The sequence below is a fragment of the Anomaloglossus baeobatrachus genome, chromosome 7 (assembly GCF_048569485.1).
Source record: "Anomaloglossus baeobatrachus isolate aAnoBae1 chromosome 7, aAnoBae1.hap1, whole genome shotgun sequence".
Taxonomy (NCBI): domain Eukaryota; kingdom Metazoa; phylum Chordata; class Amphibia; order Anura; family Aromobatidae; genus Anomaloglossus; species Anomaloglossus baeobatrachus.
The window spans coordinates 299,206,898-299,268,377 of NC_134359.1; the positions used below are offsets into that span (position 1 = coordinate 299,206,898).

A 61,480-nucleotide genomic window follows, 5' to 3' on the forward strand; every position below is an offset into this window, starting at 1 on the left:
GTGCCTGGTGATGTACGGCTCGGCATTGTGCCTGGTGATGTACGGCTCGGCATTGTGCCTGGTGATGTACGGCTCGGCATTGTGCCTGGTGATGTACGGCTCGGCATTGTGCCTGGTGATGTACGGCTCGGCATTGTGCCTGGTGATGTACGGCTCGGCATTGTGCCTGGTGATGTACGACTGCAGCTGCTCAGCCCTGAAGCTCCCGGCGGACGCACTGTTTATGCTGACGTTACCAGAGGAGGTCTGGACTCTGCGGTTATGGGGTCAGCAGAGCGGTGGGGACTTTTATGCACTCGGTGATCCCGCTTTGTAACTTTAGCAGTAGCACAAATAGTGAGTGCGAGCATGGAGACAATTCTCAAATTGTAAAATAAATAATGCATCACTCCAAGGACTTCACATATGTATTATATATTGTATTTGTGTGTATATAGATATATATATATGTGTGTGTGTGTAAATATATAATGTAATATATTGTGTGCGCCGTGTGACCACATTGTCAGGGTGCAGGTGCAGGCTGCATTGTGGGTGATATAAGGATCTGATAAAGGCAGAGGGCGCAGAGTAGCAACATCCGGGAATATGTGCACGGTAGCACCAAGCACCGAGCCACGCACTGCTCTCTGCACATCTCCGGGTGCACAAGTCACACGCCGCGCTCCGGCCCAGGATCCTGAAGATTGGGAGTAGTGCTCCAGCCGGGACCCCAACACTGGGACACAAGGTCAGACTCCCCCATAGAGGCCAAGGCCCTGACCCTGAACGTAAGTCTGCGAATCGTGGAGTCTACGGCTCTTGGTGGACGCCCAATGCCCCACCGCTCCGAAGCCTACCTCCATGCCCCTGTCCCTCACAGCAATGTCCTCCTCTATGGTGACCATGAGGGAACTTTGACCTCTGTAAACCCTATAGCCAATATTTAGGATTATGGTCGTACATCAGTGTCAATGATCGGGGTAGGAAGGAGCGGCCACAGGGAGGTCTAGATTGGCCAAGACTTACTGACCACAGAAGTAAACCCATAGTCCTCCTGACCCAAGGGGCATTTTGACTTTTTGAATTATTTCTTTAAATTCTGATTGTTTTGTTTATTTCAACCATCACTTCTGATAACGGGCGAGGAGTTGGTTCCTCTGTTTACGGTACATTGGGCACAATAAGTATTTGATCCGCTCCGATTTTTTAAGTTTTTCCTCCTACAAAGAATGGAGAAGGTTGTAATTTTTATCATAAATAACTTCAACTGTGACAGACAGAATCCAAAGAAATCCAGAGAATCCCATTGTGTGAATATTAATTAGTTAGCATTTTATTACATGAAATAAGTATTTGATACAATAGAAAACAGAAGTTAATATTTGGTAGAAACCTTTGTTTGCACTTACAGAGGTCGGACGTTTCCGATCGTTCTTGACCAGGTTTTCACACACTGCAGCAGAGATTTTGGCCAATTTCTCCATACAGATCTTCTCCAGATCTTTCAGGTCATGCCTCCATACAGATCTTCTCCAGATCTCTCAGGTCACTCCTCCATACAGATTTTCTCAAGATCTCTCAGGTTACCTCTCCATACAGATCTCCTCCAGATCTTTCAGGTCACTCCTCCATACAGGTCTTCTCCAGATTTTTCAGGTCACTCCTCCATACAGGTCTTCTCCAGATCTTTCAGGTCACTCCTCCATACTAATCTCCAGATCTTTCAGGTCACTCCTCCATACAGGTCTTCTCCAGATTTTTCAGGTCACTCCTCCTTACAGATCTTCTCCAGATCTTTAAGGTCACTCCTCCATACAGCTCTCCAGATATCTCAGGTCACTCCTCCATACAGATCTCCTCCAGATCTTTCAGGTCTCTCCTCCATACAGGTCTTCTCTAGATTTTTCAGGTCACTCCTCTATACTAATCTCCAGATCTTTCAGGTCACTCCTCCATACTAATCTCCAGATCTTTCAGGTCACTCCTCCATACAGGTCTTCTCCAGATTTTTCAGGTCACTCCTCCATACAGATCTCCTCCAGATCTCTCAGGTCACTCCTCCATACAGATCTCCTCCAGATCTCTCAGGTCACTCCTCCATACAGATCTCCTCCAGATCTTTCAGGTCACTCCTCCATACAGGTCTTCTCCAGATTTTTCAGGTCACTCCTCTATACTAATCTCCAGATCTTTCAGGTCACTCCTCCATACTAATTTCCAGATCTTTCAGGTCACTCCTCCTTACAGATCTTCTCCAGATCTTTCGAGTCACTCCTCCATATAGATCTTCTCCAGATCTTTAAGGTCACTCCTCCATACAGCTCTCCAGATCTCTCAGGTCACTCCTCCATACAGATCTCCTCCAGATCTTTCAGGTCTCTCCTCCATACAGGTCTTCTCTAGATTTTTCAGGTCACTCCTCTATACTAATCTCCAGATCTTTCAGGTCACTCCTCCATACAGGTCTTCTCCAGATTTTTCAGGTCACTCCTTTATACTAATCTCCAGATCTTTCAGGTCACTCCTCCATACAGGTCTTCTCCAGATTTTTCAGGTCACTCCTCTATACTAATCTCCAGATCTTTCAGGTCACTCCTCCATACTAATCTCCAGATCTTTCAGGTCACTCCTCCTTACAGATCTTCTCCAGATCTTTCGAGTCACTCCTCCATATAGATCTTCTCCAGATCTTTAAGGTCACTCCTCCATACAGCTCTCCAGATCTCTCAGGTCACTCCTCCATACAGATCTCCTCCAGATCTTTCAGGTCACTCCTCCTTACAGGTCTTCTCCAGATTTTTCAGGTCACTCCTCTATACTAATCTCCAGATCTTTCAGGTCACTCCTCCATACAGATCTTCTCCAGATTTTTCAGGTCACTCCTCTATACTAATCTCCAGATCTTTCAGGTCACTCCTCCATACAGGTCTTCTCCAGATTTTTCAGGTCACTCCTCTATACTAATCTCCAGATCTTTCAGGTCACTCCTCCATACTAATCTCCAGATCTTTCAGGTCACTCCTCCTTACAGATCTTCTCCAGATCTTTCGAGTCACTCCTCCATATAGATCTTCTCCAGATCTTTAAGGTCACTCCTCCATACAGCTCTCCAGATCTCTCAGGTCACTCCTCCATACAGATCTCCTCCAGATCTTTCAGGTCACTCCTCCATACAGGTCTTCTCCAGATTTTTCAGGTCACTCCTCTATACTAATCTCCAGATCTTTCAGGTCACTCCTCCATACAGGTCTTCTCCAGATTTTTCAGGTCACTCCTCTATACTAATCTCCAGATCTTTCAGGTCACTCCTCCATACAGGTCTTCTCCAGATTTTTCAGGTCACTCCTCTATACTAATCTCCAGATCTTTCAGGTCACTCCTCCATACTAATCTCCAGATCTTTCAAATCACTCCTCCTTACAGATCTTCTCCAGATCTTTCGAGTCACTCCTCCATATAGATCTTCTCCAGATCTTTAAGGTCACTCCTCCATACAGCTCTCCAGATCTCTCAGGTCACTCCTCCATACAGATCTCCTCCAGATCTTTCAGGTCACTCCTCCATACAGGTCTTCTCCAGATTTTTCAGGTCACTCCTCTATACTAATCTCCAGATCTTTCAGGTCACTCCTCCATACAGGTCTTCTCCAGATTTTTCAGGTCACTCCTCTATACTAATCTCCAGATCTTTCAGGTCACTCCTCCATACAGGTCTTCTCCAGATTTTTCAGGTCACTCCTCTATACTATTCTCCAGATCTTTCAGGTCACTCCTCCTTACAGCTCTTCTCCAGATTTTTCGAGTCACTCCTCCATATAGATCTCCAGATCCTTCAGGTCACTCCTCCATACAGATCTTCTCAAGATCTCTCAGGTTACCTCTCCATACGTATCTTCTCCAGATCTTTCAGGTACTCCTCCATACAGATCTCCTCCAGATCTTTCAGGTCACTCCTCCATACAGATATTCTCCTGATCTTTCTGGTCTCTGCTCCATACAGATCTTCTCCTGATCTTTCAGGTCACTCCTCCATACTAATCTCCAGATCTTTCAGGTCACTCCTCCTTACAGATCTTCTCCAGATCTTTCGAGTCACTCCTCCATATAGATCTTCTCCAGATCTTTCAGGTCACTCCTCCATACAGGTCTTCTCCAGATCTTTCAGGTCACTCCTCCACACAGATCTTCTCCAGATCTTTCAGATCACTTCTCCATACGGATCTTCTCCTGATCTTTCAGATCACTGCTCCATACAGATCTTTCAGGTGACTCCTCCATACAGATCTTCTCCTGATCTTTCAGGTCACTGCTACATACAAATCTTCTCCCGATCTTTCAAGTCACTCCTGCATACAGGTCTTCTCCGGATCTATCAGGTCACTCCTCCACACAGATCTTCTCCAGATCTTTCAGGTCACTTCTCCATACAGATCTTCTCTAGATCTTTCAGGTCACTCCTCCATACAGATCTTCTCCTGATCTTTCAGGTCACTCCTACATACAAATCTTCTCCAGATCTTTCAAGTCACTCCTCCATACAGGTCTTCTCCGGATCTATCAGGTCACTCCACCATACAGATCTCCAGATCTTTCAGGTCACTCCTCCACACAGATCTTCTCCAGATCTTTCAGGTGACTTCTATATACAGATCTTCTCTAGATCTTTCAGGTCACTGCTCAATACAGATCTTCTCTAAACCTTTCAGGTAACTTCTCCATATAGATCTTCTCCAGATCTTTGAGATCACTCCTCCATACAGATCTCCAGATCTTTCAGGTCACTCCTCCATACAGATCTTTTCCAGATCTTTCAGGTTTTGGGGCTGTCGCTGGGCAACATTGAGTTTCAGCTTTTCCAATGAGTTTCTATTGGGTTCAGGTCTGGAGAATGGCTAGGCCACTCCAGAACCTTGAAATGCTTCTTACATAGCCACTCTTTAGTTACCCTGGCTGTGTGTTTTGGGTCATTGTCACGTTGGAAGACCCAGTCATGACCCATCTCCAGTGCTCTTACTGAGGGAAGGAGGTTGTTGGCCATAACCTCGCAATACATGACCCCATCCATCTTCCCTTCAATACGGGTAGTCGTGCTGTCCTGTTAGCAGAACAGCACCCCAAAGTATGATGTTTCCAGCTTCATGCTTCACAGTTTTGATGGTGTTCTTGCAGTTGTACTCCTCCTTCTTCTTCCTCCAAACACGGGAAGTGGAGTTCATATCAAAAAGTTCTATATGGTCTCTTCTGACCACATGACCTTCTCTCATGCCTTCTCTGCATCATCCAAATGTTCATTGGCAAAATGGGCTTGGACATGTGCTGGCGTGAGCAGTGGGACCTTGCGTGTCCTGTAGAATTTTAATACATGATGGGACTGTGTGTTACTATGTGCTCCCAGCTCTATTCAGGTCATTGCCCAGATCTACATGGGATGACCTGGTCAGATTCCTGACCTTTCTCAGAGTCATCCTTACCCCAGGAGGCCAGATCTTGCATGGAGCTCCAGACCGAGTAAGATTGAGTCATCTTGTGTTTCTTCCATTTTCTAATAATTGCAACAACAGTTGTTGCTTTCTCACCAAGCTGCTTGCCTATTGTCCTGTAGCCCATCCCAGCCTTGTGCAGGTCTACAATGTTGTCCCTGGTGTCATTAGACAGCTCTTTGGTCTTGGCCGTGGTGAAGAGGATGGAATGTGATTGGGTGTGTGGACAGGTGTCTTTATACAGGTAACGGGTTCAAACAGGAACAATTAATACAGGTAATGAGGGCAGAGTAAGAGAAAAATTAACAGGTCTATGAGAGCAGAATTGTTGCTGGTTGGTTGGTGATAAAACACTTATTTCATGCAATAAAATGCTAATTAATTATTTAATAATCATACAACATGATTTCCTGGATTTTTTTATTCTGGCACAGTTGAAGTTACCTATGATAAAAATTACAGATCTCTCCATTCTGTGTAGGTGGGAAAACTTGCAAAATCGGCAGAGGATAGAGGATCAAATACTTATTTTCCTCAGTGTACGTCAATGAGTAGTGATAATGTAGTAGGTGCTTATCGATTGGGTCAACTGGTTCTGACCAATGGAGCAAGGAAAATATTTGCGGATAGTACAGAAGATATATATATGCTCATCACACAACTGCCGTTTACAACAAACGCAAGATTTATGAACAATAGAAGTTATTGGTGAAGATGTTTCGTGATGTTCCATGAATGTGAGAATCTTCCATCTATTACCCAAGTAGAAAGATAGCGGGTATTGCCCTGTGCATTAGAAGACATCATGGCGCCAAAACATGGACTGAACATTCTAAAATGTGTAAATCCCCAAAATCAATAGATTCCCCCAAATGCCAACAATAGGTGGTATCCATGATGATAGAAGGTTATAACAACCTTTGGATGACATAGATATGTAGGTGACCAGTTTTTATATGATCTACTATCTCAGGACCTTCCAAAAAGTCATCAACGACTCTCGCAACTGAAGGTCTGATATCAAACAGTAGAGACCGCTATGGGGTGAGGTAGACCCCATCTTCATTTCCAAGTGTAATTTGAAGGGCTCGTAGGGTTCCCCGACTCTACCAACTCTCCAGTACATGGATGGAGGCATTGTTAATGATCACGATGGACCTCTTCAGTAATGAAATCAAGGAGGGAGGATAAATGTCAGCTTTTCTCATCTGGAGGTTTGGATGAGGCGCGGGGTATCTACTCTAGTTTTGCTTCCTCTACTGTTAGCACTGCCATTTTGATTTGATCAGAAGGGTCTTATGTTCTTGATGGGCTGTTTGTTATCTGCTAGTATCAATAGATAGGATGACTATAGGAGTGAAGTTACCCAACTCTAGAATTGTTTCCTTCTCCGACCCCTAAATTTAGTCCAAGCTTCCTTCAAGTCATTGAGACCAGGCCAAAGAAGATTGTGCTAATGATGTTCTATGAGCAGGGTACATTGAATGTAATGATGACATCACACCTCGGGTCCAGCTTACGAAGCCCCAACAATCACCTAAGTGGATGGCTTCACAGTACCGGCCATGTCAGAGCTGGCTAGACCATTTCCACCATGGTGACTCTCCATTCTTGATCTATGCCCCCATTTTATGATTTCTACTAGTGAGACAATCCCTTTTAAGTCTGTATCTCCAACCTTAGGTCTCAAGACCTCATAGTGGTCCTATAATGGACCAGTCGAGTCATATCGGGGTTTACAGGAAATCCTGGAGGTTGCCTATGACATCATTGTATATAAACCACCTGGAGGTCTGGTGTGGTGACCCCCGGTCACAGCTCATTTCCTCAGCTTTTGGCTCTTTCTTGTGTGAAATGCTTCTGCAATAACAAGTTTTCTTTCATGTGCGACCACAAGACCCGAGCAGCACTGAATTAAGGGTATCTCCACCCAAGAGGCAGAGCACCCCTCTAGATCCCTTGGTGCAGCACCCTTCACCGTGCAGATGGCAGCCATAATGGAGGTCACCCAACTGTCCTAAATCACCTCTCCTTTGCCAGGAGATGTTTGGTGTGGGGCGGACCAACTGGTCTATAGCACCAATCCTGAGATTGGGGCAGATGTAGGGTTCCTTGAAATGGGGGAACAATCTGCAACTACTGAAAATCTGAAAATGCTGGAGAGCAAAGTATCTTGTAAAAGCTGAGACGCCCAATGATATAATGAAAATATATACAATCGAATATTTGATGTTTGAGGTTGTGCTGAGATTTCCTCCTGGGATAGGGGAGAGAGAGCTTCCTTCTTCTCAACCCGTTCATAGACCTTTCCTCATTGCAATCCTTCTAGTTCTGGTCATGGGTGCCAATAGAAAATTTGTAATCTTTCCACATGGCAGATCCTTTTTTACCCCAGTGATACCAGTGACACTTTGGCTTTTGCTCCCTAATGCATGACTTCGTGTGGTCGGATTGTTTCGATCTGTCTTGGGGTCATTGGGTCGATTCCCCAAACTCTTGTTTGCTAAATTCCCCGAGTCTGTGGAGAAGATTCCCTCACAGGATCCCACCATGGGTCACTCAGAAGCTCTGGAGACCGGCGCTGTCTGTCCATGTTTATTTTGCTCTTTTTGTTCACTAATGAACCCGCACCGCACTCAGCAATGCTCACACTGACAAATATAATGACTAAACCTGAAAGCTCCGGGGGGGAGAGAGCAGTCACTGCACCGACCGATGTCACCAAACCGCAACACCCAGATACGAGCTCCGGCTTATTCTCATGCAGAAAAAGCTAAGACGTCTTCCTCTCACATACTAGAAAAGACATGCAACCGGCACCAAGATCTCACCCAAAGGTCAGAGAAAATGGTAATGTCCTACAAAACTGGAATTTAGGGGCAGTATTATAGCAGTTTTATCCTTGTACATAGGGGGCAGTATTATAGTAGTTATATTCTTGTACATAGGGGCAGTATTATAGTAGTTATATTCTTGTACATAGGGGCAGTATTATAGTAGTTATATTCTTGTACATAGGGGCAGTATTATAGTAGTTATGTTCTTGTATATAGGGACAGTATTATAGTAGTTATATTCTTATATATAGGGGGCAGTATTATAGTAGTTATATTCTTGTACATAGGAGCAGTATTATAGTAGTTATATTCTTGTACATAGGAGCAGTATTATAGTAGTAATATTCTTGTATATAGGGACAGTATTATAGTAGTTATATTCTTGTACATAGGGGCAGTATTATAGTAGTTATATTCTTGTATATAGGGGCAGTATTATAGTAGTTATATTCTTGTACATAGGGGCAGTATTATAGTAGTTATATTCTTGTACATAGGGGCAGTATTATAGTAGTTATATTCTTGTACATAGGGGCAGTATTATAGTAGTTATGTTCTTGTATATAGGGACAGTATTATAGTAGTTATATTCTTATATATAGGGGGCAGTATTATAGTAGTTATATTCTTGTACATAGGAGCAGTATTATAGTAGTTATATTCTTGTACATAGGAGCAGTATTATAGTAGTAATATTCTTGTATATAGGGACAGTATTATAGTAGTTATATTCTTGTACATAGGGGCAGTATTATAGTAGTTATATTCTTGTACATAGGGGGCAGTATTATAGTAGATATATTCTTGTACATAGGGGACAGTATTATAGTAGTTATATTCTTGTACATAGGAGCAGTATTATAGTAGTTATATTCTTGTACATAGGAGCAGTATTATAGTAGTAATATTCTTGTATATAGGGACAGTATTATAGTAGTTATATTCTTGTACATAGGAGCAGTATTATAGTAGTTATATTCTTGTACATAGGAGCAGTATTATAGTAGATATATTCTTGTACATAGGGGACAGTATTATAGTAGTTATATTCTTGTATATAGGAGCAGTATTATAGTAGTTATATTCTTGTACATAGGGGCAGTATTATAGTAGTTATATTCTTGTACATAGGGGCAGTATTATAGTAGTTATATTCTTGTACATAGGGGACAGTATTATAGTAGTTATATTCTTGTACATAGGGGCAGTATTATAGTAGTTATATTCCTGTACATAGGGGGCAGTATTATAGTAGTTATATTCTTGTACATAGGAGCAGTATTATAGTAGTTATATTCTTGTACATAGGAGCAGTATTATAGTAGATATATTCTTGTACATAGGAACAGTATTATAGTAGTTATATTCTTGTACATAGGGGGCAGTATTATAGTAGTTACATTCCTGTACATAGGGGCAGTATTATAGTAGTTATATTCCTGTACATAGGGGCAGTATTATAGTAGATATATTCTTGTACATAGGGGCAGTATTATAGTAGTTATATTCTTGTACATAGGGGCAGTATTATAGTAGTTATATTCTTGTACATAGGGGCAGTATTATAGTAGTTATATTCTTGTATATAGGGGGCAGTATTATAGTAGTTATATTCTTGTATATAGGAGCAGTATTATAGTAGTTATATTCTTGTATATAGGGGGCAGTATTATAGTAGTTATATTCTTGTACATAGGGGGCAGTATTATAGTAGTTATAGTCTTGTACATAGGAGCAGTATTATAGTAGTAATATTCTTGTATATAGGGACAGTATTATAGTAGTTATATTCTTGTACATAGGAGCAGTATTATAGTAGTTATATTCTTGTACATAGGAGCAGTATTATAGTAGATATATTCTTGTACATAGGGGCAGTATTATAGTAGTTATATTCTTGTACATAGGGGGCAGTATTATAGTAGTTATATTCTTGTATATAGGGGGCAGTATTATAGTAGTTATATTCTTGTACATAGGGGCAGTATTATAGTAGTTATATTCTTGTATATAGGAGCAGTATTATAGTAGTTATATTCTTATATATAGGGGCAGTATTATAGTAGTTATATTCTTGTACATAGGGGCAGTATTATAGTAGTTATATTCCTGTATATAGGGGGCAGTATTATAGTAGTTATATTCTTGTACATAGGGGGCAGTATTATAGTAGTTATATTCTTGTATATAGGGGGCAGTATTATAGTAGTTATATTCTTGTACATAGGAGCAGTATTATAGTAGTTATATTCTTGTACATAGGAGCAGTATTATAGTAGTTATATTCTTGTATATAGGGGGCAGTATTATAGTAGTTATATTCTTGTACATAGGGGGCAGTATTATAGTAGTTATATTCTTGTACATAGGAGCAGTATTATAGTAGTTATATTCTTGTACATAGGGGCAGTATTATAGTAGTTATATTCCTGTACATAGGGGGCAGTATTATAGTAGTTATATTCTTGTACATAGGGGCAGTATTATAGTAGTTATATTCTTGTACATAGGGGCAGTATTATAGTAGTTATATTCTTGTACATAGGGGCAGTATTATAGTAGTTATATTCCTGTACATAGGGGGCAGTATTATAGTAGTTATATTCTTGTATATAGGGGACAGTATTATAGTAGTGTGAGCACTGACAGGTGGACCCCCCCACACCCTTGTAACCTGTGCAATGTGCAGCGTTTTTGCCTCTTTTTGTGCTGGATGGCAAATGACGAGTCCTACTGATCCTTTATTAAAAACTACATGTGACAATTTTGAGAAGAAATTGCGGCATTACATTCTTTCACCTCTAGGTGGCAGTCTTTGCTTTGTTATTAATGAAGGCATAAAAAACACAGCGCGCCGAGTGGTAAGATGAGGTATTACAAGTAAGACTTGGGTAAAAAAAAAAATTGGACGTTTTATTATGATTTTTTTCCCCTTTTTCTTATGAATTCAGGTCAGAACGATGGACGCAGTCAGTGTGATGTACTTTGTCGCTGTTGTTGTCCCCATAATTCTCATCACAGGCCTGTGCATCAGCTGCCGCAGAAGAATACCAGGTAAGGGATATAAGGGTATGTGCGCACGTTGCTTTTTACCTGCTTTTTACCTGCTTTTTTGCTGCTTTTTCTTCTGCGCTGTTTAATGCCAAAATGGATGTGTTCTTCTATTCAAGCAAAGTCTATGGGAATTTGGGTTTCTTGTTCACACTATTGTTGTTCAAAATGCTGCCTTTTTGAGGCAGAACTTTGGTCAAAAACTCAGCTTTTCAAAGAAGCAACATGTCAATTGTTTTTGCCATTTGGGTTTTGCACTGCAAAGCTGAGTTTTTGACCAAAGTTCTGCCACAAAAAGGCAACATTTTGAACAACATAGTGTGAACAAGAAACCCAAATTCCCATAGACTTTGCTTGAATAGAAGAACACATCCATTTTGGCATTAAACAGCGCAGAAGAAAAAGCAGCAAAAAAGCAGGTAAAAAGCAACGTGCGCACATACCCTCAATCTCTGTATAATATCACCGTGAATGTGATAAGAGAGGCTGAACCTTTATGTTCTTTCTAAAAAAAAATTAAAAATAAATAATTAAAAAAAACCTTTTGTGCTTTCTCTCTCAGTTCGCATAACGCAGACCGAATACTACGATGACAAGTGAGTTATTCCAGCCACGTAATATTATATAACCAGCATCGCCCTCTACAGGTCATTAAGATGTGTAGACTCCATCAGGAAGTGTGGAAACGGCACCACCTATAGGCCATAAAGATATATAGTCCATCAGGAAGTGTGGAAACGGCGCCACCTATAGGCCATAAAGATATATAGTCCATCAGGAAGTGTGGAAACGGCGCCACCTATAGGTCATAAAGATATATAGTCCATCAGGAAGTGTGGAAACGGCGCCACCTATAGGCCATAAAGATATATAGTCCATCAGGAAGTGTGGAAACGGCGCCACCTATAGGCCATAAAGATATATAGTCCATCAGGAAGTGTGGAAACGGCGCCACCTATAGGTCATAAAGCTATATAAAACAGCGCCACCTATAGGTCATAAAGTTATATAGACTTCATCAGGAAGTGTGGAAACAGCGCCACCTATAGGCCATAAAGATAGACTCTATATATCAGGAAGTGTGGAAACAGCGCCACCTATAGGTCATAAAGATATATAGTCTATCAGGAAGTGTGGAAACCACCACCTATAGGTCATAAAGATATATAGACTCTATCAGGAAGTGTGGAAACGGCGTCACCTATAGGCCATACAGATAGACTCTATATATCAGGAAGTGTGGAAACAGCGCCACCTATAGGTCATAAAGATATATAAAACAGCGCCACCTATAGGTCATAAAGATATATAAAACAGCGCCACCTATAGGCCATAAAGATATATAGAGTCTATCAGGAAGTATGGAAACAGCGCCACCTATAGGTCATAAGGAAAGATATTGTACATCAGGAAGTATGGAAACAGCGCCACCTATAGGTCATAAGGAGAGATATTGTACATCAGGAAGTGTGGAAATGGCGCCACCTATAGTATGTTAAGCTATAAAAAGTACATCAGGAAGTACGGAAGATCATAAGGATATGTAGAATCTATCACGAAGTATAGAAACAGCGCCACCTATAGGTCATAGGGCTAGATATTTACTGAAAAATAGAGCAGCGCATATGAGAAGTACCCGTGGGTTTATGAATAGGTTTAAAAAGTTATGGTTTTGCTCACCTGGTGAGGTTGTGCGCCCTCGCACAACCCCGGTGATGGTTAGAAGAATCCTCCGGGTTGAGGGGTTCCTAGTGTCACCGCTGATGATTCGTTGCTGTGTTGGAGGTGTCCGGGTTTGGTACCGCTGCTTGCTCCTAGGATTCACCGGCACTTTGGATCCTGGAGTGTCGAGTGCGATCCACCGTCCTCCAACTAGGGATTTCACGTTAGGATTGAAGATTCCTGTGCCACTCAGCAGCTCTGACCGAGTTCCCTTAGAGGGAGTAGACGTATAATAAAATTGAAGTTCGGTCTTAATGAGCGCTAGTGATGGATTGACAGGCTCCGTCAGTGAATTAATTTTATTATTAAAATAAATATTAGAGAGCTCCTGTTGGTTACATACAACGCGTTTCAGCAAATAGTCTCAAGTATCTTGAGGAAAGCAACGGACTATTTGCTGAAACGCGTTGTATGTAACCAACAGGAGCTCTCTAATATTTATTTTAATAATAAAATTAATTCACTGACGGAGCCTGTCAATCCATCACTAGCGCTCATTAAGACCGAACTTCAATTTTATTATAGGGATAGATATTGTACATCAAGAAGTATGGAAACATCGCCACCTATAGGCCATAAAGATATATAGTCTATCAGGACGTATGGAAACAGCGCCACCTATAGGCCATAAAGATATATAATCTATCAGGAAGTGTGGAAACAGCGCCACCTATAGGCCATAAAGATATATAGTCTATCAGGAAGTGTGGAAACAGCGCCACCTATAGGTCATAAAGATATATAGTCTATCAAGAAGTATGGAAACAGCGCCACCTATAGGCCATAAAGATATATAGTCTATCAAGAAGTATGGAAACAGCGCCACCTATAGGTCATATAGATATGTAGTCTATCAGGAAGTGTGGAAACAGCGCCACCTATAGGCCATAAAGATATATAATCTATCAGGAAGTGTGGAAACAGCGCCACCTATAGGCCATAAAGATATATAGTCTATCAGGAAGTGTTGAAACAGCGCCACCTATAGGCCATAAAGATATATAGTCTATCAGGAAGTGTGGAAACAGCGCCACCTATAGGCCATAAAGATATATAGTCTATCAGGAAGTGTGGAAACAGCGCCACCTATAGGTCATATAGATATGTAGTCTATCAGGAAGTATGGAAACAGCGCCACCTATAGGTCATAATGTACATAAACTCCAATTGGGCAAGCATTCTCATGTTTCTCCTCTTTGTATCTGTGGTTGCAGTTAGATCCTACACATATCCCCCCTGAAGTCCATCTTTGGGGGGAAGAGTCGATCTGCAGTATTACATAACCCGGAATCCTCTCTCTTTTCATTCCCTTGTATTGTAGGACTCACTATAATCCACCATCCAGCTTCATGATCATGAATAGATTACCAGGTAAGGGCGGATCTCCCACATCCAATGTGAGTGACCATTATGTGATTAGATGTGCCTATGTGTACAGCACAGGTGCAGAATGTTCTATGTGCTATAGAAGAGACTGCCTGTATGGGCTCCATAGACTTTTTTTATATTACTTTAACCCCACAATATATACATAAACCTAGATTGTATCAGCAGATCATCCATGAGACCACACGGTTTAGACCATAGGACATATTCCTTAGCTGCTGAGAAGTGACCAACATGTCCTTTGTCTCCACAGCTCACCCACGAGCAGTCCCCTCTCAGGGCTCCATGTGCCAGGAGAAAGGCCTCCTGCCCATTCCGTACGTATCTGTCATCTCCACATCCCTGATGTCAGTCTTCCCCTCTCTGTTCCTGTCTTCTCCTCCCTGTTCCTGTCTTCTCCTCTCTGTTCCTGTCTTCTCCTCTGTTCCTGTCTTCTCCTCCGTGTTCCTGTCTTCTCCTCTCTGTTCCTGTCTTCTCCTCTGTTCCTGTCTTCTCCTCCCTGTTCCTGTCTTCTCCTCCCTGTTCCTGTGTTCTCCTCTCTGTTCCTGTCTTCTCCTCCCTGTTCCTGTCTTCTCCTCCCTGTTCCTGTCTTCTCCTCCCTGTTCCTGTCTTCTCCTCCCTGTTCCTGTCTTCTCCTCCCTGTTCCTGTCTTCTCCTCCCTGTTCCTGTCTTCTCCTCCCTGTTCCTGTCTTCTCCTCTCTGTTCCTGCCTTCTCCTCTCTGTTCCTGCCTTCTCCTCTCTGTTCCTGTCTTCTCCTCTCTGTTCCTGTCTTCTCCTCTCTGTTCCTGTCTTCTCCTCTCTGTTCCTGTCTTCTCCTCTCTGTTCCTGTCTTCTCCTCTCTGTTCATGTTTTCTCCTCTCTGTTCCTGTCTTCTCCTCTCTGTTCCTGTCTTCTCCTCCCTGTTCCTGTCTTCTCCTCCCTGTTCCTGTCTTCTCCTCCCTGTTCCTGTCTTCTCCTCCCTGTTCCTGTCTTCTCCTCTCTGTTCCTGCCTTCTCCTCTCTGTTCCTGCCTTCTCCTCTCTGTTCCTGTCTTCTCCTCTCTGTTCCTGTCTTCTCCTCTCTGTTCCTGTCTTCTCCTCTCTGTTCCTGTCTTCTCCTCTCTGTTCCTGCCTTCTCCTCTCTGTTCCTGCCTTCTCCTCTCTGTTCCTGCCTTCTCCTCTCTGTTCCTGTCTTCTCCTCTCTGTTCCTGCCTTCTCCTCTCTGTTCCTGTCTTCTCCTCTCTGTTCCTGTCTTCTCCTCCCTGTTCCTGTCTTCTCCTCTGTTACTATCTTCTCCTCCCTGTTCCTGTCTTCTCCGTTATGTTCCTGTCTTCTCTCTGTTCCTGTCTTCTCCTCTCTGTTCCTGTCTTCTCCTCCCTGTTCCTGTCTTCTCTTCTCTGTTACTATCTGCTCCTCTCTGTTCCTGCCTTTTCCTCTCTGTTCCTGCCTTTTCCTCTCTGTTTCTGTCTTCTCCTCCCTGTTCCTGTCTTCTCCTCTCTGTTCCTGTCTTCTCCTCTGTTCCTGTCTTCTCCTCCCTGTTCCTGTCTTCTCCTCTCTGTTCCTGCCTTTTCCTCTCTGTTCCTGCCTTTTCCTCTCTGTTTCTGTCTTCTCCTCCCTGTTCCTGTCTTCTCCTCCCTGTTCCTGTCTTCTCCTCCCTGTTCCTGTCTTCTCCTCCCTGTTCCTGTCTTCTCCTCCCTGTTCCTGTCTTGTCCTCTCTTTCTGTCTTCTCCTCCCTGTTCCTGTCTTCTCTCTGTTCCTGTCTTCTCTGTTCCTGTCTTCTCCTCCCTGTTCCTGTCTTCTCCTCTGTTACTATCTTCTCCTCCCTGTTCTTGTCTTCTCCTCTGTTACTATCTTCTCCTCCCTGTTCCTGTCTTCTCCGTTATGTTCCTGTCTTCTCTCTGTTCCTGTCTTCTCCTCTCTGTTCCTGTCTTCTCCTCCCTGTTCCTGTCTTCTCTTCTCTGTTACTATCTGCTCCTCTCTGTTCCTGCCTTTTCCTCTCTGTTCCTGCCTTTTCCTCTCTGTTTCTGTCTTCTCCTCCCTGTTCCTGTCTTCTCCTCCCTGTTCCTGTCTTCTCCTCCCTGTTCCTGTCTTCTCCTCCCTGTTCCTGTCTTCTCCTCCCTGTTCCTGTCTTCTCCTCCCTGTTCCTGTCTTGTCCTCTCTTTCTGTCTTCTCCTCCCTGTTCCTGTCTTCTCTCTGTTCCTGTCTTCTCTGTTCCTGTCTTCTCCTCCCTGTTCCTGTCTTCTCCTCTGTTACTATCTTCTCCTCCCTGTTCCTGTCTTCTCCTCTATGTTCCTGTCTTCTCTTCTCTGTTCCTGTCTTCTCCTCCCTGTTCCTGTCTTCTTTCTGTTCCTGTCTTCTCCTCCCTGTTCCTGTCTTCTCCTCCCTGTTCCTGTCTTCTCCTCCCTGTTCCTGTCTTCTCCTCTGTTACTGTCTTCTCCTCCCTGTTCCTGTCTTCTCCTCTGTTACTATCTGCTCCTCTCTGTTCTTGCCTTCTCCTCCCTGTTCCTGTCTTCTCTTCTCTGTTACTATCTGCTCCTCTCTGTTCCTGCCTTTTCCTCTCTGTTCCTGTCTTCTCCTCTCTGTTCCTGTCTTCTCCTCCCTGTTCCTGTCTTCTCTTCTCTGTTACTATCTGCTCCTCTCTGTTCCTGCCTTTTCCTCTCTGTTCCTGCCTTTTCCTCTCTGTTTCTGTCTTCTCCTCCCTGTTCCTGTCTTCTCCTCCCTGTTCCTGTCTTCTCCTCCCTGTTCCTGTCTTCTCCTCCCTGTTCCTGTCTTCTCCTCCCTGTTCCTGTCTTCTCCTCCCTGTTCCTGTCTTGTCCTCTCTTTCTGTCTTCTCCTCCCTGTTCCTGTCTTCTCTCTGTTCCTGTCTTCTCTGTTCCTGTCTTCTCCTCCCTGTTCCTGTCTTCTCCTCTGTTACTATCTTCTCCTCCCTGTTCCTGTCTTCTCCTCTATGTTCCTGTCTTCTCTTCTCTGTTCCTGTCTTCTCCTCCCTGTTCCTGTCTTCTTTCTGTTCCTGTCTTCTCCTCCCTGTTCCTGTCTTCTCCTCCCTGTTCCTGTCTTCTCCTCCCTGTTCCTGTCTTCTCCTCTGTTACTGTCTTCTCCTCCCTGTTCCTGTCTTCTCCTCTGTTACTATCTGCTCCTCTCTGTTCTTGCCTTCTCCTCCCTGTTCCTGTCTTCTCTTCTCTGTTACTATCTGCTCCTCTCTGTTCCTGCCTTTTCCTCTCTGTTCCTGTCTTCTCCTCTCTGTTCCTGTCTTCTCCTCCCTGTTCCTGTCTTCTCTTCTCTGTTACTATCTGCTCCTCTCTGTTCCTGCCTTTTCCTCTCTGTTCCTGCCTTTTCCTCTCTGTTTCTGTCTTCTCCTCCCTGTTCCTGTCTTCTCCTCCCTGTTCCTGTCTTCTCCTCCCTGTTCCTGTCTTCTCCTCCCTGTTCCTGTCTTCTCCTCCCTGTTCCTGTCTTCTCCTCCCTGTTCCTGTCTTGTCCTCTCTTTCTGTCTTCTCCTCCCTGTTCCTGTCTTCTCTCTGTTCCTGTCTTCTCTGTTCCTGTCTTCTCCTCCCTGTTCCTGTCTTCTCCTCTGTTACTATCTTCTCCTCCCTGTTCCTGTCTTCTCCTCTATGTTCCTGTCTTCTCTTCTCTGTTCCTGTCTTCTCCTCCCTGTTCCTGTCTTCTTTCTGTTCCTGTCTTCTCCTCCCTGTTCCTGTCTTCTCCTCCCTGTTCCTGTCTTCTCCTCCCTGTTCCTGTCTTCTCCTCTGTTACTGTCTTCTCCTCCCTGTTCCTGTCTTCTCCTCTGTTACTATCTGCTCCTCTCTGTTCTTGCCTTCTCCTCCCTGTTCCTGTCTTCTCCTCCCTGTTGCTGTCTTCTCCTCCCTGTTGTTGTCTTCTCCTCTCTGTTCTTGCCTTTTCCTTTCTGTTGCTGTCTTCTCCTCCCTGTTGCTGTCTTCTCCTCCCTGTTGCTGTCTTCTCCTCCCTGTTGCTGTCTTCTCCTCCCTGTTGCTGTCTTCTCCTCCCTGTTGCTGTCTTCTCCTCCCTGTTCCTGTCTTCTCCTCCCTGTTGCTGTCTTCTCCTCCCTGTTGCTGTCTTCTCCTCCCTGTTGCTGTCTTCTCCTCCCTGTTCCTGTCTTCTCTTCTCTGTTACTATCTGCTCCTCTCTGTTCCTGCCTTTTCCTCTCTGTTCCTGCCTTTTTGCTCTTTGTTTCTGTCTTCTCCTCCCTGTTCCTGTCTTCTCCTCCCTGTTCCTGTCTTCTCCTCCCTGTTCCTGTCTTCTCCTCCCTGTTCCTGTCTTGTCCTCTCTTTCTGTCTTCTCCTCCCTGTTCCTGTCTTCTCTCTGTTCCTGTCTTCTCTGTTCCTGTCTTCTCCTCCCTGTTCCTGTCTTCTCCTCTGTTACTATCTTCTCCTCCCTGTTCCTGTCTTCTCCTCTCTGTTCCTGTCTTCTCCTCCCTGTTCCTGTCTTCTCTTCTCTGTTACTATCTGCTCCTCTCTGTTCCTGCCTTTTCCTCTCTGTTCCTGCCTTTTCCTCTCTGTTTCTGTCTTCTCCTCCCTGTTCCTGTCTTCTCCTCCCTGTTCCTGTCTTCTCCTCCCTGTTCCTGTCTTCTCCTCCCTGTTCCTGTCTTGTCCTCTCTTTCTGTCTTCTCCTCCCTGTTCCTGTCTTCTCTCTGTTCCTGTCTTCTCTGTTCCTGTCTTCTCCTCCCTGTTCCTGTCTTCTCCTCTGTTACTATCTTCTCCTCCCTGTTCCTGTCTTCTCCTCTCTGTTCCTGTCTTCTCCTCCCTGTTCCTGTCTTCTCTTCTCTGTTACTATCTGCTCCTCTCTGTTCCTGCCTTTTCCTCTCTGTTCCTGCCTTTTTGCTCTCTGTTTCTGTCTTCTCCTCCCTGTTCCTGTCTTCTCCTCCCTGTTCCTGTCTTCTCCTCCCTGTTCCTGTCTTCTCCTCCCTGTTCCTGTCTTGTCCTCTCTTTCTGTCTTCTCCTCCCTGTTCCTGTCTTCTCTCTGTTCCTGTCTTCTCTGTTCCTGTCTTCTCCTCCCTGTTCCTGTCTTCTCCTCTGTTACTATCTTCTCCTCCCTGTTCCTGTCTTCTCCTCTCTGTTCCTGTCTTCTCCTCCCTGTTCCTGTCTTCTCTTCTCTGTTACTATCTGCTCCTCTCTGTTCCTGCCTTTTCCTCTCTGTTCCTGCCTTTTCCTCTCTGTTTCTGTCTTCTCCTCCCTGTTCCTGTCTTCTCCTCCCTGTTCCTGTCTTCTCCTCCCTGTTCCTGTCTTCTCCTCCCTGTTCCTGTCTTCTCCTCCCTGTTCCTGTCTTCTCCTCCCTGTTCCTGTCTTCTCCTCCCTGTTCCTGTCTTGTCCTCTCTTTCTGTCTTCTCCTCCCTGTTCCTGTCTTCTCTCTGTTCCTGTCTTCTCTGTTCCTGTCTTCTCCTCCCTGTTCCTGTCTTCTTCTCTGTTACTATCTTCTCCTCCCTGTTCCTGTCTTCTCCTCTATGTTCCTGTCTTCTCCTCTATGTTCCTGTCTTCTCTTCTCTGTTCCTGTCTTCTTTCTGTTCCTGTCTTCTCCTCCCTGTTCCTGTCTTCTCCTCCCTGTTCCTGTCTTCTCCTCCCTGTTCCTGTCTTCTCCTCTGTTACTGTCTTCTCCTCCCTGTTCCTGTCTTCTCCTCTGTTACTATCTGCTCCTCTCTGTTCTTGCCTTTTCCTCCCTGTTGCTGTCTTCTCCTCCCTGTTCCTGTCTTCTCCTCCCTGTTCCTGTCTTCTCCTCCCTGTTCCTGTCTTCTCCTCCCTGTTGCTGTCTTCTCCTCCCTGTTGTTGTCTTCTCCTCTCTGTTCTTGCCTTTTCCTTTCTGTTGCTGTCTTCTCCTCCCTGTTCCTGTCTTCTCCTCCCTGTTCCTGTCTTCTCCTCCCTGTTCCTGTCTTCCCCTCTCTGTTCCTGTCTTCTCCTCCCTGTTCCTGTCTTCTCCTCCCTGTTCCTGTCTTCTCCTCCCTGTTCCTGTCTTTTCCTCTCTGTTCCTGTCTTCTCTCAGTAGGGTGTATGTATCACTACATTGTAAGCTCTGATGGTTTCCAAACACATTAGAAGGTTGACTCTATTGAGGCCTCGGTGTTTTCGGAGACTTTTGAAAGCAATTCAGAGGTCGGGATTTCTTACACTTCCTCATATCATGGCCCTACAAAAGATTTATAGGCTTTTTGTGGGTTCTTAGCAAAAAGGAAGTGTTATTATGAACAACACATGATAAGACGACTGCATATGCCCAGACCACGTAGACATGAGATGAAGGGCTCGTACATGTGCGCTAAGACCCTCTGAACATCTCTCTCCACAGGAATTCTCCCATCCCAGAGAGTCGGAGGAGTTCGGTGGGAAGAGAATTCCAAGGTAGGTTCTACAACCCAGACCAGATCTCACCTGGAACATATGCATCAGGGTTAGATTATGAGAGGGCATCAGATATATGGGCCCCGTGGTGATGAAATTGGTTTCATAGCTTCAATAGATGTGGATACTTCCACCTGTTTGGGGGAATCTGGTGACTTCCACAATTTTTGTAGACTCTTTTGAAGGGTCTACAGCATGAGGATTCACTATATTCTAGCCTTTTTTTTTCGAGTGATGTAATCCCCCACCGACACAAGTTTTGTCTACTTGTAATCCACTCATATTCAGACTCGTTTCTGAGCCACGACCAGTCAGGCAACCAGTGGAGACATATCTACGTATGTAGATAGTTCCATGTCTAAACCACTTTTCTTGAACGTCGTCTGTCATTGTCATGAGTTCTCCAAGTCTTTCTGTTATTCCAAAAGTTTTCTCCACTCTTGACACCATTTTTTTTCTGCTCCTAGGGTACCCCAATGGATGCGTCTCCATCCCACACTCAGCAAGTGAGTGACATCTATAATCTTATGTATTAAACATGAGTCCAACATTCCATTCCACTCATGATACCTAAGGCCTTTCCTAAAACCATTTATGATAAGGATAGGCTATTAGGATTGTTGTTGAGTTACTGTATTTCCCAGTTCTCCATCCTTGGTTATGACTGCCCTATAGTAAAGGCAGTCTCGATTTATTTGGAGGAGGTCATCGGAGTATCTTCAGTAGGTTCTTCACGAATGAGGCCTCCTAAGAATGTACCTTTCCAACTTGTCCTTGCTCGTAGAAATTTGATACAAGACCGGGAAAGGAATTAGTTTGAACTGGGAAAATACCCTTTAAGTAAAATGTCAGTGACACCTGTGTCCCATCTCTCTCATCTATAGGTGCTCCACTCATAAAGCATAAAAGCATAGAAGTGGATGATTATGACGATGAAGGAGAAGACCCAAACTACACCAACAACCACCCGGCTTCTGGATACATGTAAGATGGCCTGATATCCTGTGTGGTGAGATGTAGATGATCGCGAGTGGATGCGTGGTGATATGTGATGAAATGCTGAATTAAACATAAGAAGATAGTGGAGAATGGTGCAAACATTATTACTCTAAACTTTCATACATATACACAGTGCACCATCCAAACCTTCATACATATACACAGTGCACCACCCAAACCTTCATACCTGTACATAGTGCACCATCCAAACCTTCATACATATACCTAGTGTACCATCCAAAAAATTCGTACATTGTGGCACCTTCACACCCTCTTCCTCATACCAATGCCAACATTTTCTACCCACGCAGTGAGGTGCTACCAGACGAAGGGGTCACTAATGTTGGACCTGCGCTGGTGGTGACATGCGATGTGGACAACAGGGCGAGCCTCTCCTCAGGTAAGAAAATGTCTTGTCTTCTATACGTGACAGGTTTGGACCAAACCATTACTGATTATACTACTCTTTGTTTCGCAGTGGGCACTGATGAAAACTATGTAAATGTTGGCAATTCTAACGAAGCAAAGGGTAAGGGGAATGTTAATAACGACATTTCTTGAAGATCTGCTCTGAAATTATTTCTTAATGTAAAAAATTTCAAAGATTGTTGAATAGTTTAGACCAAGCGAGAGTCAAAGAACCTTAAATCCACCAGCGATGATCGGCTGCTAACCTTGTTCTTGCTGCTATGGACTTATCTTGTAATAATTTCCATTATTCTGTTTTCAGCACCTTCCATTGATGGAAACTACGTTAATGTCGGAGACGCCACTGATATGAAGGGTATTTATATTATAGATATGGAGCCAAGAGGACAACCGTGAATTGAGAATGAAGTGTGAAGAATTATTAGATTGTTGGTAGAAATTCCATGGTGTTCTGTATGGTGGAGGGGTATGAGGAGACTGATGAAGGATATGGAAGGGGATCAAGAATGGGAGAGAAAGTTGGATAGACAAGGGCAAGCATAGAAGAGGTTGTACAAACTGGTGAAGAACATGGAATCGAAAAGTAGAGATGTACTACTACGTGAAGGTCAGAGTAATCAACAAAATGATATGGAGGTGGATGTTGGATAGATTGTTCAAGGATCATGTATGGAAGAGGAGGTTGGATAGCTTGCTCAACTATCTGGTATGGAAGAGGAGGTTGGATAGATTGCTCAAGGATCTTGTGTGGAAGAGTAGGTTGGATAGCTTGGTCAGCTATCTGGTAAGGAAGAGGAGCTTACAAAAATGTGGTCAACTATTCAACTATCTGGTATGGAAGAGGGGGTTCGCTAGCTTGGTCAGCAATGTGATATGTAAGAGGAGGTTGGATAGATTAGTCAAGGATCTTGGATGAAAGAGGAGGTTGGATTGCTTGGTCAACAATCTGGTTTAGAAAAATAGGTTGAGTAGATTGGTCAAGGATCTTGTATGGAAGAGGAGGTTGGATAACTTGGTCAACTATCTGGAGAAGGTTGGATAGATTGGTTAGCTATCTGGTAAGGAAGAGGAGGTTAGTAGTATGGAAGAGGAGATTAGAAAACGTGGTCAACTACGGTATCTGGTATGGAAGAGGAGGTTGAATAGCTTAGTTAACAATCTGGTATGGAAGAGTAGGTTGAATAGATGGGTAAAGGATCATGCATAGAAGACGAGTATTGATAGATTTTTCAAAGATCAGATATGGAAGAGGTGGTTAGATAAAAAGTTCAAGGATCATATATGGTAGAGGAGGTTAGATAAACCAGTCAATGTTGGATTTGGAAAAGGAGATTGGATAGAATGATCAAGAATCATGCATGGAAGAGTGGAAATATGACAGTATGGTCAAGGTCACGTCTGGTAGAGGAGGTTAAATACATTGGTCAAGGATCAGAAACTGCAGAAGAGGTTAGACAGAAATGTCAAGGATCTGATTTAGAATGGTGGTCGAATAAAAAGACCAAGAATCATATATGGAGTAGAAGGGAAAATCAAGACCAGTCAAAGTCAGTTATGAAAGAGGAAGTTAGATAGATTTGTCAAGAGTCAGGTATGAAGAGGAGTTGAGTAGAGCAGTCAAAATCAGATATTATGGTGGTGGGGAAGCTAAGTAGGTGGATAAATCTATAGAGGTTGCTAAAAAGGAAGATGAAGGTTGACCATCTAGTTCTTTTTGTCTGTCGGTCATCTCCTGTGGCCTTCTCATGGGAATGCATATTGGTTTACTAAATATCAGAAGGATTATATCCAGATAAGACGAGTACAGAATTTATCAGAATAAAGCCTGCTTTACACGTTACGATTAAGCATACGATATCGTATGCGATCGTAACCGCCCCTATCGTATGTGCGGCTTGTTCAATTTGTTGAACGTGTCGCACAAACAATTATTTACCGTCACACGTACTTACCCTTCCATACGACCTCGATGTGGGCGGCGAACGTCCACTTCCTGGAGTGGGAGGGACGTTCGGCGTCACCGCGACGTCACGCGGCAGCCGGCCAATAGAAGCGGAGGGGCGGAGATGAGCGAGACGTAAACATTCCGCCCACCAGCTTCCTTCCGCATTGCCGACGGGAGCCGTGGGACGCAGGTAAGATCTGTTCATCGTTCCCGGGGTGTCACACACAGCGATATGTGCTACCTCGGGAACATTGAACAACCTCAAGTTCAATTTTTAGGAATTGAGCGACGTGCGTGCGATCAACGTTTTGACGTTCAATCGCAATCGCACGGAGGTTTTACACCCTACAATCTTACTTACGATGCCGGATATGCGTCACTAACGACGTGACCCCGCCGACACATCGTACGATTTATTGTAGCGTGTAAAGCCCGCTTAAGTTGATGTTGGAATACATTGAATGTGACAATCGTTACTCTTTTGTAGTAGGAGAAAGCCTGGAGTACGTGAACGTAGAAGATGCCGAAACCCACTCCACTTCCAATAATCAGGGTAAGTTTCTGGGATCTTACTAAATTGAATGTCCACAATCCTCTGATGAACCTGTAGGTGTGAATTATGGGCTTCATCTGTTTTCTAGAAAAAAAACTTCTAGAATTATGTCTTGCAGAGAGTGAAGATGATGACATGCCTGAATATGAAAACATTGAGAAGGAGCATTAAGGTAACTCTCCAATACCGGACTGGGTCAATGGCCATCTCATGGCAGAATCTGGTGAAATATTGTTTCTACCGCCACCTTCTACTTGTCTTCCAGGTTAGGACACTACACCTGCTAAAGAACGGGCCTCTATTAGGCATTCAGACTCCCAGAATGTCCAGTCTGGACCCCAGTGGAGGTCTTCTTGATGGACTGTTATGCCTAAGGATGACCTTCTAACCACTTTTGTTGCATCTCAGTATCGGGATGACCTCTGCTTTCCCTTATGGGACCATTTTACGCTGAGTTACTAGGTTGAACTAGTTCCAATGATAACTTTCAACCAACACTTGATGAAGAGGTCATAGATGACATTAGAAGATAAATGAAGATGGGACTTGACCTCCAGAAAACTCATTGTGAATATTTTTGTTCTGTAATTTCCTTTTTTTGTTTTGAGAACTAAGATGTCACCAAACTTGTGCCAGAAACTTTTACAAAACTATTTGATAAATTCGGAAGACTTAGATATATAAGTCCTCCACTTAATGTTAGGAAATGGTCTTCCTCCTGTGGTGGAAATAGTTGGAGACCTCCAATCTATCGCAATCTATCCTGAGATTATATATATATATATATATATATATATATATATATATATATATATATATATAGTATTGCATATTTTTGTTATTTATACTTTGTAGATATTTTTGTGTTTTTTCTTCGATATCTTGCTGACCAAATCCTGAGATGTTTGCATCTTCTCTGATCATGGTTCTGTCACTCAAGAACATGATGATTGGAGCCATTGTAGATGCTCAAGGAATCTTCAAGATCAGATGCCTTATGAAATCCTGAAACGCGTCTGGGCTGCCGCCTGGTGTCTATAGTAAGAGGCCTATAATATACATAAGCTTACACAAACTCCTCCTCACTATAATTGAACTCTTCCTAATCCCCCCACCCCTCCATTACCCTATTAGTTTATTACTGAGAAAATGTAAAAATGATAATTGTTGGGGCTGACGTGTTTTATATGAAGACTTATTTATTTCTTTTATTCGTACTTTTATACTGTTCATTTTTTTATGTTTATTAAAGGCTTTAAAATCAATCCAAGGTGCAATTGTGTCCCACATATTTCACAAGAGTCCAGTTTTTCTGGTTGCGTCTAGTCCATGTGAATCTCCTGGTTTATGGTCTAAGGTGGGATTTGTGGTCACACTATGGGCAGAGTATAGAAATGGGTTTATGGCTGGAGTTTGACTGGTCATCCAATAATTCGTTGAGGTCACACCGATTTTTCCCACCTTCCCCGATACATGAGAAGGGTCAACGGGACGATTACGTATTCTCCATTGGATCGAGCATTAATTCCAAACCAATCCTTCTCTCCATTGATATCGTTTGTTGGGGGGAGAGTCAGGAGACGCTCATAAACATTAGGTGGTTGGCCGATACCACCGATACATGAGAAGCGTCAATGGAGCATTTGTGTATTGTCCATTGGATCGAGCGTTTATTTTAAACCACCCAATCCTCTCCATCAATATCGTTTGTTGGGGGGAGAGTCGGGAGATGCTCATAAACATTAGGTGGTTGGCCGATACCATCGATACATGAGAATGGTCAATGGAGCGTTTATGTATTGCCCATTGGATCGAGCATTGATTTCAAACCACCCAGTCATTCTCCCCATCGATATCTTTGGGGAAGAGTTGGGAGACTCTCATAAACATTAGATGGTTGGCCGATACCACCAATATTGATGGGTTCAGATTATTTTAATGTGGATGGGATGCTAGATAGAATTAGCGTTGTGGTATATAGTGGGGATTAGGGGTTGACTAGAGTTAGTATTAAGAATAGAGATAGGTCTGAAGTTGGAGAGCATATAGAGCCATTGTTTGAACCCTTAACGCTGAGTGACATCATGGGCGTGTCACCTTGTGCTCCATAATGGATATGTAGCTCTACTTCTGTAACACTGCAATCAGCTACAGGAACCCAACAGATATACGCAGCCAGGTATTCTCACTGATATTCTCTCCAATCCTAGCATTTGAACCCCTCAGTAGTGAGAGAGACGTTTGACAGAGGGAGAGTGCTCCTTCTGTCAGTCCAAAAAAGAAAAAATCTAAAAATGAAGAACTAAGACTGAATTAAGCTCTTGTGTCTATGTTCTTGTTGCCCCTTGTGGCCGATCTTACTGTTCGGGTTGAGTTTAAGGTGTAGAAAAGTGAGAACTCTTACGTCTTAGTCAAGAGCCTAACAAGTTAAAGGGGTTGTCCATGTGTTAGATGAGCGGCGGGTTGCTATGGTAGTCGCAGCGGGTACTGCTGTATGGCCGCAGCGCAGCCCTGGGTCAGCTCTCTGCACCACAGCCGCCTGACTAATACAGGGGAAGGGTTGTTGGGACTTGTGGTGCGGGACACTTGCTTTCAGGCCAGAGGTCAGGACTAGCTCTCGCTCCTTCTGGGCCTCTTTTCAGCTGCCGCCTGCAGAAGGCCCCAGTTTCCTCAAACACCACACAAACCAGCCACAGTCTTACATCTCACCAGTGGCGGGCACGTTCTTTCATAGTTACAGGGGTCACTATTTCATTTAACATATCCCACTCCAGACGTCCACTCCGGTACTCCACTGCGGTCGCTGCTATTAGCAACCAGAGTTGCATTAAATTTGCCAGCCAGCCACTCCCCTAATACTCGGCCCTCCGAGCCCCTATTCCCCTCACTCATCTTCATTTTGTCGAGTAGATTTATATAGTCCTTCAGGGGTACATCTCCCACCCACAGGGATTAGCTAAAAGCCATGACGGGAGGATCCTGGGGACGACCCTCTTCTGTCCCGGTTCGTCAGGACCAACTCCCTCTACAGAGCCCACTGACCTTCAGCCTGGTGAGGGGGTTCGTTGGGTACATACCAGGGCGTGGTCACCATCCAGGCCATCTGGACTTCACCCTTTTGGGACGTGGCTCAGTCAGCCCAACTCTCACCAGGGCCCCAAGTGTCCAGCACTGGGATCTGACCCACAGGGTCCTAATTACTACAATACTTAGGGGTCTTTCGGGCCGCACATCTACTCCAGGTGTGGGTCACTCCACTTCCATAGGGACTCTTCTGTCTCTTACTGTGTGTTCCCCCTTTTTGTGCACATTGCTCCTCCTCACTAACCCTTTCCTGTCTAGCAAGCACCAGGGAAGTGGTTGAGCAAACTTTGGCCACCTAGTGGCCGTTTACCCATAACACACACAATATACATGAATAAAACATAACACTTAGTACATAACCGGTCTGCAGGTCTGGGGTGGGCTACGCCCTGCAGCCTCTCACACACGGACACCAGATAAAACCTACAGAAATCATTGAATAACTATGTAAGGTTCACCGTTGTCCAGGTTTCATCCGCATTCCCATCGTCCACCTCGGCAGAGATCTTCCTTGCCCTCCATGTTTTCACCCCGGCTGTCTGGCTCAGTTCATTTTCTAAGTTATACAAAACTATGCAATATTTCATAACATTGTGTTAAAAAAAAAGCTCCTCATCGCAAAGACAACCTCTGCAAATACGACACCTATGTGCTCTACAGACCTGATGACAGTGGAGCATCCTGTCCTATGTGGTTTTGATGGTTTCCATAACCCCTAGTTCTAAGCATCGTATGTTTCATCGGAGGGGGCGTACAATTACTGAGACTGTACATGCTGCTGTGGTTGGTCACAAAACCTAGCAAACAAGAGAGACCATTAGTAAAAGCAGTGACGAAAAGGAGCGAGACACAGCCGGAGGACACCTTGAGAAGGACAATGATGAGTGACCGTAGGAGGACATAATACATGAGAAGACTCATCGGGGGTGAACACAGAAAGCTAAATGTCCCACAACGAGATCGATGCTTGGATGATTGGGGTGTTTGGAATATTGGGGATGGTCTTTTTCATTGGTTGCACCAGCTGCTGGCAATGTAAGTACCCGTACATCTCATCTCACCAGGCCTCCAGGTCGACTCACTATCGGGGGTTCAGTAGTTGTGCCAGGTTCAGGACTTTTGTTGGTGTTATGGTCAGGACTTCTGTTAAGTTGCCCACATGTCTCCGATACATTTCAGGTGAATGAGCGTTAGACCCCCAGCTGTCTCTTTTGTCTTCATGGGCATGAATGCTTGGCTTGGCCAACACTTCAAGGGCTTTCAATGAGGAGAGCAGAGTAAAGCCAATGACGAAACCCTTGTAACCTCGATACTCCTCCATATCACCTGGGAGAAAAAATTCCAAACTGCAAAATACTTATCTCCACCAATATCATGTGTTAGTCAAGCGTCAGAAGACGTCGATATGCGTTAGGTATGCTGGGTTTGGGTCAAGAACATGTTGAAGTCAGGATCAGGGTTGATATACCCTTCAGAAGGTATGATGCAGGCTGTCGGATTTATACAAGGTGACTGTCTAATGATCTGTTTAGACCGGCCACCAAATATTCTATGTGCACAGAATGATGGTTAATATGATAATATTGTGCCCATATGGTATCATCGTTATCCCAATAACATCATCTAATTTCACAGGCCATGTGCTGCCAAAAACTATGATTTTTAAGAATCATTGCATTCGATAAAAAAGTGTTTTGTTTTTTTGTTTGCGATTGCTGGCTTAAGACTGGATGAAAGGGAACAAACGCTCCTATTAATGTGCATTTGTCAATTATTGGTCTCACTATATGGGCATAAGGATTTGTAGATCAGGCTATGGTTAAGATTCAATTTAATATCATGTTCAGGACCTATTTTTGGGTTGGATTGAGAATTGAGGTCTTCTTCTTGACTGGGATTGGGGTTCAGTAGAGGACTTGTTAGGCTCAGGATCAGAATAAGTTGTGTTGGCTCAAGACACGCACTATGGTCTGTATGAGGCATTTGTTAGGGGTGGGTTAAGGACTTGAATTAGGTTTGGGTTCACTGCTTGTCTTGGGGTCAGGTTCAGGCATGGGATTGGGTTGAGGAATTGTGTAGGGGTCAGGTTCAGGACTGGGGATGGGGTTTGTTGAGGACTTAAGTTGTAGTCAGGTTCAGAGTTGGGGTTGGATTGAGGACTTGTGTTGGGGTCAGGTTTAGGACTGGGATTCGGGCGAGGAGTTATGTGTGGGTTCGGGTTCATGATTTGGGCTGGGTTCGGGACGTGTTGGGGTATGGTTCAGAACTGGGATTGGGGTTGGGTTAAGGACTTGTGTTGGGATAAGGTTCAGGACTGGAGTTGGGTTGACGACTTCTGTTGGGGTCGGGTTCAGGACTGGGATTGAAGTTGGGTTGATGATTTGTATTGGGGTCAGGTTCAGGACTAGGGATGGAGTTTGTTGAGGATGTGAGTTGGAGTCAGGTTCAGGTTTGGGTTGAGGACTTGTGTTAGGGTCAGGTTCAAGACTGGGAATGGGGTTAGGGTGAGGACTTGTGTGGGGGTGAGGTTCAGGACTGGAGTTGGGTTGACGACTTCTGTTTGGGTCATGATCAGGATTGAGATTAGGTTGGGGACTTGTGTTGAAGTAAGATTCAGGACTGGAGTTGGGTTGACGACTTGTGTTGGGGTCAGGTTCAGGACTGGGGTTGGGTTGATGACTTGTATTGATATCATGTTCAGGACTGGGGTTGGGTTGATGACTTCTGTTAGGGTCATGATCAGGATTGAGATTAGGTTGAGGACTTGTGTTGACGTCAGATTCAGGACTGGAGTTGGGTTGACAGCTTGCGTTGGAATAAATTTAAGTACAGGGATTAGGCTTGAATTGAGAACTTGTGTTGGGATCAGGTTCAGGATTGTGGTTGACGACTTGTCTTGGGGTAAAGTTCAGTTATTGCATTAGGATTCAGTCTAGTATATTTGTTGGATTTGGGTACAGGACTTATGTTGGGGTCAGGTTCAGAATGTGTCGTGTTGGCTCAGAACATGCAATTAGAGTCAGTGCAGGAGGTGTTGGGGTCGATGCAGGACTGGTAATATTAAAGCATGACCTCACTGTCACAATATAGTTGTCCACCAAGGAGACCTAAAAGTGGGATGGGCCCTTTGGTGACCGAGTGACAGAAAAAAAAAGCTCCTTGAGAACCTATGTGGCTGACAGTGGTACTGTAGGTGTCCCAGACAGAAATCTAGAACATACAGACCTAAGCTTACAAAAGGGGCGTAAATAGGGAGGAACGAAAAAGGGGAATTTGCCCCAAGTGTTGGGTGTTGTGGTGGTGAGGGAAACAAAAAGCCGCTTTTCTGGGCCAAGGTATTTACATAGCAGGTCAGGGCGATTCATTGAACCTTTGCCCTGGATGAAGCTAAGTCTCTGAAGAAACTATTAAGAGCGCGCAACGTTTAAAATTTGTAGAATTCTTTACAACAATTTCGATATGTAAAAAGAACGATTGAAATGCACAATTAAAGCCGTCACCCCTCCCCCGACTCTGATATTTCTAAACTTTTCACTTCCACAATCCTTACAGATAAATCGTCACATCCCTCAGGACGCCGCCATCCTCCGCCACCTCCGTAAGAACCTATAGATGAAACCGCCTTCATATATGGGAACATTTTTCTCGAGTTTTCACTGTTCTCTCTTTTTCTCCCAGATCCCCGAATCCGCAGCCTCGTTATGAACATGGTGAGCTCGAATTTACAAAACGTAACTTGTCCTTCTGGTGACTTCTCGCTTATTCTGATATTTGTCTGATTTACAGGTCCGTACCCCCAAAATCCACCTCCAGAGGCTGCAGCCAACCTCTCCGTCCCTCAGAAATCAAGTATGGGTATCTCACATTTGTCCCTCAATTTCTCTAACCTTCCTTGAGAACAAATCCTCTGTTTCTAAGACGTCGGGGAGGTGGAGATTACTTCAGTTTTGTTAATGTGTTTGCACTTTAAGATTAATAAACCCTTTCCATCTTTGATCACTGCGACAGGCACAAACAACGCGGATTCTGAAGAGGAGTTTGAAGAATGTAAGTTTACATTTCTGGTGATTTTGGGGGGAACCGGTCATCTTTGGGTAATGTCACCCGTTATGATAGAGATCAGAGCCTACGTAGCGTCACCATAAATCGAAGCAGATCTTGAATGATGGAAGACCAGGAGATGTCCGACAAAGTCACCTGAAGGGGCTAGAGTGGGAAACATGGGGCCCAAACCAGTTTATGGGGGCTTCTAATAATGATGGAAGTTGTCTATGGAGAGATATCAATTGCTGTCATTTATGGGGACATCAATGGCTGTCATGTGTCATGATATCTGTGGCTGTCGTGTATGGGGACATCTTTGGCTATCATCTACAGGGACATCTTTGGCTGTCATCTATGGAAGATATCTATGGCAGTCATGTATGGGGACATCTGTGGCTGTCATGTATGGGGGCATCTTTGGCTTTCATGTATGGGGACATCTTTAGCTTTCATGTATGGGGACATCTTTGGCTGTCAAGTATGGGGACATCATTGGCTGTCATATATGGGGACATCTTTGGCTTTCATGTTTGGGGACATCTTTGGCGGTCAAGTATGGGGACATCATTGGCTGTTATGTATGAGGACATCTGGGACTGTCATCAATGGGGCATCTATGGCTGTCATGTATGGGGACATCTTTGGCTGTCATGTATGGAGACAAGACATCTGTGGCTGTCATCTATGGGGACATCTGTGGCTTTCATCTATGGCAACATCTTTGGCTGTCATCTATGGGGACATCTTTGGCTGTCATGTATGGAAGATATCTATGGCAGTCATGTATGGGGACATCTTTGGCTGTCAAGTATGGGGACATCATTGGATGTCATATATGGTGACATCTTTGGCTTTCATGTATGGGGACATCTGTGGCTTTCATCTATGGGGACATCTTTGGCTGTCATCTATGGGGACATCTTTGGCTGTCATGTATGGGGACGTCTGTGGCTTTCATCTATGGCAACATCTTTGGCTGTCATCTATGGGGACATCTTTGGCTGTCATGTATGGAAGATATCTATGGCAGTCATATATGGGGACATCATTGGCTGTCATATATGGGGACATCTTTGGCTTTCATGTTTGGGGACATCTTTGGCGGTCAAGTATGGGGACATCATTGGCTGTTATGTATGAGGACATCTGGGACTGTCATCAATGGGGCATCTATGGCTGTCATGTATGGGGACATCTTTGGCTGTCATGTATGGAGACAAGACATCTGTGGCTGTCATCTATGGGGACATCTGTGGCTTTCATCTATGGGGACATCTTTGGCTGTCATCTATGGGCACATCATTGGCTGTCATCTATGGGCACATCATTGGCTGTCATATATGGGGACATCTTTGGCGGTTAAGTATTGGGGACATCATTGGCTGTCATGTATGAGGACATCTGGGACTGTCATCAATGGGGCATCTATGGCTGTCATGTATGGGAGACATCTGTGGCTGTCATGCATGGGGCATCTATGGCTGTCATGTATGGGAGACATCTGTGGCTGTCATGCATGGGGACATCTTTGGCTGTCATGTATGGGGACGTCTGTGGCTGTCATCAATGGGGACATCTATGGCTTTCATGTAGTGGGACATCTTTGGCTGTCATGTATGGGGACATCTTTGGCTGTCATGTATGGGGACATCTTTGGCTGTCATCTATGGGGACATCTTTGGCTGTCATGTATGGAAGATATCTATGGCAGTCATGTATGGGGACATCTTTGGCTGTCAAGTATGGGGACATCATTGGATGTCATATATGGTGACATTTTTGGCTTTCATGTATGGGGACATCTTTGGCGGTCAAGTGTGGGGACATCATTGGCTGTTATGTATGAGGACATCTGGGACTGTCATCAATGGGGCATCTATGGCTGTCATGTATGGGGACATCTTTAGCTGTCATGTATGGAGACAAGACATCTGTGGCTGTCATCTATGGGGACATCTGTGGCTTTCATCTATGGGGACATCTTTGGCTGTCATCTATGGGGACATCTTTGGCTGTCATGTATGGGGACGTCTGTGGCTTTCATCTATGGCAACATCTTTGGCTGTCATCTATGGGGACATCTTTGGCTGTCATGTATGGAAGATATCTATGGCAGTCATGTATGGGGACATCATTGGCTGTCATATATGGGGACATCTTTGGCTTTCATGTTTGGGGACATCTTTGGCGGTCAAGTATGGGGACATCATTGGCTGTTATGTATGAGGACATCTGGGACTGTCATCAATGGGGCATCTATGGCTGTCATGTATGGGGACATCTTTGGCTGTCATGTATGGAGACAAGACATCTGTGGCTGTCATCTATGGGGACATCTGTGGCTTTCATCTATGGGGACATCTTTGGCTGTCATCTATGGGCACATCATTGGCTGTCATATATGGGGACATCTTTGGCGGTTAAGTATTGGGGACATCATTGGCTGTTATGTATGAGGACATCTGGGACTGTCATCAATGGGGCATCTATGGCTGTCATGTATGGGGGACATCTTTGGCTGTCATGTATGGGGACGTCTGTGGCTGTCATCAATGGGGACATCTATGGCTGTCATGTATGGGGACATCTTTGGCTGTCATGTATGGGGACATCTTTGGCTGTCATGTATGGGGACATCTTTGGCTGTCATGTATGGGGACATCTTTGGCTGTCATGTATGGAGACAAAACATCTGTGGCTGTCATCTATGGGGACATCTGTGGCTTTCATCTATGGGGACATCTTTGGCTGTCATCTATGGGGACATCTTTGGCTGTCTTATGGGGGATATGAGGTACATTAGTGGATGTCTTATATGGGGTGGGGTTTGGTTGACACATCGTATTGGGGTCATCTCTGACTGCCTTGTGTAGACACTTGATAGCCCCCTTGAAGATCGGTGTATGACAGTTATCCCTGGCATGTGACGTGGACCGGACCTCTTGTCTGTTTCTCTCTTTGTGAGAGCCATTTCTCGGTATCGGGGGGCGTTGGTCCGAGCAGCAGAAGAGGCACCACATCATGGAATTCAGGAATTCGAACGGTTTCTGGGAACAGGTCTGATAAAGCGGCGCCTGCTCCGGAGATAAGCGTCTCACAACAGAAGCCTCCAGATAACAAGTCACATATAACAGCATGAGAACCTCAGTCGTGGTCAGGATTTGGTAAAACATTGCAAATGATGAAGGTGGTGGACCCCTGTACCAGATCTCTGCTTGTTGTCAGTGAATGTAATTTGCCCATCAGTGCTTTCTTATATTCAGGTCAATGATACTTTGAAGTTCTGCAGAATTTTGCACTTTCCTGTTCCCATCACACAAGCAGCATAATTCTGTGAAACAGGAAACCGTCCGCCCTCCGCTCTCCACCGCTCTCCATCGCCGCCGTCTCCACCGCCGCCGCTCTGAACCGCCCTCCGCTCTCCACCGCCGCCGCTCTCCACCGCCCTCCGCTCTCCACCGCCGCTCGCCCTCGCACTCTGCTCCCCTGCTCAGATATCATGGGACTGTGATTAACGTTCAGTCTTCTCTCCACAGGTTGGGGCGTCAGCAAAGGACAGAAGGCAGATGTGTGAGTGTCCTTATGACCCCAAGAGATCATTTATCCCGAATACAAAAAAAGCAAACCCCCCCGATAATATCCCACAATACAGGAGAGAAAAAGTGACCAAATATGACATTGTGCGCGGAGCTCAGTTATACGAAAATATGAAGTCTGACCGTGATTAATCAATTTATTTCTCTCTCTTAGGAAAGGACAGAAACCCCAAAAATCAGCTAAGGGTAAGAATTGTTACTGTGAGCTCCCCCTAGTGGTGACTACAGACAGGATCTTATCATGTATCTCTGTATACAGGGAGCTCCCCCTAGTGGTAGCTGCAGACAGGATCTTATCATGTATCTCTGTATACAGGGAGCTCCCCCTAGTGGTGGCTGCAGACAGGATCTTATCATGTATCTCTGTATACAGGGAGCTCCCCCTAGTGGTAGCTGCAGACAGGATCTTATCATGTATCTCTGTATACAGGGAGCTCCCCCTAGTGGTGACTACATACAGGATCTTATCATATATCTCTGTATACAGGGAGCTCCCCCTAGTGGTGACTGCAGACAGGATCTTATCATATATCTCTGTATACAGGGAGCTCCCCCTAGTGGTGGCTGCAGACAGGATCTTATCATGTATCTCTGTATACAGGGAGCTCCCCCTAGTGGTGACTGCAGACAGGATCTTATCATGTATCTCTGTATACAGGGAGCTCCCCCTAGTGGTGGCTGCAGACAGGATCTTATCATGTATCTCTGTATACAGGGAGCTCCCCCTAGTGGTGGCTGCAGACAGGATCTTATCATGTATCTCTGTATACAGGGAGCTCCCCCTAGTGGTGGCTGCAGACAGGATCCTATCATGTATCTCTGTATACAGGGAGCTCCCCCTAGTGGTGGCTGCAGACAGGATCTTATCATGTATCTCTGTATACAGGGAGCTCCCCCTAGTGGTGGCTGCAGACAGGATCTTATCATGTATCTCTGTATACAGGGAGCTCCCCCTAGTGGTGGCTGCAGACAGGATCCTATCATGTATCTCTGTATACAGGGAGCTCCCCCTAGTGGTGGCTGCAGACAGGATCTTATCATGTATCTCTGTATACAGGGAGCTCCCCCTAGTGGTGGCTGCAGACAGGACCTTATCATGTATCTCTGTATACAGGGGCTCCCCCTAGTGGTGGCTGCAGACAGGATCTTATCATGTATCTCTGTATACAGGGAGCTCCCCCTAGTGGTGGCTGCAGACAGGATCTTATCATGTATCTCTGTATACAGGGAGCTCCCCCTAGTGGTGACTGCAGACAGGATCTTATCCTGTATCTCTATATACAGGGAGCTCCCCCTAGTGGTGGCTGCAGACAGGATCTTATCATGTATCTCTGTATACAGGGAGCTCCCCCTAGTGGTGGCTGCAGACAGGATCTTATCATGTATCTCTGTATACAGGGAGCTCCCCCTAGTGGTGGCTGCAGACAGGCTCTTATCATGTATCTCTGTATACAGGGAGCTCCCCCTAGTGGTGGTGCAGACAGGATCTTATCATGTATCTCTGTATACAGGGAGCTCCCCCTAGTGGTGGCTGCAGACAGGATCTTATCATGTATCTCTGTATACAGGGAGCTCCCCCTAGTGGTGACTGCAGACAGGATCTTATCATGTATCTCTGTATACAGGGAGCTCCCCCTAGTGGTGGCTGCAGACAGGATCTTATCATGTATCTCTGTATACAGGGAGCTCCCCCTAGTGGTGACTACATACAGGATCTTATCATATATCTCTGTATACAGGGAGCTCCCCCTAGTGGTGACTGCAGACAGGATCTTATCATATATCTCTGTATACAGGGAGCTCCCCCTAGTGGTGGCTGCAGACAGGATCTTATCATGTATCTCTGTATACAGGGAGCTCCCCCTAGTGGTGGCTGCAGACAGGATCTTATCATGTATCTCTGTATACAGGGAGCTCCCCCTAGTGGTGGCTGCAGACAGGATCCTATCATGTATCTCTGTATACAGGGAGCTCCCCCTAGTGGTGGCTGCAGACAGGATCTTATCATGTATCTCTGTATACAGGGAGCTCCCCCTAGTGGTGGCTGCACACAGGACCTTATCATGTATCTCTGTATACAGGGGCTCCCCCTAGTGGTGGCTGCAGACAGGATCTTATCATGTATCTCTGTATACAGGGAGCTCCCCCTAGTGGTGGCTGCAGACAGGATCTTATCATGTATCTCTGTATACAGGGAGCTCCCCCTAGTGGTGGCTGTAGACAGGAGCTTACCATGTATCTCTGTATACAGGGAGCTCCCCCTAGTGGTGGCTGCAGACAGGATCTTATCATGTATCTCTGTATACAGGGAGCTCCCCCTAGTGGTGACTGCAGACAGGATCTTATCATGTATCGCTGTATACAGGGAGCTCCCCCTAGTGGTGACTGCAGACAGGATCTTATCATGTATCTCTGTATACAGGGAGCTCCCCCTAGTGGTGGCTGCAGACAGGATCTTATCATGTATCTCTGTATACAGGGAGCTCCCCCTAGTGGTGACTGCAGACAGGATCTTATCATGTATCTCTGTATACAGGGAGCTCCCCCTAGTGGTGGCTACAGACAGGATCTTATCATGTATCTCTGTATACAGGGAGCTCCCCCTAGTGGTGACTGCAGACAGGATCTTATCCTGTATCTCTATATACAGGGAGCTCCCCCTAGTGGTGGCTGCAGACAGGATCTTATCATGTATCTCTGTATACAGGGAGCTCCCTCTAGTGGTGGCTGCAGACAGGATCTTATCATGTATCTCTGTATACAGGGAGCTCCCCCTAGTGGTGGCTGCAGACAGGATCTTATCATGTATCTCTGTATACAGGGAGCTCCCCCTAGTGGTGGCTGCAGACAGGCTCTTATCATGTATCTCTGTATACAGGGAGCTCCCCCTAGTGGTGGTGCAGACAGGATCTTATCATGTATCTCTGTATACAGGGAGCTCCCCCTAGTGGTGGCTGCAGACAGGACCTTATCATGTATCTCTGTATACAGGGAGCTCCTCCTAGTAGTGGCTGCAGACAGGCTCTTATCATGTATCTCTGTATACAGGGAGCTCCCCCTAGGGGTGGCTGCAGACAGGATCTTATCATGTATCTCTGTATACAGGGAGCTCCCCCTAGTGGTGGCTGCAGACAGGCTCTTATCATGTATCTCTGTATACAGGGAGCTCCCCCTAGTAGTGACTGCAGACAGGATCTTATCATGTATCTCTGTATACAGGGAGCTCCCCCTAGTGGTGGTGCAGACAGGATCTTAACATGTATCTCTGTATACAGGGAGCTCCCCCTAGTGGTGGCTGCAGACAGGCTCTTATCATGTATCTCTGTATACAGGGAGCTCCCCCTAGTGGTGGCTGCAGACAGGATCTTATCATGTATCTCTGTATACAGGGAGCTCCCCCTAGTGGTGGTGCAGACAGGATCTTATCATGTATCTCTGTATACAGGGAGCTCCCCCTAGTGGTGACTGCAGACAGGATCTTATCATGTATCTCTGTATACAGGGAGCTCCCCCTAGTGGTGACTGCAGACAGGATCTTATCATGTATCTCTGTATACAGGGAGCTCCCTCTAGTGGTGGCTGCAGACAGAATCTTATCATGTATCTCTGTATACAGGGAGCTCCCTCTAGTGGTGGCTGCAGACAGGATATTATCATGTGTCTCTGTATACAGGGAGCTCCCTCTAGTGGTGGCTGCAGACAGGATCTTATCATGTATCTCTGTATACATGGAGCTCCCCCTAGTGGTGGCTGCAGACAGGTTCTTATCATGTATCTCTGTATACAGGGAGCTCCCCCTAGTGGTGGCTGCAGACAGGATCTTATCATGTATCTCTGTATATGTATACAGGGAGCTCCCCCTAGTGGTGGCTGCAGACAGGATCTTATCATGTATCTCTGTATACAGGGAGCTCCCCCTAGTGGTGGCTGCAGAGAGGATATTATCATGTATCTCTGTATACAGGGAGCTCCCCCTAGTGGTGACTGCAGACAGAATCTTATCATGTATCTCTGTATACAGGGAGCTCCCTCTAGTGGTGGCTGCAGACAATCTTATGTATCTCTGTATACAGGGAGCTCCCCCTAGTGGTGGCTGCAGACAGGATCTTATCCTGTATCTCTGTATACAGGGAGCTCCCCCTAGTGGTGGCTGCAGACAGGATCTGATCATGTATCTCTGTATACAGGGAGCTCCTCCTAGTGGTGGCTGCAGACAGAATCTTATTATGTATCTCTGTATACAGGGAGCTCCCCCTAGTGGTGGCTGCAGACAGGATCTTATCATGTATCTCTGTATACAGGGAGCTCCCCCTAGTGGTGGCTGCAGACAGGATCTGATCATGTATCTCTGTATACAGGGAGCTCCTCCTAGTGGTGGCTGCAGACAGAATCTTATCATGTATCTCTGTATACAGGGAGCTCCCCCTAGTGGTGGCTGTAGACAGGAGCTTACCATCTATCTCTGTATACAGGGAGCTCCCCCTAGTGGTGGCTGCAGACAGGATCTTATCATGTATCTCTGTATACAGGGAGCTCCCCCTAGTGGTGGCTGCACACAGGACCTTATCATGTATCTCTGTATACAGGGGCTCCCCCTAGTGGTGGCTGCAGACAGGATCTTATCATGTATCTCTGTATACAGGGAGCTCCCCCTAGTGGTGGCTGCAGACAGGATCTTATCATGTATCTCTGTATACAGGGAGCTCCCCCTAGTGGTGGCTGTAGACAGGAGCTTACCATGTATCTCTGTATACAGGGAGCTCCCCCTAGTGGTGGCTGCAGACAGGATCTTATCATGTATCTCTGTATACAGGGAGCTCCCCCTAGTGGTGACTGCAGACAGGATCTTATCATGTATCGCTGTATACAGGGAGCTCCCCCTAGTGGTGACTGCAGACAGGATCTTATCATGTATCTCTGTATACAGGGAGCTCCCCCTAGTGGTGGCTGCAGACAGGATCTTATCATGTATCTCTGTATACAGGGAGCTCCCCCTAGTGGTGACTGCAGACAGGATCTTATCATGTATCTCTGTATACAGGGAGCTCCCCCTAGTGGTGGCTACAGACAGGATCTTATCATGTATCTCTGTATACAGGGAGCTCCCCCTAGTGGTGACTGCAGACAGGATCTTATCCTGTATCTCTATATACAGGGAGCTCCCCCTAGTGGTGGCTGCAGACAGGATCTTATCATGTATCTCTGTATACAGGGAGCTCCCTCTAGTGGTGGCTGCAGACAGGATCTTATCATGTATCTCTGTATACAGGGAGCTCCCCCTAGTGGTGGCTGCAGACAGGATCTTATCATGTATCTCTGTATACAGGGAGCTCCCCCTAGTGGTGGCTGCAGACAGGCTCTTATCATGTATCTCTGTATACAGGGAGCTCCCCCTAGTGGTGGTGCAGACAGGATCTTATCATGTATCTCTGTATACAGGGAGCTCCCCCTAGTGGTGGCTGCAGACAGGACCTTATCATGTATCTCTGTATACAGGGAGCTCCTCCTAGTAGTGGCTGCAGACAGGCTCTTATCATGTATCTCTGTATACAGGGAGCTCCCCCTAGGGGTGGCTGCAGACAGGATCTTATCATGTATCTCTGTATACAGGGAGCTCCCCCTAGTGGTGGCTGCAGACAGGCTCTTATCATGTATCTCTGTATACAGGGAGCTCCCCCTAGTAGTGACTGCAGACAGGATCTTATCATGTATCTCTGTATACAGGGAGCTCCCCCTAGTGGTGGTGCAGACAGGATCTTAACATGTATCTCTGTATACAGGGAGCTCCCCCTAGTGGTGGCTGCAGACAGGCTCTTATCATGTATCTCTGTATACAGGGAGCTCCCCCTAGTGGTGGCTGCAGACAGGATCTTATCATGTATCTCTGTATACAGGGAGCTCCCCCTAGTGGTGGTGCAGACAGGATCTTATCATGTATCTCTGTATACAGGGAGCTCCCCCTAGTGGTGACTGCAGACAGGATCTTATCATGTATCTCTGTATACAGGGAGCTCCCCCTAGTGGTGACTGCAGACAGGATCTTATCATGTATCTCTGTATACAGGGAGCTCCCTCTAGTGGTGGCTGCAGACAGAATCTTATCATGTATCTCTGTATACAGGGAGCTCCCTCTAGTGGTGGCTGCAGACAGGATATTATCATGTGTCTCTGTATACAGGGAGCTCCCTCTAGTGGTGGCTGCAGACAGGATCTTATCATGTATCTCTGTATACATGGAGCTCCCCCTAGTGGTGGCTGCAGACAGGTTCTTATCATGTATCTCTGTATACAGGGAGCTCCCCCTAGTGGTGGCTGCAGACAGGATCTTATCATGTATCTCTGTATATGTATACAGGGAGCTCCCCCTAGTGGTGGCTGCAGACAGGATCTTATCATGTATCTCTGTATACAGGGAGCTCCCCCTAGTGGTGGCTGCAGAGAGGATATTATCATGTATCTCTGTATACAGGGAGCTCCCCCTAGTGGTGACTGCAGACAGAATCTTATCATGTATCTCTGTATACAGGGAGCTCCCTCTAGTGGTGGCTGCAGACAATCTTATGTATCTCTGTATACAGGGAGCTCCCCCTAGTGGTGGCTGCAGACAGGATCTTATCCTGTATCTCTGTATACAGGGAGCTCCCCCTAGTGGTGGCTGCAGACAGGATCTGATCATGTATCTCTGTATACAGGGAGCTCCTCCTAGTGGTGGCTGCAGACAGAATCTTATTATGTATCTCTGTATACAGGGAGCTCCCCCTAGTGGTGGCTGCAGACAGGATCTTATCATGTATCTCTGTATACAGGGAGCTCCCCCTAGTGGTGGCTGCAGACAGGATCTGATCATGTATCTCTGTATACAGGGAGCTCCTCCTAGTGGTGGCTGCAGACAGAATCTTATCATGTATCTCTGTATACAGGGAGCTCCCCCTAGTGGTGGCTGTAGACAGGAGCTTACCATGTATCTCTGTATACAGGGAGCTCCCCCTAGTGGTGGCTGCAGACAGGATCTTATCATGTATCTCTGTATACAGGGAGCTCCCCCTAGTGGTGACTGCAGACAGGATCTTATCATGTATCGCTGTATACAGGGAGCTCCCCCTAGTGGTGACTGCAGACAGGATCTTATCATGTATCTCTGTATACAGGGAGCTCCCCCTAGTGGTGGCTGCAGACAGGATCTTATCATGTATCTCTGTATACAGGGAGCTCCCCCTAGTGGTGACTGCAGACAGGATCTTATCATGTATCTCTGTATACAGGGAGCTCCCCCTAGTGGTGGCTACAGACAGGATCTTATCATGTATCTCTGTATACAGGGAGCTCCCCCTAGTGGTGACTGCAGACAGGATCTTATCCTGTATCTCTATATACAGGAAGCTCCCCCTAGTGGTGGCTGCAGACAGGATCTTATCATGTATCTCTGTATACAGGGAGCTCCCTCTAGTGGTGGCTGCAGACAGGATCTTATCATGTATCTCTGTATACAGGGAGCTCCCCCTAGTGGTGGCTGCAGACAGGATCTTATCATGTATCTCTGTATACAGGGAGCTCCCCCTAGTGGTGGCTGCAGACAGGCTCTTATCATGTATCTCTGTATACAGGGAGCTCCCCCTAGTGGTGGTGCAGACAGGATCTTATCATGTATCTCTGTATACAGGGAGCTCCCCCTAGTGGTGGCTGCAGACAGGACCTTATCATGTATCTCTGTATACAGGGAGCTCCTCCTAGTGGTGGCTGCAGACAGGCTCTTATCATGTATCTCTGTATACAGGGAGCTCCCCCTAGTAGTGACTGCAGACAGGATCTTATCATGTATCTCTGTATACAGGGAGCTCCCCCTAGTGGTGGTGCAGACAGGATCTTAACATGTATCTCTGTATACAGGGAGCTCCCCCTAGTGGTGGCTGCAGACAGGCTCTTATCATGTATCTCTGTATACAGGGAGCTCCCCCTAGTGGTGGCTGCAGACAGGATCTTATCATGTATCTCTGTATACAGGGAGCTCCCCCTAGTGGTGGTGCAGACAGGATCTTATCATGTATCTCTGTATACAGGGAGCTCCCCCTAGTGGTGACTGCAGACAGGATCTTATCATGTATCTCTGTATACAGGGAGCTCCCCCTAGTGGTGACTGCAGACAGGATCTTATCATGTATCTCTGTATACAGGGAGCTCCCTCTAGTGGTGGCTGCAGACAGAATCTTATCATGTATCTCTGTATACAGGGAGCTCCCTCTAGTGGTGGCTGCAGACAGGATATTATCATGTGTCTCTGTATACAGGGAGCTCCCTCTAGTGGTGGCTGCAGACAGGATCTTATCATGTATCTCTGTATACATGGAGCTCCCCCTAGTGGTGGCTGCAGACAGGATTTTATCATGTATCTCTGTATACAGGGAGCTCCCCCTAGTGGTGGCTGCAGACAGGTTCTTATCATGTATCTCTGTATACAGGGAGCTCCCCCTAGTGGTGGCTGCAGACAGGATCTTATCATGTATCTCTGTATATGTATACAGGGAGCTCCCCCTAGTGGTGGCTGCAGACAGGATCTTATCATGTATCTCTGTATACAGGGAGCTCCCCCTAGTGGTGGCTGCAGACAGGATCTTATCATGTATCTCTGTATACAGTGAGCTCCCCTTAGTGGTGCCTGCAGACAGGATCTTATCCTGTATCTCTGTATACAGGGAGCTCCTCCTAGTGGTGGCTGCAGACAGGATCTTATCATGTATCTCTGTATACAGGGAACTCCCCCTAGTGGTGGCTGCAGACAGAATCTTATCATGTATCTCTGTATACAGTGAGCTCCCCCTAGTGGTGTCTGCAGACAGGAGCTTATCATGTATCTCTGTATACAGGGAGCTCCCCCTAGTGGTGGCCGCAGACAGAATCTTATCATGTATCTCTGTATACAGGGAGCTCCCCCTAGTGGTGGCTGCAGATAGTATCTTATCATGTATCTCTGTATACAGGGAGCTCCCCCTAGTGGTGACTGCAGACAGGATCTTATCATGTATCTCTGTATACAGGGAGCTCCCCCTAGTGGTGGCTGCAGACAGGATCTTATCATGTATCTCTGTATACAGGGAGCTCCCCCTAGTGGTGGCTGCAGACAGGATATTATCATGTATCTCTGTATACAGGGAGCTCCCCCTAGTGGTGGCTGCAGACAGGATATTATCATGTATCTCTGTATACAGGGAGCTCCCTCTAGTGGTGACTGCAGACAGAATCTTATCATGTATCTCTGTATACAGGGAGCTCCCCCTAGTGGTGGCTGCAGACAGGATCTTATCATGTATCTCTGTATACAGGAAGCTCCCCCTAGTGGTGGCTGCAGACAGGATATTATCATGTATCTCTGTATACAGGGAGCTCCCCCTAGTGGTGGCTGCAGACAGGATCTTATCCTGTATCTCTGTATACAGGGAGCTCCCCCTAGTGGTGGCTGCAGACAGGATCTGATCATGTATCTCTGTATACAGGGAGCTCCTCCTAGTGGTGGCTGCAGACAGAATCTTATTATGTATCTCTGTATACAGGGAGCTCCCCCTAGTGGTGGCTGCAGACAGGATCTTATCATGTATCTCTGTATACAGGGAGCTCCCCCTAGTGGTGGCTGCAGACAGGATCTGATCATGTATCTCTGTATACAGACAGCTCCTCCTAGTGGTGGCTACAGACAGGATCTGATCATGTATCTCTGTATACAGACAGCTCCTCCTAGTGGTGACTGCAGACAGGATCTTATCATGTATCTCTGTATACAGGGAGCTCCCCCTAGTGGTGGCTGCAGACAGGATCTTATCATGTATCTCTGTATACAGGGAGCTCCCCCTAGTGGTGGCTGCAGACAGGATCTTATCATGTATCTCTGTATACAGGGAGCTCCCTCTAGTGGTGGCTGCAGACAGTATCTTATCATGTATCTCTGTATACAGGGAGCTCCCCCTAGTGGTGATATTATTCAGTTTTTACTATAGTTAATGTCCTCTTATTCTCTTATACTTTCCCCTGTGTAGACAGCGGCGCTCGTCAAGACACATATGTTAATTTGGGTGAGTCTCTTCTTGCTATATACATTCGTGTAGAATATATTATATACTCGTGTGTCTCTATTGTAAGAGGTAAATTAGTAAGGAGCAGATACTGACTGTATACGTGTAACTATTGCAGACGCGGTGCTGCATTACGAGAATTTGCCGGATCCGGCTGTGAACGGTGAGTGGGGACAAGTTAAGGATTTGGAACTAAACATATTTTCTTTGGGGGGGGTGTCAGGGACGGGGGTTGTTGGGGGAGTCTGGAAGGGGGAGTGTCGGGGGGGGTTGTTGGGGGGGGTGGGGGGTGGGGTTGTTGGGGGGGGGGGTTGTTGGGGGGGTCGGAAAGGGGGGGGTCGGGGAGGGGGGTTGTTGGGGGGGGTCGGGGGGGTGGTTAGCGGCACTAAACATGTCATATTTTACCCCTAGAAGACATTAATATCCAGTGATTCTGGGTTCCCGGGACTGGTGGCGCTGATTTGGGGCGAGCTGGGCCGGTTCTCGCCCCTCAGTCTCTGTGGGATTTCGGAGGCTTATCCGGGGGTCCGCACGTCCCGCCTCCTTCCCATTACTTTCTTATTGCGGGATTTCCAGTTCCTTAATCCTCTAAGTCGTCTCTCGTCCGTCTTATGTAACTGATTAGATTCCTCGCTCCCGTGTATAAACCCCTCGCAGATCAGCGCTGGGGGTTGTAGTGTCCCCTTTAAATTAACCCTTCTTTTTCTGTTTTTTTCCCGGCTTTTCCTGCGTGGACAGAAGACCACGTTTACCTGTGAGTGAGAAACTTTAATAAAATTTCCCAAATATGAGAAAACCCAATGTCAGATCGGAGTCTCCACATCGCTCCCCGCAGGACCCAACACCTCCATGTATTACAGCCCATTCACTCCAATACACACAGTGCAGTACTTCACTCCTCCTGTGGGGGCGCTGCAGGGAAACTGAACACTTACTGCCCGGCTATCCCCCATCCAATCATCCCTGGTTAACCCTTGATGGATCCACTTCTGGGCACAATATTGGGGTTCCTGGCTGTATATAGACCCCGCCCCAGTCCTAATAAACCCCCCAGTGCCCCACGAGAGGTGGAATTAGAGGAATATAATAATATTTGCCTTTTTTTTTTGCAGGAAAATTCTTAAAAATAATCACGAAAATGAGATGACAGAGGTGACGGAGAGTAAGTGTGCAACACCCTGTAATACCGCACCTGTCCTCAGGGAGTGCTGTGCTAATGTGTGATATAAAAGTAACAGCGCCCCAACTGCAGACGTCTATTGTCTCCTGACAGGTAAGACCCCGAGATCCGCCATCAACAGCATCGGGAAATACTCCTCACACTCAGACAGTCTGTGCCACTCCTACGAGAATGTGGCCATGGAAGGACCTGCTGGTAAGTAATGTCTGCTGTATCCAATCCTCAATATGTGATACTATCTGATGTATCCAATCCTCAATATGTGATACTATCTGATGTATCCAATCCTCAATATGTGATACTTTTTTATGTTGTTTCTAATCCTGTCCTGTGTGATACTGTCTGCTGAGTCGTGTATCTAATCCTATCCTGTGTGATACTGTCTGCTGAGTCGTGTATCTAATCCTATCCTGTGTGATACTGTCTGCTGAGCCGTGTATCTAATCCTATCCTGTGTGATACTGTCTGCTGAGCCATGTATCTAATCATCTCCTGTGTGATACTGTCTGCTGAGTCGTGTATCTAATCCTATCCTGTGTGATACTGTCTGCTGAGCCGTGTATCTAATCCTATCCTGTGTGATACTGTCTGCTGAGCCGTGTATTTAATCCTATCCTGTGTGATACTGTCTGCTGAGCTGTGTATCTAATCCTATCCTGTGTGATACTGTCTGCTGAGCTGTGTATCTAATCCTCTCCTGTGTGATACTGTCTGCTGAGCCTTAAATCTAATCCTCTCCTGTGTGATACTGTCTGCTGAGCCATGTATCTAATCCTCTCCTGTGTGACACTGTCTGCTGAGCTGTGTATCTAATCCTCTCCTGTGTGATGCTGTCTGCTGAGCCATGTATCTAATCCTATCCTGTGTGATACTGTCTGCTGAGCTGTGTATCTAATCCTATCCTGTGTGATACTGTCTGCTGAGCTGTGTATCTAATCCTCTCCTGTGTGATACTGTCTGCTGAGCCTTAAATCTAATCCTATCCTGTGTGATACTGTCTGCTGAGCTGTGTATCTAATCCTCTCCTGTGTGATACTGTGTGCTGAGCTGTGTATCTAATCCTATCCTGTGTGATACTGTCTGCTGAGCCGTGTATCTAATCCTATCCTGTGTGATACTGTCTGCTGAGCTGTGTATCTAATCCTATCCTGTGTGATACTGTCTGCTGAGCCGTGTATCTAATCCTCTCCTGTGTGATATTGTCTGCTGAGCCGTGTATCTAATCCTCTCCTGTGTGATACTGTCTGCTGAGCCGTGTATCTAATCCTCTCCCGTGTGATACTGTCTGCTGAGTCGTGTATTTAATCCTATCCTGTGTGATACTGTCTGCTGAGCCATGTATCTAATCCTATCCTGTGTCATACTGTCTGCTGAGCCATGTATCTAATCCTATCCTGTGTGATACTGTCTGCTGAGCCATGTATCTAATCCTATCCTGTGTGATACTGTCTGCTGAGCTGTGTATCTAATCCTATCCTGTGTGATACTGTCTGCTGAGCTGTGTATCTAATCCTCTCCTGTGTGATACTGTCTGCTGAGCTGTGTATCTAATCCTCTCCTGTGTGATACTGTCTGCTGAGCCGTGTATTTAATCCTATCCTGTGTAATACTGTCTGCTGAGCTGTGTATCTAATCCTATCCTGTGTGATACTGTCTGCTGAGCTGTGTATCTAATCCTCTCCTGTGTGATACTGTCTGCTGAGCTGTGTATGTAATCCTATCCTGTGTGATACTGTCTGCTGAGCTGTGTATCTAATCCTCTCCTGTGTGATACTGTCTGCTGAGTCGTGTATCTAATCCTATCCTGTGTGATACTGTCTGCTGAGTCGTGTATCTAATCCTATCCTGTGTGATACTGTCTGCTGAGCTGTGTATCTAATCCTCTCCTGTGTGATACTGTCTGCTGAGCTGTGTATCTAATCCTCTCCTGTGTGATACTGTCTGCTGAGCCATGTATCTAATCCTATCCTGTGATACTGTCTGCTGAGCTGTGTATCTAATCCTATCCTGTGTGATACTGTCTGCTGAGTCGTGTATCTAATCCTATCCTGTGTGATACTGTCTGCTGAGCTGTGTATCTAATCCTCTCCTGTGTGATACTGTCTGCTGAGCCATGTATCTAATCCTATCCTGTGATACTGTCTGCTGAGCTGTGTATCTAATCCTATCCTGTGTGATACTGTCTGCTGAGCTGTGTATCTAATCCTATCCTGTGTGGTACTGTCTGCTGAGCTGTGTATCTAATCCTCTCCTGTGTGATACTGTCTGCTGAGCTGTGTATCTAATCCTATCCTGTGTGATACTGTCTGCTGAGCAGTGTATCTAATCCTCTCCTGTGTGATACTGTCTGCTGAGCTGTGTATCTAATCCTATCCTGTGATACTGTCTGCTGAGCTATGTATCTAATCCTATCCTGTGTGATACTGTCTGCTGAGCTGTGTATCTAATCCTATCCTGTGTGATACTGTCTGCTGAGCTGTGTATCTAATCCTATCCTGTGTGATACTGTCTGCTGAGCTGTGTATCTAATCCTATCCTGTGTGATACTGTCTGCTGAGCTGTGTATCTAATCCTATCCTGTGTGATACTGTCTGCTGAGCTGTGTATCTAATCCTATCCTGTGTGATACTGTCTGCTGAGCTGTGTATCTAATCCTATCCTGTGTGATACTGTCTGCTGAGCGGTGTATCTAATCCTCTCCTGTGTGATACTGTCTGCTGAGCCGTGTATCTAATCCTCTCCTGTGTGATACTGTCTGCTGAGCGGTGTATCTAATCCTCTCCTGTGTGATACTGTCTGCTGAGCTGTGTATCTAATCCTCTCCTGTGTGATACTGTCTGCTGAGCCTTGTATCTAATCCTCTCCTGTGTGATACTGTCTGCTGAGCTGTGTATCTAATCCTCTCCTGTGTGATACTGTCTGCTGAGCTGTGTATCTAATCCTCTCCTGTGTGATACTGTAGATACGTGGAGACATTAACCCTTTCCTGGCTTTGATGTTGCAGGGCCGTTGGAGTCGGATTTGGATTATGTGAATGTGTCTCCTTCGCAGTGAGCGCTGCTCTGGAGGGATCGTCCGCTTGTGTCCGGATCCTGGGCGCCCAACGTGGGGTCTCACCAGTCAGATGTCTTATGGGGGGAGTCTTAAAGGGAAACTCCCAACACATCAATAACGCCGTGACGTCTGCACATTCGATTCTGTAATGCTGACAACCTATCCACCTAAATGAGTGACAGGTTGTCAGCTCCGCCTCCTCTGCCAAATATGAGTGACAGGTTGTCAGCTCCGCCTCCTCTGCCAAATATGAGTGACAGGTTGTCAGCTCCGCCTCCTCTGCCAAATATGAGTGACAGGTTGTCAGCTCCGCCTCCTCCCATGGCTTGTCCTGGGTTCTGTATATATTATTACCATTCTGCGGTGGATTGTAACACCTCTGCTTGCTTTCAGTGAATTAGGAGCGTTTTGGCGGGCGGTTCACAATGTAACGCAGCCTCAGCTGTAACAAGTCTCGTGTCTAAGATCTAAGTTCTGATTCACTGACCGTAAACAGAAATCCTAAAAATGGTGACAAATCGACCCATGAAGCCTACAAGAACGTCACAGAACATGTCATGACGCAGCTAGGGGCTTCGTTTCCATTAAAGTGGACGCTGGCCCTTTAAGAGATCGGTTGCGAATCATTATAAAACTTCCAAACAAATATATTTATGACTTTTTTCTATACAGAATGTAAACAAATGTGTAAAGATCATCAGAAAGTACTGAATAAAGGCATAAATCAGCCTCCCGCCGCCCCCGGCTGCCATCAATCGCCTTCTTACGTCCTCTGATTTGCAGAAAGGAAAGGGGGTTTTTTGGAATTAGAAAAAAAAATGGCTGCAGTCTTCTAAAAAATAGCGCCACTCTGGAGCACAGGTGAGCCATGGTATTGCAGTCCAATCCCATTCACTTCAATGGAGCAGATCAGCAGAAGCAGACACTGGATAGAGGGGGCGCTGTCTCTGCTAGAAAGCAGCCATGTTGTTATAAACAAGTACTGGCCCTTTAAATACGATGGAGAATGCTGACGAAAGTGTTGGAGACCGAGGATGGAGGTGACCGGTCAGTTCTCTGCCAAGGGTCCTCAACGTTAAAGTTTTTTTGATCAGATTTCAGCCTTCATAGCAAAAATACAGAAATATGGCGAGGAGCCCGGCGAACGCCAGCGCCCCCGAGACCAGGCCGATTTTCAGCGCTCTGTGCGGCTGCGAGAACTCGGGAACGACCGGATCATCGTTTTCCAGAGTTCTTTCTGCTGGCACCATCTGTCGTCTTCGAGGATCTGAATCATCTGTGCAAAAAGAAACAAAAAGATGGCGTCAATTGGGCAGTGGCCGTGGGGCTCTCTACAAAGGGTCTCTAAGCCAGCATTGAACAGGCACGCAGGCAGTGGCAGTGGCACTCTCTACAAAGGGTCTCTAAGCCAGCATTGAACAGGCACGCAGGCAGTGGCAGTGGGGCTCTCTACAAAGGGTCTCTAAGCCAGCATTGAACAGGCATGCAAGCAGTGGCAGTGGCACTCTCTACAAAGGGTCTCTAAGCCAGCATTGAACAGGCATGCAGGCAGTGGCAGTGGCAGTGGGGTTCTCTACAAAGGGTCTCCAAACCCAGCATGGAACGGACACACGGGCAGTGGCCGTGGGGCTCTTTACAAAGGATCTCCAAACCCGGCATGGAAAGGGCATGTGGGCAGTGGCAGTGGGGCTCTCTACAAAGGGTCTCAAAACCCGGCATGGAAAGGGCATGTGGGCAGTGGCCGTGGGGCTCTCTACAAAGGGTCTCCAAACCTAGTATGGAATAGGTGCATGGGCAGTGGTCGTGGGGCTCTGTGCAAAAGGGCACCAAACACGGTATGGAATGGGTGCATGGGCAGTGGTCGTGGGGCTCTGTGCAAAAGGGCACCAAACACGGTATGGAATAGGTGCATGGGCAGTGGTCGTGGGGCTCTGTGCAAAAGGGCACCAAACACGGTATGGAATGGGCATATGGGCAGTGGCTGTAGGGCTCTCTACAAAGGGTCTGCAAACCAAGCTTGGAACAGGTGTGTGGCCAGTGGTCATGGGGCTCTCTACAAAGGGTCTCTAACCCGGTATGGAACAGGAGCATGGGCAGTGACCGTGGAGCTCTCTACAAAGGGCTTTTTTTAAGGAGATATGGAAAGGACACACGGGGCAATTCTGTGACGTTTTTTCCCTTTATGGCCTTTATATTTTTACACATCGCACTTTTACTGATGCATCGACGTCACCAAACATGTATTTTATTTTTTCTATTACTTTACTTGTTTTTAATCTGGGAAAATGGGGAGTGATTCAAATCTTTATATATTTTATATGACATTTTTTACAATTTTTTTTAGTTCCCAGGAGATCTGAACCTGATCGGTTGTTGCATATTCTGCAATATTCTAGAATTGCAGTAAATAGTGACCATTATGGTTTAGTATGAAGCCCAGACAATGGCTGGACTTCAGAAGCATACCAAGTGGCAGCCATGGGGTCTTCAGTAGGTCTTCAGATGGCAACCATGGGGACCTTCATACAGCAGCCTTCAGACAGCAGCCATGGTGGCTTTCAGATGACAGCCATAGGGGTCTCTAGTTGGCAGCCATGGGGGCCTTCAGATGGCAGCGATGGGGGCCTTCAGATGGCAATCATGGGGGCCTTCAGATGGCAGCGATGGGGGCCTTCAGATGGCAATCATGGGAGTCTTCAGATGGCAGCTATGGGAGCCTTCAGATGACAACCTTGGGAACCTTCAGATGGCAGCCATGGGGGCCTTCAGATGGCAGCCATGGGAACCTTCAGATGGCAGCCATGGGAACGTTCAGATGGCAGCCATGGGGGCCTTCAGATGGCAGCCATGGGAGCCTTCAGATGGCAGCCATGGGAGCCTTCAGATGCCAGCCATGGGAACCTTCAGATAGCAGCCATGGGAGCCTTTAGATGACAGCCATGGGAAACTTCAGATGGCAGCCATGGGGGTTTTAAGATGGCAACCATAGGGGCCTTTAGATGGCACCCATGGGAGCCTTCAGATGACAGCCTTCAGGTGGCAGCTATGAAAAAATCCAAGGAAATCTGGTTCTTCAAGAAGGGGTGGACTTTATTGTTTTAAAAACATTTTTTTACAAAAGTAGAAAACAGCTTGGTAATGGTAGGTGTACCCCAATGCAGTTTACATCTTTCAAGGCTACATGCCTCTTAATCATAACCTATGGTTAACTAAAAGCTATGGGCAGCCTTCAGTAGGCATTCAGATGGCAGCCATGGAAGCCTTCAGTTGGCAACCCAGGAGCCTTCAGATTGAAGTCTTCAGGCAGCAACCTTGAGTAGGCACTCAGATGGAGGCCATGGGTGCCTTCACTAGGTCTTCAAATGGCAGCCATCAAAGCCTTCAGACAGCAGCAAAGGGAGCCTTCAGATAGCAGTCATGGGCGCTTTCACTAGGCCTTCAAATGACATCCATTGAAGCCTTCACTAGGCCATCAGATGGCAGCTATGGGGATCCTTCAGATGGCAGCTTTCAGTAGGCCTTCAGATGGCAGCCATGGGAGCTTTTAGATGGCAGTCATGGGAGCTTTCAATTAGCCCTGAGATAGCAGCCATGGATGTCTTTGCTAGGCCTTCAGATGGCAGCTATGGGGAACCTTCAGAGGGGAGCCTTCAGTAGACCTTCAGATGGCAGCCATGGGAGCCTTCAGTAGGCCACTGTCTTACAGGCCTCCAGATGGCAGCCTTCAGTAGACCTTCAGATGGCAGTCAAGGGAGCCTTCAGTAGGACACTGTCTTACAGTCCTTCAGATGGCAGTCATGGGAGCCTTCAGTAGGCCACTTTCTTACAGGCCTTCAGATGGCAATTATGAGAGTCTTCAGTAGGCCACCCTCTTACAGGTCTTCATATGGCAGCCATGCGGGACTTAAGTAGACCTCCTTTCCATTCCTGACAGTGCTAGACATCTAAGAAAAGAGTACCCCCTAATCATTTGCTTACCTTGTACCTGAAGAATGGTGTTCAAGCTTTCCTCTATCGTCTTGTACTTTATGGAGCATGTATACACTCCGGTGTCCTTCTCCTGGACATTGACCAATTTTAGAGGTGCTCTTCCCTCCTGTAGATCTTGATTTGAAATTTCAAAACCTTGAAAGTTGCAACATGTTGTGTTTGAGAAATATTTGGTCACCCCATCTTTTGACCAATGGACGACCAGCGTTGAGAGCTCCTGAATGGCATCGGTGGAAAAGTTGCAGTGCAGAGTAACACTCTCCCCCTGCTTGACAGTAATGAGTTCATACCCATCGGGTTTTCCTATCGATCTGACCGAGGTGATCCCTAGAGGAGCAAGAGGGAAGTGTTACAAGAAATACAGGAGTCAAAAAAACAAACCACATATAATCTTCTTACCATAGAATAAAATTACGAAGCTGAAAAAACAGAAAATATTCCCGGGCCCGGCCATGGCTGGTACAATACTTCAAAAGAGCTGAAGGAAAGTAGCTGCACGAAGCTTATATATGATGTAAAAACCTCCTTATCTCAAACCCCAGTCACGTAGGGAGGGAGAGACAGAAGCTTGGGCTACGTCAGATATCAAATTTTTGTTTTTGCGCTTCATAAACTTTTTTTTGCATTTTTACATTTATCAAGTAAATTTCCAGATGTACACATACGTGGTCAGCCAACCTGTGAATCACCCAACGAGCCCCGATGGCCCCAAGTTGGAGACCTTTGATATAAGACAAAAAAAGCTTTGATCAAAAGCTACGATTTAAAAATTCTAAAAAAATGCCAGGTCTTATTGGCTTTCTCTTGGGGAGGTGTCAAGTCCAAGATGCGGATTCGACTGCCTGGTCAAAAACAAGAAAATGAGAATCATTGGTCTGAACCGAAGAGAGATCCAGCCTAGAATCTACAGATAAGTTGCATCAAAGCTAAGCAAGTAGGCACTGCTAAATATTAACCTGGTATACAAACACTGAGGGTTGGAAAATGTAAGCTCCACCTACTGGACTCCATAAAAACAGGAAGGGTCTCACAAGTGGTCAATGACACAATCCCCTGCTACATGGCTCCAACCTCCTATCTATAAATATACTGCATTAAAGTTGAGCAAGTGGATACACCTAAATGTTTGCCTGAATTGCTAACTAAGATCATTGGAACATGTAAGCCCCACCCACTGGACTCCTTAAAAGTAGGACGAGTCGGATAGGGGGGACTGGGATGCCCGGACCTTAGGAACTACCATAAAGACTCTTTACTGGACCAGCTGAGAAGCTGGTGGTCCAATGACTCTTCTAAGTTGTGGGTTGACCTTGAAACTCAGATTATTGGCTTACCTCTGTGGCTCTCCGGGTGCTGTAGGGAGTTTCATCCACCTATGTCCCCAACTATCAAGGTAGATCTATCCCTATGGACGAATAAACCCATTGGAGAAGCCTTGGTACTGTTTAGACCTTCTGAGATGCCTTTGTATCTCGTTAGATACTTAATTCCCTCCATCAGGCTGGATGGTTAGGTAGCAAGGGGTATCCTTAAGCCGGGCAACTTAATGCGTTCCAATATAATAAGACCTTTCAAAGACTTGATGAAGTCATATAAACTCCATAAAATGACTTCTACATATACTTACAAATTCGTCATTTCCTTCGTACGTTAACCAAATCACCCCAACCACTTAGAACCACGTACGAAGACTATTTTTTTTTACTACTAGAGACTCTGCAAAGGGCATCTTTAAAGCTTTCCGGGCCTTGCTCCCTTCCGCAGACCAATTACCTTTGTCATTTGTGTCTAGATGGAAAAGAGACCTTGGTTGAACCTTCTCACCAAAAAGGCGTCCTGTTGTATTAACCACTTGGAATCCTCAAGGAATTTGTTGTATAGATGGTACTATATTCTTTATCTTTTGATTAATAAAATGTTCCCCAATTGCTCGCCCACCTGCTGGAGATGCCAAAGAGACATTGGCTCCTTACTTCACGTTTGGTGGTCATGTCCTCTCATTGGGCCATATTGGCAACAAATTCAGGCTCTAATATCTTCATTGGTGAACCTTGACTACCCTTGGGGCCCTGCTACAGTCTTACTCTTTCTACAGCCTTACTCTTTCTTGAATTAGACAATCTCCCCTTCAAAAATACTCTAATTATCTCCCATGTCCTCATCACCCAGGCCAGAACTACAATAGCGTCAAATTTGAAGTCCACCAAAGTTTCCACCATCCAGGAGTTGCTCAGTAGAGTTCATCAGAGTTGCACAATGGAACATATGATAGCCAGTAGCTTGGATAGAGAGTCTCTTTTTAAATCCCGTTAGCTTAAATTCTCTAAGTACTCCTGTGATTGACTTGGTATTTCATATTGCTATTGTTGTTCATAGAATGGTAGAGTTGGAAGGGACCTCAAGGGCCATCAGGTCCAACCCCCTGCGAGTGCGAGTGTTGTGGTTATACCCTTGGTATGATCCCGGTGGTATAATGCTGGCTCTTATTAAAAAAATGCAAAACAAGGAAGCCACGGCGACACCATCACATGTTTCTCAACGCTGGCAGGTAACTAGCCAGGTCTTTCACCGGGAAGGAAAAACCACGGGAAGGGCAGTCTCCAGTCAAGGAAACCACCTATGCCAAACATGGTATCCATCCACAGACAGCTGTTTCGGGGTATTTGCCCCTCATCAGTGTGGAGTAGGAAACTGGCTAGTGGGAGAAATACCTAGTAGAAGACTATATAGGTAAGGATGGTTGACCTTAGGGAGATCATATTTGGCATAGGTGGTTCCATAGCGTTGAGAAACATGTGATGGTATCTCCGCGGCTTCCTTGTTTTGCATATTTCCCAGGGGGCATTGCTCTAGAATCACTGCGTTGAGAAAACACGTGATGGTGCTCCGCGGTGCTGGATGTTGATCTCTCTAAGGTCAACCATCCTTACCTATATAGTCTTCTACTAGGCATTGCTCCCACTAGCCAGTTTCCTACTCCACACTGATGAGGGGCAAATACCCCGAAACAGCTGGCTCTTATTAGGTATATTTGTTTCTTGAGACTGAACCATTATACTGTTTTCTCTTAGTGAAGATCGCTTCCATTAGGAAAGACACAAACAAAATTCTCTCCACCTTTCCCTGGTGGTACCGTGTCTTATCCCCTCCCTATCAATTTTCCTACTTCCCTAAGGTTTTCAGCACAGGCTGCATTGTTACTACTTGTTATGTATGAGTTCCAATAATAATTTTCCAGTAATGTACTGTATTATACTCTGAAACTCAATAAAAATTTATGGTTTAAAAAAAGTAGGAAGAGTCCCTCAAGTGATCTCATGACACACTCCCCAACTACATTGCTCCACCCACTTGACTCCTTCAAAATGAGAAAAGTTTTCAAATTGGCCACATAAAACGACCCTGTAAATTAACAAAAACCCAAAAAGAAATTGACAGAAGTCCAAGATAAATGAATCCCAATGCACAAAAATAACACAAAGAACAAAGGCCTTCAGATGGCAGTCATGGTAGCCTTAAGTGGACCTTCAGATGGCAGTCATGGGAGCCTTCAGTAGACCTTCATATGGCAGCCATGGGATCCTTCAGTAGGCCTCTCTCTTACCAGTCTTCAGATGACAGCCATGCGGGCCGTAAGTAGACCTCATTTCTATTTCTGGCAGCGCTCAATGTCTAAGAAGAGAGTACCCCCTAAATTTTTGCCTACCTTGTATCTGAAGTGTGGTGTTCAAGCTTTCCTCCATTGTCTTGTACTTTATGGAGCATGTATACACCCCGGTGTCCTTCTCCTGGACATGAACCAGTTGTAGGGGTGCTCTTCCCACCTGGTGAACTTGTTCTGAAATTTCATAACCTTGGAAGTTGCAACATGTCGTGTTTGAGAGGTACTTGGTCACCCCATCTTTTGACCATCGGACGACCAGCATTGACGGCTCCTGGACAGCATTGATGGAAAAACTGCAATGCAGAGTGACATTTTCTCCCAACTTGGCCGTAACGAGTTCAACTCCATTGTTTTTTTTCATCGACCTGACCGAGGTGAACCCTAGAGGAGCAAGAGGGAAGTGATAGGAACAAGAAATACAGGAGTCAAAAAAACCCACAAATAATCATCTTACCATTGAATAAGAATACAAAGCTGAAAAAACAGAAAATATTCCCGGGCCCGGCCATGGCTGGTACAATACTTCAAAAGAGCTGAAGGAAAGTAGTTGCACAAAGCTTATATATGATGTAAAGACCTCAGCGAGGGAGCGACAGAAGCTTGGGCTACGTCAGAGATCAAATTCATGTTTTTGAGTTTCATAAACTTTTTTTGTATTTCATAACATTAAGAAGTAAATTTCCAGATGTACATATATGTGGTCGGCCAACCGGTGGATCACCCACCGAGCCCCGATGGCCCCAGGTTGGAGACCCTTGATATAAGACAATAAAATCCTCAATCAAAAGCTAAGGGGTTTTTTATTTTTATTTCTAATTTTACAAAATTTTATTGATTTATGAAAAGTGTTCGTCCTCCGGGGAAGAGAGTCTTACTTTGCTCTGGAGGACCAGAATAAACATTAAACAACCCCTTTAACATCTACATCTACTTAATTCCGGTCTTACTGGCTTTCTCTTGGAGAGGCGTCAAGTCCAGGATGCGGATCCGGCTCCCTGGTCAAAAACAAGAAAATGAGAATCATTGGTCTGAAGAGAAATCCAACCTAGAATCTACAGATAAACAGAATCAAAGCCGAGCAAGTAGGCCCCGCACGATATCACCCCGATATACAAACACTGAGGGATGGAAAATATAAGCCTTTACAATTCAGGGATTATTTCTAGGTTTTCTCTTTGGAGGATCCAACCTAATATTGCATCATAGAAATTCCTTAATCAAACAGGACCTCCCGAAAAGACCACATTGGGGTCAACGAAAAAAGATACAAAAAGGGGCTCTGTACCTTTAATAAAGGTTTCGGCCTAGACAGAGAAGACAGTTAAGTTACCATGGTTACCATTGTTGAGTGATGTCACATGACAGGAAGTCTGTGCTGGCATCTCCATGACAACCCCAGAGCAAGCATAATATTAACCCTTGTCTGGTACCATGAAAAAAAATGACTAGTGGTATCAATCTTCCTGGAGTCACATTGACCCCATGGTACCATACAAGGGTTAATATTAGTCTTTTTGTCTTAGCTTGGTGACTGCCAATGTGGCACCAATTATCCCTTCCCTAAATAACAGTGATGATGTGAACGCCTTACGTTCTATGATCAGGGCATACATGGCGAATTGCCGCGCTTTGCCATACTCGACCAAACAAGTATAATTTCCACTGTCATTCAAGGTGATATTCGTCAAGACCAGCGAGATATTTCCCTGCGCAAGCTGCTCCAGAGACATCTTGGCCCGAGGGCTGTGGAACGTCATATTGCCATTGCGATATTCCACCAGGGGGATCCCTTTGTGCTCCCATCGCACTGACAGGATCTCCATTTGCATGGGAGGGTTGACCACCTGCAGAGAGGTATTCATGATAATCTGGTGGGGCAGGGGGGACGAGATCCTAGCGGCGTCTGCAGACGTGAGGAACGAGAAGGCTGAAAAATGAATGAACAAAAACAAAGGCATTAACTTTATCAAATCTCCTGCCACTTTGTGCATACAGCCATTGTGCAGAGCGAAGTGTCTCCATGGTTACAGACTACAAGCCCTGTAGTCATGGGTTATCCTCCATCTGCCCCTTCACCTGCAGAGAGTAGACAAGGTCTATAGAGAAAAATCACAGGATCTGACTACACAGGGTTTGTTTGTAGTCTGTTACGATGGAGACACCCAAGTCTCGGGAGATTTTTCATCATGGCACTTAGAATCACATCTTAAGGTTACAGTTTAGAATCTGTGTGAGCGCTTCCTTACATATATATATATCCCACACGATGTATACATGTGCGATCCTGGATCACCTGTGTGTCAATATTATATGACTTACCGGCACATATCAGCAGGCTGGGTGCGGGGAGTGCGCAGCTCATGGTCATGGCCGCTCGCCCGTGTAGTGTCCACTCTGCCTCTCCTCCGTCAATGTGCAGGTCCTGGCTGTGAAGAAGGGTCCGCTCCCCTGCTTCCTGTGATATGGCTCCTCAGGCCTTATCTAACGCTGACACCAGAGACTTCCACACAGATAAAAACGTCATCTGTCCCCTAATAGCCAAATGTAGCAGAGCCCAGATCATCAGGCGTCTCATTTTTGCATTGTTATGAAACAGATATTCCATATTGCGGGGCACACCACTGCTAATTTTTGGGGCGCAAAGCTGCACCCCTTGGCACTTTGTGAATCCATGTGAAAATACAACCCATGGTGATGACCCTGACTGTCCGTTTTTTAGTCCCTACATGATAAAATCCTCCTCCATACCTCCACACAATGTGATGTGGCAATGTCGTACCCATGGCCTGGGGGTTCATAAATACGGCCTGGGGGGTTCATAAGCTTCAGGTGCCGCCACTATCTACAGGGACAAATGTGGGTTTGTCGCTTTCCGGCCTTAGGACTGACGGACGGAGTATTCTGCCAATTGTTTGGATAATGCTCATGTGACGCCCTGGGCAAGCCAGGGGTCACAGGTAATGATACCACCACACCCTACACCCCGGATAGGTACACCAAAGCTAAACCAGAAATCCTTGTTGCCTTCCTCCAGGGGCTGATGTCCACACCAGGGGGTGGGCCAGGCAGTTGGCTCCACCCACTGAGGCGTTCACAGCCCTGGAGGCGGGAAAACCAGGCAGATTAGAGATGAGTTTAGGAGTTGAGTGGTAGAGGAGCAAGACAGAGGAGTTAAGGTGGAAGAGAAAGTGACAGTTGAAAGCCTGAAGTTGGTCCGGGTGTGTGCCTCGGACTGAGACAACAAGGTTAGCAGACGGTGGTGACCGTCTGCAGGAGAGGCTGATCGGAGGTTGCCGAAAGGACCGTGGACGGGTGGTGGCCCGGCGGTACCGGACCGGTATACGAAGAGAAGCCAGCACCATTGGCAGGGGCATTTTGGATCCTGGCAAGGCTAGGAGTCGCCGTGAATTTGCCAAATCCATCAGTGAAGGGGACCTCCAGGTCTCCCAACAACTAAGTCCCGATTGAAGGCAACAGTCCAACCGTAGGAGAGAGACACCGCCACCGCCAAGGCACCAGTTTCTCAGGGCCAGCGCCTGCGGGCAAAGAGGGGCTCCTCCGGCCCATATCCAAGTCGGGGAGCGGGTAACCGGTGGGAATCCATCGCTACCAACATTACACTAGGTGCAGGGACAGAGACCGTCACCGCCAACTACCGGGGAAAAGCAACAGCAGCCGTCCGTGGGAACCGTCTTTCCAGCCGTGTGTTTTACCGAGAACTGTGTCAACGTCTCAGGCTGAGTGAGTACCACCGTGCCGTGCGGCACAGCGCTGCCCCCGCGACCCTGCACCTCACCAGGCCCCGCACCTGGCCTGCCATCCCTCATCCTCCACCCCATCACTGGGCCCCGGGACAACCAACCCCTACCCACGGAGGGGAGAACTAACAACTCTGCTGCTCCCTGTCACCGCTCCCGGGATCCCCATACAGAGCAGCGGTGGTGTTACAAAAAATCACCACAACCGTGGGTGGCGTCACGGACAATAAATCCCCAAAACCAAACCCCTTTTCACTCACGGGCGAGGAGCGCCGCTCGAGTCCCCGGGATCCGGCCCATCGCTCGAGCCACCGAGCAGCGGAGGCCGCAGCAGCAGCGGCAGCC

General features: G+C 46.1%; 3 protein-coding genes across 3 annotated transcripts; 2 read left to right on the forward strand and 1 right to left on the reverse strand.

The window, feature by feature from the left end:
* Nucleotides 1-637: 637 nt before the first annotated feature.
* LAT (linker for activation of T cells) lies at nt 638-25,469 on the forward strand. Its single transcript, XM_075319587.1, has 14 exons — nt 638-770; nt 11,250-11,352; nt 11,912-11,945; nt 14,393-14,442; nt 14,711-14,774; nt 20,726-20,778; nt 21,246-21,284; nt 21,663-21,762; nt 22,089-22,177; nt 22,256-22,306; nt 22,508-22,561; nt 24,639-24,704; nt 24,823-24,876; nt 24,970-25,469. The coding sequence occupies exons 2-13, from the start codon at nt 11,259-11,261 to the stop codon at nt 24,873-24,875; spliced, it is 747 nt and encodes a 248-aa protein (XP_075175702.1). The 5' UTR covers nt 638-770; nt 11,250-11,258; the 3' UTR covers nt 24,876; nt 24,970-25,469.
* A 3,158-nt stretch (nt 25,470-28,627) lies between these two features.
* Nucleotides 28,628-50,437, forward strand: LOC142245635 (uncharacterized). The gene is made up of 13 exons (XM_075318523.1): nt 28,628-28,823; nt 31,341-31,386; nt 31,467-31,498; nt 31,575-31,637; nt 31,797-31,835; nt 35,369-35,402; nt 35,583-35,614; nt 45,454-45,489; nt 45,608-45,652; nt 46,228-46,243; nt 46,602-46,651; nt 46,763-46,864; nt 49,674-50,437. Exons 1-13 carry the CDS (start codon nt 28,733-28,735, stop codon nt 49,721-49,723), a joined length of 636 nt encoding a protein of 211 aa, XP_075174638.1. The 5' UTR covers nt 28,628-28,732; the 3' UTR covers nt 49,724-50,437.
* Nucleotides 50,363-59,831, reverse strand: LOC142245634 (CD276 antigen-like). The gene is made up of 6 exons (XM_075318522.1): nt 59,697-59,831; nt 58,969-59,304; nt 58,325-58,372; nt 57,420-57,758; nt 53,702-54,040; nt 50,363-50,999 (listed from the first exon to the last, which is right to left on the reverse strand). The coding sequence occupies exons 1-6, from the start codon at nt 59,743-59,745 to the stop codon at nt 50,821-50,823; spliced, it is 1,290 nt and encodes a 429-aa protein (XP_075174637.1). The 5' UTR covers nt 59,746-59,831; the 3' UTR covers nt 50,363-50,820.
* Between the last annotated feature and the right edge of the window lie 1,649 nt (nt 59,832-61,480).

Excerpts from the sequence above, each read along its gene's own strand:
- LAT (XM_075319587.1), top strand. The coding sequence starts at position 11,259 with ATGGACGCAGTCAGTGTGATGTACTTTGTCGCTGTTGTTGTCCCCATA. Across the intron at positions 21,763-22,088 it reads CACCCGGCTTCTGGATACAT|TGAGGTGCTACCAGACGAAG; the intron begins GTAAGATGGCCT and ends CTACCCACGCAG. Across the intron at positions 22,307-22,507 it reads CAATTCTAACGAAGCAAAGG|CACCTTCCATTGATGGAAAC; the intron begins GTAAGGGGAATG and ends TTCTGTTTTCAG.
- LOC142245635 (XM_075318523.1), top strand. The coding sequence starts at position 28,733 with ATGTCCCACAACGAGATCGATGCTTGGATGATTGGGGTGTTTGGAATA. Across the intron at positions 31,499-31,574 it reads GCAGCCTCGTTATGAACATG|GTCCGTACCCCCAAAATCCA; the intron begins GTGAGCTCGAAT and ends TCTGATTTACAG. Across the intron at positions 46,652-46,762 it reads GATGACAGAGGTGACGGAGA|GTAAGACCCCGAGATCCGCC; the intron begins GTAAGTGTGCAA and ends GTCTCCTGACAG.
- LOC142245634 (XM_075318522.1), bottom strand. The coding sequence starts at position 59,745 with ATGACCATGAGCTGCGCACTCCCCGCACCCAGCCTGCTGATATGTGCC. Across the intron at positions 59,305-59,696 it reads CAGCCTGCTGATATGTGCCG|CCTTCTCGTTCCTCACGTCT; the intron begins GTAAGTCATATA and ends TTCATTTTTCAG. Across the intron at positions 54,041-57,419 it reads CACCACACTTCAGATACAAG|GGATCACCTCGGTCAGATCG; the intron begins GTAGGCAAAAAT and ends TTGCTCCTCTAG.